Source organism: Triticum aestivum, chromosome 1A, assembly GCF_018294505.1.
Source record: "Triticum aestivum cultivar Chinese Spring chromosome 1A, IWGSC CS RefSeq v2.1, whole genome shotgun sequence".
NCBI lineage: Eukaryota > Viridiplantae > Streptophyta > Magnoliopsida > Poales > Poaceae > Triticum > Triticum aestivum.
Window position 1 is genome coordinate 26,357,788 of NC_057794.1, and position 71,498 is coordinate 26,429,285.

Here is a 71,498-nt window from a genome sequence, read left to right on the forward strand (position 1 = left end):
AGTAACTTCGGCGTCCGTCCTGCATACCCTCCGGTCACGATACTTCTTTGCGATAATTTCTTTGTGTAGTGCCACGAAAAGATCTACCTCGTCTAGGTGTTGTAGCACTACCAAGTTTGCTCTGTCAAAGTCGTTGCGTCGATCTGAGTATGCCACGTGCAGTTACTGTTGGAGTGAGCTTCTCCTTCGAGCCTCCCATCATACTTGTTAACGGGCAAACCAACACCAACACCAGGCGGCTGATCTGCGCCGTATAGATAATTATCGCAGAAAGAGATGCACTCTTGTGTCAGATAGCCCTGGACGATGCTTCCATCCGGACGGGACATGTTACGGAATCCTTTGATGATCCCATTTATCCTCTCAAACAACATCATGTTGTGCAGGAATGACAGTCCCAGATCTATTATGTCGCTCACAATATGGACACACAGATGCACCATGACGTCAAAGAATGCGGGCGGGAAGTACATCTCAAGCTCATTCAGTATCACAACGATCTCTTCCTGTAGCCTTCGGAGCTGCTTCACACTCATCGACTTTGCAAAAAATGTATGCAAATTTACGCAATTTCAATGTTCATGAAATTCGGGAAAAATGTTCATGATTCAAAAAAAAGCTCACAAATTTGTAAAAAATGTTCGTGAATTTTAAAAACATTCATGATTTCAATATAATGTTCATAAATTTTAAATGTTCATGAATTCAAAAACTATTCACGGTTTCAAAAAGTGTTCAAGAATTTTTTAAAAGTTTGTGACTTTATAAAATGTTCGTGAATTCAAAAAAGTTAATGAGTTAGAGAAATGTTCAGGAATTAGTAAAAAAAATGTTCGAAATTTGAAAAAATATGAACATTTTTTGAATTCAAAAAACTATTCACCCTGATTTGAATAATGTTCAAATTTTAAAAAAATGTTCACCGATTTGAATATTTTTTCCTATATTACAGAAAATATTCGTTTAATTTGGAAAAAAGGTCCGAAAACCGGACATAAGCTAGTTGGATTGGCCCCCATGTATGCAACAGAGGGGGTACACGCTGAGTCACTCGCGTGCGACCTACTTGCCGAATAGGAATACCACAATGAGGACCCCTTGATTAGGGGTGCCCCTATGTCTCACTTGTAGCGAGACCTAGGGAACCATCACGTGAAGGGAGCCCAAGATGGGCCCACGGGTGGCCACAACCTCATTTTTTTATGTTTTCTTTTTTTATTTTATTTTTTACTTGTGTTTATATTTTTATAAAATATAAATATTACACAAAAGTGCTCCACATAAAACATTTGAAAATTGTTAAATGTCTATAAAGAATTTTTTTTATCACATATATGAAAAATGTATAAAAAAATACAATGTGTATGAAATTTTATGATCATGTATTACAAAATGTTTAATCAAGCATTTAAGAAAAAATATTAGAAAACATTGTGAATCAAACATTTGGAAAATGTTAAATGTATATATAAAAAATGTTGACCATGTATTTAAAAAATGATGGAATAATTTGATCATGTATTCAAAAAATGTTAATCAAACATTTGAAAAATTGTTTAACATGTATTAGAAAAAGTGTTTAACAAGTATTTAGAAAAATGTTAATCAAACATTTCAAAAATGTTAAATGTCTATAGAAAAATGTTGACCCTGTATTAGAAAAATGATGAAAATATCTGAAGATTGTCATCTGCTGATGGAGAAAAGAGCCCACATATGTTTTTGTGTGATAAAGGATGAAGTAAATGCATAATACTTCAATAAAGAAAACGAGAAAAAGATGAAGACCAAACAAAGAGACTGAAAAACAAACCCAGGACTGAAGGGAAAAAAGAATGCGAAAATGCACCGGTGACCTGATGACTGGTAACATAAGTAAACTGTCTAGGCTGATAGGCTGCATCCTACCATAACTACAGCTGAATAATGCACATCCAACCCTATTAACCTGTAACTTCTTTCAATTCAATAGACAACATACTATAAGGATAGTGATAAAAAGGAGAGCAAGTTGGGTTAAAAAATAGAGCCATGGGCATAGAAAAACATGATAGATAGATACTGGAAGCAGTATGAATAATGAAACTGCAGAATAAGAGTACTATAGGTTGAATATTGACACAGTGTAATGTAACTTGTAATAAAGCAGTATGAATAATAACACGAAGAATAATTAGGACTGAAGAAGACGGAGGGTTAACCAACAGCATATACTAAAAAAATCGAGATTACTTCATCTGCTCATGTCATTTATGATATGAGTGATGGGCTGAACAATGACTAAAGTAACCAACTGATGGACAGAACAAAATATTTGAGCATTGACGAGAGCATAACATATCCTGTAAATCAGAAGTTCAAAAAGATTATGTGAAAAACATCTGTTGTTTTTGGAATGTAAAGGATCTGATGAAGTTCCTCAGATTCGCAGCAGCTATGCTATGTTCAGGTATAACTACTGATGAAAGGACACCAGCATTTTGGCAACTGAGTTGAAAGGTCAGAGAGGAAAAGGATCAGATGAAACATATATCATATAATCATTTTGTTCTTGAGTCTACCTACAAGAGTTTATATATAAAAAAGGATGCATTATTTTGGTCAGATAAGTAGCCAAACAAGCATTAGCTGAGAAAAATGTATTGATGCTACCACACATAATCATACAACATGAACAAAAATGGCCCTCAGGAAAGGGACTAGTGCCGCAAAGGAGAACATGCCGGTGAGCAAACTAGGCAAAATCAGAAACCCCAATCCACATGCCGGTGTTATTATTCATTTTTAGGTTGAGGGGTAGGAGCACCGGGGTGAGATTCCGCTCCCCTCCCCCCCCCCCCCCCCCCCCCGCGTCGCTCTCCTGAGGGCGACTCGGGGGCGACCTAGGGTTCCCTCGCGCCGCCACCTCCCCTTTCCCCTCCTCCTCGCCGTTGCCGGAGGCGGTCGCCGGGGCCCCGCGCGGCTGCCTGTGGGGGCGGCGGCGAGGCCTCTGGCCACTCCCTTTCGATGGTGAGGGCCCGGATCTGAGGCGGCGGCCTCACTGGTGCGGACGGCGCTCCTCCGGCGGCGGGGAGTGCTCGTCGGTGAGGTTGGCCGGGTCCCTTCGGCTGCGCAGGCAGCGAGGTCCCGGTGGGCGCTGGTCGTGGCGCGGAGAGGCCCCGGGCTCCCCTCGTCAGATCTGAGGCGTTCTGGGCCGCTCGTGACGTATGACCTCCGGCCGGCCTGGATCTCCGGCGTGTTCGCGCCTGCTGATGCTGTGGCTGGTTCAGAGGTGGCGGCAGGTGCTTGGCCGGGGGAAACCCTTGACCGCCGGTGGCGGTCACGGCGTCGATGGCGTCCCGGACGCCATTCCCTCCTTGGTGGCGGCGCCGAGGCTCAACTTCCCCTGCCTCCCCCCTTCCCCTGCGCCCGGGTGAAAACCCCAGCCCCGGTGGCTAAGCGGCAGCGGCGCCACAGCGTCGTCACCTTCTTGAAGACGCCAACTTGGGCATGGGGATGCTGGGCGTGCATGGCGAGCTTGTCTGGTTCCTGGTGGCGGCCCGTCTGATCTACTGCGTCGCAGCTCCGGGCAGGTGTTTCTGTTTCGTGGCTGCGATGCTCCTCTTCCGGTCGTGTCTCCGATGGGGACCTCACCCTTCCTTACCTTGTACCTGCCGTGGTGGGGCGGTACTTCATCTCACATTGATGGCGGTGGAGATCGGCGGCATGGCGCTGTGGAGGCTCGGCGTCCGATGCACGGAGATGGACTCGCGCAGGAGGAGGTAGCTGTCTGGCGTCATGGTGACGTCGATGACAGAGTGGCCAGACAAGGTAGAAGCCTCAATATAATCTGAAGACGGACCTGTGGAAGATGGCTGCGACGACACACGAGTGCGTCTGACCGGATTGTGCCCCAGACCCGGTATGTGGCTCGGCTGGGGCTTCCGGCTTTTGATGTTAGGTTTAGGTGAGTGGTTTGGGTAGTGGCTCAGCTAGCATCCCTTCATCATATGGATAGGAGTAGGGGCATATGTTGGCAAGATGATGGATTCAGATTTATTATTTGTAATATTTTGTAACGTCCTCGAGAATAATCAATAAAGTGGTCGTATGCATATCCCAGATGCAAAGGCCGGGGTCATCCTCCATTTTTTTTTAAAATTGAACAGACAAACTGAGAAAACAGGGAAACATCGACATCGCCCACACAGAACGAAAACATCAGCAAGCATCCTTACTGACATGAGCCTAGAGCGGCGCCGGCAGCTCCCGGCCGTCTCGCCCGGCTCCCTTTCCCCGTGCCGCACCCTTCTCTCCGCCGCGCTCAGAATACAAAGGGAGGCGGCCGTTGAGACCGGAGACAAACCTCCAGGAACGGGAAGAAGTACCTCCGGTGAGGCCCGACTTGACGGTGCCCGGCCTGTAGGCCGGCGCTCACTCCAGGGACGGGAAGAAGTAGCGGAGCACCGCCCGGCACCTCGCTCCCGCACCACCAAACACGCTCTATCCCTTCGTCAGATGTGTCATCAGTGATCAGTGCAGGTTTACGGGCCCTTTAAATGGCGTACACATCAAAATCAGACACAAATCCATTGTCGTCCAGCCCGGTTAGGATACCTGGCTTTCACCCAGGCGACCCGGGTTCAAATCCCGGCAATGGAACTTTTTTTATTTCTTTTTCGTTTCAATTTTTTTTTACTACGCCCAAATTGCTGCCCTTGTAGTACTAAATATTGATGCTAAGTTTAAACTTGACCTTCTTCCCTGCTTTTTATTTTGGCTATACACAAACTGCAGCAACTGTGCCGTAGGATGGCAATCCAACGACAGATCCTAGAAAACAACTTAATTCTCAGCTGGATCTCACCTTCCCTCAATTCATAATTACCGATGATACTATCTTCATAATTGAGGGAAGGTGAGATAAGCCACCTCACAAAGATTCTCTTGACCGTCTGATCTTTTCTTTGATGGCTGATAGTCCTTTGATGCTCAAGTCGTAGGTAGATATAAAAGGGGAGGGGGAGTGAGAAACCCTAGTCCTTGCCTCCCTCCATTTCACCCCCTGCCGCCGCCACATACGCTCCTCCTCTCCTCTCTCATCACTCTTACGCCCCTCCTCGCCGGGATATCTTGATGCATGCGCCCGTGTCCCCGCCTCTTTCCATCCTTGGCTCATTGCCTCGTAAGAGCGCTCACATGTGTGGCGACACGCAGATGTTTCGTGACGCTAACAAGCGAGAAGGCGGAGGACTCCTGGGTTCAACCTCGGGGAAATTTGCGGTGACCTCATGTGAGGCCCAGACCTCCTCCTAAAAAAAGGTAGTGGCACTGACAATCTCTGTTGGGTGTAGTACAGATGCACGGTAAGGAGGACCGGAGAACCTCCCCTACAAATAAGAAACGATAGCAAGGATCCAGGGCCCCTCCGCGGGCATTACTGCGACGATAATGGATGGCCTCGGGGGAGCGGACATGTGGCAACCAGGTTGCTCTTTGCTCATTCCTGGGAAAGTGAGCGTGGTGGCACGAGTAGACTTATTGGCTAAGGCGGCGTGGGGGAACAATGGAAGAAGGAATACAAGCCCGGCAATGGAACTTTTTTTATTTCTTTTTCGTTTCAATTTTTTTTTACTACGCCCAAATTGCTACCCTTGTAGTACTAAATATTGATGCTAAGTTTAAACTTGACCTTCTTCCCTGCTTTTTATTTTGGCTATACACAAACTGCAGCAACTGTGCCGTAGGATGGCAATCCAACGACAGATCCTAGAAAACAACTTAATTCTCAGCTGGATCTCACCTTCCCTCAATTCATAATTACCGACGATACTATCTTCATAATTGAGGGAAGGTGAGATAAGCCACCTCACAAAGATTCTCTTGACCGTCTGATCTTTTCTTTGATGGCTGATAGTCCTTTGATGCTCAAGTCGTAGGTAGATATAAAAGGGGAGGGGGAGTGAGAAACCCTAGTCCTTGCCTCCCTCCATTTCACCCCCTGCCGCCGCCACATACGCTCCTCCTCTCCTCTCTCATCACTCTTACGCCCCTCCTCGCCGGGATATCTTGATGCATGCGCCCGTGTCCCCGCCTCTTTCCATCCTTGGCTCATTGCCTCGTAAGAGCGCTCACATGTGTGGCGACACGCAGATGTTTCGTGACGCTAACAAGCGAGAAGGCGGAGGACTCCTGGGTTCAACCTCGGGGAAATTTGCGGTGACCTCATGTGAGGCCCAGACCTCCTCCTAAAAAAAGGTAGTGGCACTGACAATCTCTGTTGGGTGTAGTACAGATGCACGGTAAGGAGGACCGGAGAACCTCCCCTACAAATAAGAAACGATAGCAAGGATCCAGGGCCCCTCCGCGGGCATTACTGCGACGATAATGGATGGCCTCGGGGGAGCGGACATGTGGCAACCAGGTTGCTCTTTGCTCATTCCTGGGAAAGTGAGCGTGGTGGCACGAGTAGACTTATTGGCTAAGGCGGCGTGGGGGAACAATGGAAGAAGGAATACAAGCCCAAGATTGTCAAGGTATACAAGTGAGGCATACTAGATCCTTGCCATCGGTTCGTCTTTGCAGGGGAGGTGCTCTAGTTCTCCTTACTTTGATCTGTACTACAAACCCAAGATTCTTATATCTATGCATTCACGGCGTTCCTCCCTTTTTGTAATATTTTTTTAAATCAGGATTTTGTCAAATTCTCTCGTGAGCAATAGTCGCACAATGGGTGTCATTACATGCCTATTAGCAACAAGTGTCAAGAAAACATTAGTCTTAGTCATGCTTATGTCGTAGGATTGCAATCCAACGGCAGATCCTAGAAAACAACTTAACCCCAAGCTTGAGATTTTTCATAATATGGAATTACCGATAGTAATAGCTTCCAAATTGATGGAAGGTGAGGTAAGCCACCTCACATAGATTCTCTTGACCAGTCGATCATTTCATTGGTGGTCGACAGCCGTTTGATGCTCAAGTAGTAGGTAGATATAAAGGAGGACGTTAGAGACCCTACTACTTATCTTTCTCCATTTCACCCCATACGCCGCTGCCAATTGAGCTACTCCTCTCTCATCACTCTCATGCCCCCCTCCCCGTCGGGATCTCTTGATGCCTCCGCCCATGTCCGTGCCTCTTTCCATCCTTGGGTCCTTGCCTTGTTAGAGTGCTCACATGTATGACGCTACGCTGATGCGGTTCGCGGCGCTGGCAAGCAAGGAGGCGGAGGACTCGTGGGTTCAACCCCGGGGAAATTTGTAGTGGCCTCATGTGAGGCCCAGGCCTCCTCCCAGGAAAGGTAGTGGCACTGCGATCTCTACTAGTTGTAGTACAGATCAAAGTAAGGAGAACTAGAGCACCTCCCCTACAAAGACGAACCGATGGCAAGGATCTAGTGCCCATCACCGGGCATTACTGCGACAACAGTGGATGCCCCCGTGCGAGCGGAGATGCGGCAACTAGGTTTCTCTTTGCCCATCGCTAGGCAAAGCGAGCGCGGTGGCATGAGTACCTGACATATTGGCTAAGGTGCCATGGGGAACGAGGGAAGAAGGATTCCCTCTAAAGTAGGTTGACTAAATGGGCGCTTTGGGCGGTCGTTTGTCCCTTCCGAGGCACTACCAACAGCATGGCCTTGCATCCTCATTAGTTTAATTTGCCCCTTACCTTGCCCCTCTGGATCATAGAAGCAAGACACTTATAAGGTGGTGGCCAAGCTTAGTTGATTCATGCCATGGTGGCAACCAATGGGGGTTTAGAGATTTTCTTGCTCTCCTCTCACGCAATTCATGCGTCGGCAGGGAAGCAATGTCGGAGGTGGCTTGTAGCAATGGAGCGACCTCAGAGTAGAGGCAAGAAGGTCTTGCATGGCAGTCGATGCCCCGTCTGCTTTCAACATCTCCAGGTAACATTGAAAGCCCGAGGCAAACTTATCCTATATTATTTCATAATTCATAGGTCAAGAATCAACTACCCTTTTTCCGCAAAAAAGATTCAACTAGTCTTCATTGATTCAATTTGTATGCATATATTTTGTCCACCGGACCTTGGTGAGATCGCATCAACCATTCTCCTCGTCTCCAATACCATGGTAGTTAACTAATTATGTTCCCTTACCTTTCTCCTTCCTATTTTATGGAATGTCTTCTAGATTCATCATAGGTTGTATCTTTTTCATAATTGGCATGCATAAAAAATCCCCATTCAAGAAAATATCCAACAAATTAGTAATGGGGCCCATGGAATTTGACCACATGTTATGTAGGGGGGTATCTAATAATAGAACAATTCTTAATCTGGTTCTAGCACTAATTCACTTTCAATTTTTCACCGCTCTAAGTGTACAATGAATATAATTAATACTTCATATAATAACATTGGTACCTTATGACTTAACATCCTGACGCTTAGAGTTGTAGGGTTTTGTATAACTATGTGTGGCCTCTGTTGTCTTTATTAATTTAAAGTTGGGTTCTCCTTGCGCCTTTCATCTAAAAAAAGTTGTAGGGTTTCCTTTAGAGTCCGTGTCTGGCAATACATAATTGTGTAAATGAGAACATTTAATAATTTCACATATCATCCTTGTCCTTAGATGTACTTGTGTTATTCAAAAGGAGCACATTCATCGGCAACAAACACTAGTGATATTTCATCTTCCGTGTATGATGTGACATACTAGATTGAATGCAAGTGACTTATGAACACTAAGATATTTTTATTGTGTAAATCATGTCAAATTTTGTGTGAGCTTTAGTACCTGTTTCCAAAAAATAAATGAAGGTAGTGGAAATTGTGTTAATTCAAACCCATGACATTCTTGTAGTGGGTCGTAAACAAAAATATATGCACTTGCACATCATGAAATGATACTAGTTTCTTGAAATATAATTAAGTCAAACATGATAGAAATGATGAACATAACATATGATACAAAAAAGCATTAAAAATTTAAATGCATACTAGATTTAAGTGAAATTACAAACACTCTCTAATACCTCTAGTGATAGAGTAGATCTTCCAAACACTCCCTAATATCACTAATTCTTGACTATATTTTCTATTAAGGATGTCATACTCTTGGCTTCCCATCAACTTACAATTCTCATTGGAGAGGTCATAAATTTAAGGCATGCACAGGTGAGATTCTTACACTAATGGTCGATGACCAGTTAATGCATATATAGTTGCCACTATCTCTACATCAAGCCATTTGGAAAGAATAGACTCACATTGAGCTTAAACCTTTATATTATGTAACAATTAACAACCTTGAGTAAGTACCTATCAATCTCTTTTTTGTCATCGCCGTCAAAATCATTGAAGGAAAGTAACAAGCAATTTGTGTGGACAAAATGTAAGAGAGACATAAGAGCATTAGGTAGCATACAACAGTTATGCATGGTCCATCTTTCACCATTCTTGGCCCATAGAGTTGAGCCCTAAATCCAAGGGATCATGCTATGAGCATTACCTTATGTGCAAGAAATTCTCCTTGGATGTACAAGGTGACGTTTTCCCCTCCATCTGATGTTAGTAGGCTTGTAAAACCATTTAACTACTCTGGCAGCGGTTGCTTCACTTCAGGTGAAAGTAACCCAATATGCAAAATCATGGATCTTTCACAATAGTAATGAAACATTTGATTGTGATGGGATCAAACTTCACATATTCTACTTCAAGTGAACTTTTTCCATAAATTTGTAGTAGCCTGCCATCTTAAAATTTCTTCTATACTAGATAATTACACTCCGGTTCCCTTATATTCAAAGTGTTATCCAAAGGAAATCTGTCTATAATAAAATATTGCCCTCACTTCTGCATTTTTGCTCATAAGATCGGGAAAAATGCAGGTGTTATTTTATCTCTTGCGATTGATTCCATTAGTGTGTTGCCTAATTAAAAAATCATACCCACTAACCTGGAAGCAGTGTGACCTAGTGAAGTTGCCAGCACCAATTTGCTTGTTAGCACTATAGCAAGGAGTGTTGGCAACTTTTTTAGGTCACAGACCTTCCATGTTGGTGGGTATAATTGGTCAATTAAGTACTACCCTAAAGGAACCAAACGTAAGCGCCAAAAGCACATCTCCATTCTTGCCGACCTTATGTGCCAAAATGCAAAAGTGAGGACAATGTTTTACTATAGTTTGATTTTCTTAGGATAATACTTAGAATGCAAGGGGAACGGAGTGTTAAAGCTACCTAGTATGTAGGGAGAATGTAGGATGACAACCTACTCTAAGTTCATGGAAAAAGGTTTACTTAAAGTACACTATGTTAAGTTCGACCACATCACAGCCGAATGTTTTATCACTACTTTGAAATATCCGTTGGTATTTCACACTAAGTTACTTCCACTGGAAGTCAAGCTACCACTGCCATGGCAGAAAGGTTGAATTTCAACATCCGCATCCAAGGTGAAGCGTTTATTTTGGATAGTGGAGTGCTCACGCCAAGAGAAAGAGTGCCAGTCTAGCACTACATTTTTTAGATCTCTCTTCTTCGAGTTTGAGTATTCCTTCATAGTCTACCTCATTTTCCTTCCAAACTTCCACATCATCATGGCCAGGTGCCATCTTCCTAATTCATAGCCATTAATTTATATTGTTTCTGTGACTTCTATCTTTTCCTCATAGATTTATCCTCTTCTCTCTTGTTCCCTTTTATTTTGATTCATCAAGTAACACTACACTAGATGATATGACTTCAACTCTGGGTACCAACATATAGCTAACTCTAGTTCCATCAGGGTATTTAATATAGCAGTGTCACACTAAAAAAACTTAAAGCAAGGTCTATCCTCATAATTGCAGACTTAACAAAGATGACAAGCCATATGTATTAACTTGTGCACATGCCTCCTTATGTGTAAGCTAATCATATCCTCCGTGATGCTATGCACCTGTATTGTAAATCTCTAATTCTAAATAAAGTCAGTAGAGTATTAATAATTGGAGAGTAATAAAAGGAACCCTGATCACCCTTCCCCCTAAAATTTCACTCATAAACCATTTTGAGGAGGGGGCGTCCCTACTTTGGGGACCTCTTCTTTTATGGACACTACAACCATCCCCCGCCCCCTTAACTCATACTATTTTTTCTCCTTTTCACATTAAAAGGGGTAAAAATAACGGACGGCGACCGACTAGCTCCAGCGGCAGTCTCTGATGAGCTCTGATGAAGTCCAAGGGTAGTGGCAGGAGGAAAATTTTCATGGTGGTTAGTGGCGTTTGGGGTTAGGGGAGTGATGAGGCGCCTTGTTCCTAGATGAAAGAAGGGAGGAGATGGAATCCTGGATGGGGGGGGGGGGGTGGTTCTCTGCTTTGGGGGGTCAATAGGGACATAGCTCAAGTGTGTTTTTATCCAAAATCCTTAAATGCCAGATAGAGTACGAGTGCAAGGGGATGTTAGAGTTATTTTATTTTATTTTTGCCTCAAGGAGATGTTTAGAGTTCTATAAGGCACAATCTAAGAAATTGTTTATGACATGTGTTACAATGACTTTCTACAGTGGCATAATCAAGAATAACCACAAGAAGGTCATAATCACATTCGGTATGAATCTAACATAAGCGTGAAGGATTTACGAATAGCCCCAAGTCCTTGACAATAAAAACAAATAAATGAAAATGAAAACATTGTGAATGAATGGCAATCTCGCAACTGTACGCCCATTTGTGCAGATGCATTTGCGTGTCTATGTTTGAAATATTTGGAATTTAACCTTAGCTATGGCATGTGAAATCGGAAAGCTCTCACAAATCGGCCTCAATCTTCAAGTTATGACAGAGAATACACATGATAATTAAAATGAAAGCATTGGAACTTGGAAGCAACCCGGGACACGACTCTTCAACATCAGGAGAACCACCTTTTGGTGGTGGTCGTATTGTGGGGGTTAAATCATGGTGCTGACATTTATACTGTGCGAGCCTCACATAGTCTTTTAAGAAAGTCTCCCTGTTGAATGAAGATGTATTACCCCTTGTTAACAGATCGGACGGTCGTGATCCCTGCCACGCGTCAGCTGATTAACAGTTTCGGATTCGTCCCCCGACCGCACAACGATGACACATTCTTCTCGCTTTTTGTTCTCCCCACGCTGGATCCAAATTATTCTTTCCCCTGTTGCCTCGATCGAAGCCAAGATGATCAGGAGTCAGCCGTGCCGGAACTGGGGCGACGACACCCCAATCGCCGCCGTCCGGAGCCCTTCTCTCCCTGGTGACCCCTTGTACTTCCAACAACATGGGGGTGGTCGCCCCTTCATTTGGCGAATTTCTGTTTAGACATCCTCCTTCGGCATCGGAACAAGATTCATTTTTCTTTCTTCCTTCCTTTCTTCCAGTTGTAGGCGGAATCTTGCCACAGAAATAGCCCCCTTTGCTCTAGCAATTATATAGTTTAATTAACAGAGTGATCAGGATGAACCTGGCGAGTTTTCCTCGAAAGGTCGTATCAGGCACGGCTCAGAGCGATAATTTGTTTTTTTTGTCGAAATTGGATTTTGATGTGCAGCCTTTAGTGTCGGCATATGGGGTGTAGAAGCGGCCGTGTGTTGTTAGTGCAGTATTTTTGTTTTGCAGAAGGTGATAATGTACATGTGGTTTCGGTGATATAAGCAGTTATTTATTTTATTTCTCTTATTAGGAAAAGATGAGTGTGGAAGGAAACGGCGATAGAACTAGTATATCACATCTCACGTACTGTACGTCGCTGGTATAGAGCTCAGAATCCATAATTAGTCACCAATCCATTGTCGTCCAGCCCGGTTAGGATACCTGGCTTTCACCCAGGCGACCCGGGTTCAAATCCCGGCAATGGAGCTTTTATTTATTTATTCTAATTTCTGTGATGTGCTGCCTTTTATTTTGACTATATCCAAATTGCAGCACTTGCTGACTATATAAAAACCATCATATATCACTAAAATATGGCTCTTTTGTGTTGCTGCCTTTTTTATTTTACTATACCCAAATTGCAGCTCTGGCCTCTTGTCAGTTATACAAAAAACACATGTAGCGCTAAATGTTTCTGCTAGTTTAAACTTGTTCTGTTTATGACAAAAAAGCAACTTGGCTGATTTCCATGGATTGTAGAATGAAAGTGAGTGTACGAAATGTTTTATCTCATTTTATGGAAGAGAGAATGAAACATAGGAGTTGTTTCTGGTATTTCCTCCCAACACTTGGCCGTTTGGGAGGCAAACAATTTTTATTTTTTGCATTTTTGAGCGTGGCGTGGCTTTGTACCTTTTTATTTTTATTTTTCTTTCATAATTTACAATAAAACTAATGTAGATTAATTAGATCAATACAAAGTACATAAATCAATCAATCTACGGTGTGGTTATAAGTGCGGTCGATACAAATCCTAATTAAAGGGATACATAAGTCAATAGGACAACGTCGTTTCACAATCTTCTCAACGGAAGGTTAGGCCCCAGGCAACGTAGTTTTGCTCCTTCCGGTCGTGTACCCTTCTTCGTTGTAGATGTCATCTTCTTCCATAGGGTCGACGCCAGATTGGTCAAAGAATTCGGATGGATCAACGATGACATGACTCGACTTTGTCGGGTCAGTTGTGTACAAGCGTTGGGCCAACTATCCTTCTTGTCCGTCCTAATGATATTCTTCATGTTCGGCTGCCTCTTGGTCCTTCCCTTCTTTCGGCTCTTTGTCGAAATGGTTTCTCGCTTCCTCATCCGCCGTCCCTTTGATGTCGGAAACAACATCCTCCTCGTCCTCACCATGCCTTGTCAACCCTATATAACCAGGCATGAAATCATGTTCATGCAAGTGCATCCTCACCTGACAAGTAAAACGGTTGATCAAAACTTCATTCTTGCACTTCTTACAAGTACATAACATCTCTGTTTTATCCATTCAATTCATATCTTCCACCGCCACCTTGAAGAACCCGTTTATAATTCGATTTGTAAGGATCGAGAGTATATCGCCCAGAGGGGGGGATCGGAGATTAAAAAATTCTTGCGAAAGTTTGAACCGAACACAATCACAGCAGCGGAAATATTTCAGTAGATCAAGTACAGACTAATAGATCAGAGCTGAGAAATTTTTTTGAGGAAAGATGCTATAATCATTCGTGCATAATAGCTCACTGTATGGTAATGTAGCATGCTACCAGATAAAACAACATGAGAAATCAAACAGGGATGAATTAGAATGCATGGGAGTAAACGAGATACGAAAGACTACTGAAGAACAAATAGAGACGCGAGCAAGAAGAGTTAAAGCATAGTACCCGATGAGAGCAAACTAGTGTGAGATGTTACTAAGAACATAACTCAGTTAAATGACAAAGTAACACCACGGAACAAGGAGACGTGCATACAAACAAACAACCTTAATTAAGAACAACCAACTGAAAGATACTAAACAACATGGATGATACGGAAGAGTAATAGATGATAGATATAGTAGATCATAGATATCTATCTATACGAAGCGCTGAAAATAAACTGCTAAAGGAAATGCAGTAGAGTAGAATGAACCGGTGGTGCTCGATGGCGACAGATGAATTTGGTAGACCAGTTCGCCCTTCTGCCAAAGGACTACTTCTAGTTGGAGGGACTTGTAATCGAACACAGGAGCAAACCTCTCTTCATTGTATTCTCCTTCAACTCGAAGCTGATCAGACTCCGGTTGATTTCACTCGTGGTAGATACTTGTCGGCGATCTCAAAACCTTCGACAGACTTCTTCGCAAACCATAATTACTCTTGGCTGCCTAAGACTTTGCTTGGTGAAAGACAATTACTCTTCATCACTCAAGCCGACACCTATCCGCCTAGAGAGTGTGCAGCTCTCAAGAGTAATAGGTACAAGAACTCTAACTCAGATCTACTGTGATGCGCAACCACCGTCTAAGTTTGGGCTCTTGGTTTTTTCTCGGTGTTTTTTAAACTCAAATCTCTCAAGAGGGGAAGCTCAATCAATCTTCTCAAAAATATCAAGCGGAGCAGCCAATGGACAACGTTGGAGCAGGGCGGCTATTTATAGCCGCATCCTTCCCTGATGGGAAATGACCAAATTGGGCACGCGGATCAGCGAATGACCGAATGACACATTTCCAACGGTTGAATTTTGAGCACAACGGTAACATTCCTTACAGAGCAAGAAATGCTAACTCCTCGGTCCGAAAGATATCTCATGTAGCACCGAAGAACAACAGCTTCTGCTGACAGGTAATCATCCGTAATCGAAGAGATTTCTCTCAGTCTTTCATAGGTTTGGGCTAATCATCACAACAGACCTAAGCATCGAGAACATATACCCCTCTTAATAGTACAGATGTCCTGTGACTCAAATAAGAGAAAGAAGAACAATGAAAGGAATGCTACGTCTTCATTTCACCTTCAATCTTCTAGACTGAAGTCATTTTTCCTTAGATGAACCTAAAAAATATTGCTTCATGTCAACAATAATTTTAAGGGGTCAATTCTTTGATACACTCTTCTCGCTTTCATGTCTTCTCAAAATGTAGCTCATCCTTCTCTGCAATGCAGATAATCTTTAGTGAAGTTCTTCGAACTTTACACTGAATGCATCATTCTCCTCGGGCTTGCTTGGACTATTTATCTCTGTGTGCACTAGCAAACAAATCATTCCATGCCTGTTTTGACAACAATCTCCAAAACACAGGGGGAAAACCTTTACACCAACACGATCCATATTGTTCAATCGATCAAGCTACCTCCAAGGATATAAGGAAAATATATAATCAGTGAGGTCATAGAAAATCTCAGCATTACCTTTGCTAAAAATTGGACAAATTGGGTGCTAGAAATTTGATGAAACGGAAATTTCAGCATGACCTAGAGATATGAAGATGACTGAGCTAGTCCTCGACAAATCGAGGCGGAGAAGTCAATCGTATGTATATAGGTTGTGGGTGCGTGGGGATCGAAGGAGAGTTATCTAGATAGAGGATTTAGATGGAGGAGTGGTAGCTATATAGTATCTCGAAAAAATACATGTGGTGTGGATTAAAAGTGGAGTGCCACTAACTAAGATTGCTTGTAAGCATTTCCACACTAGTGCGAGCTGGAGCCCAACCACAAAGCCGTCACACATAGTGACGAGCTGGGTTCCACCATCATGTGCTCGGCCTTAATCATCATAATGTGATCTAACCATACTGAGTAGCTCCCTTTGTCTCTTATCTTATCTATGTCTCATGTCCATGATGAGGTGATTGTAGTGCTAACATGCATAGGAGGCCTCCAGAGCATGACCATCGCTGGCAAGTCACACATGCCCATGGTTATGTAGATTGATGCATTCATGGGGTTCCTCCTTTTGTTTGCGATTTTTGGTCTCCGAATTTAATCAAGATACATTTGCTTTTTTTTCCTAACCAGCAAACATGTGTGTGCAATGTGTGTCTCGACCAATATAGACATTAAAACACATTACATGCCCATTAGCAAAAGACGTTAAGAAGCACCAATATCTTAGTCATGCTCATCTTGTAGAATGGCAATTCAGTGAGCATGCATAGACAACAATTAGTCATTAGCTTGAGATTTCCATAATTACCCACCGGTAATAACTAGGGGAATGGGAGGAAAGCGAGGCATGCTAATTCACCTAAATTATCTTGATCGTTCGATCTTTCTTTGACAGTCAATAGCCGTTCGATTCTCAAACAAGGGGTAAATAAAAGGAAGCACGGTAGAAACCCTAGCCCTCGTATCTCTCCATTCCACCTCCTGCCGCCGCCACACGTTTCTTCTCTTGCATCTCTCGCGTCGTCGCTCCCATGCCCCTCCCCGCCGATGTCTCTTGCTGCTGCCATTCCCATCCCCACCCCTTTCCATCCTGGGCTCCTTGTCTCTTTAGAGCGCACACGGGTGTGGCCAGATGGTGGTGCAACCGTCGCATCACTGTAAAGCGAGCGGAGGACCCCCGGGTTCAACCCTGGGAAATTGGTGAAGGGCATGTGACGCCTGGGCCTCCTTCCCAGGGAAGGCAGTGCCGTCGACGCTGGCTTCTGGTCAGGGTCATCCTTAAGGGTGTGTGGGTTATGTGGCCGCACAACCCCCTCCCCACATCTTACCCTCGAAGTGGGGGAGAACTCGGTAAGGAGTCCCTTATGCCTTGATTTTTATTTCTTTTTTTACCCAAGATATATTGTGCATTCGTGAAAAAAGTTCAGGTTTACAACGCCGCCATGGAAACCTTACTCTAAAGTCTAAACTGTCGGTCATGGTGGAAGAAAGAAACTAGGAATAAGGTAGAGCCATGAAGCTTTATTGGGCTTGTGGGAGTGTGGGCTGCAAAACATTTCCTGAAGGCTATGGACTTATTGGGTTAGGCTGAACAGGTAGTACCGACTGAGTCAACAATCATCATCCAAACATGACCCAATTGATTCAATTCAATCGCTTGGGAAATCACGAGTCAAGAGGAAGAATACTCGACGCTGGCATGGTAGGCTCTCGATTGTAGGGGGCATATGGATGGGGGCGACAAGACTACAAGCTGTTGGCTTCTTCCTTGTCTCCCCTCCCTCATTCCCTGAAGGAGCGGTGAGACCACAAGCAAGGCAGTGGGATGAGGCTAGTGGTAAGTAGTCAAATAGACATAACCAAAGGTATTGCAATTTTTCGCCTTCATACAATTGAGCATTTGTGTGCTTGAATTAAATGAAAGTGAAGTGCGCTTATTTTCTATACAGGTTACCGAACAAATTACAATAAGTGAAAGGGCGGTTTCTTATTTCCTCAATTTTGAACCAAAGATTAGATCTTCCATCTTGTAGAAGATTAACTATGAACACGTACATGTTGCTTCATTTCAATGGGTTTGATTATCATGGTAGAAAACATATTGTTAGCCACTTACTCAGATGTTGTTGATCGCTACACAACAGAAATGTTGAAGCTCATATGTGAGACTAGTTATTGCGGGGTGTCTTGATGTAGATGTAGTGAAAGTACATAGACCATAACTGATCAACATTAAGTGTAATAATCTCAAAGTACCATGCCTCAAATTTATGACATCTCCAATCATGAATTAGTAAGGTGATGGGAAGCCATTATTATGATAGCTTCAAGAGAAAGAGTGCAAATCTAGCACTAAATTTTGAGAGTTTTCATAAGTTCAAATGACCGATACACCACACATTTTGATTATATAGTATGCTAGATCATCGTAGTCCTATGATTGATACAATATGGCCTTCAGTTATCTTATAGAATGTTTTTATGTAGCCATATATGTCTTTTTTTGTCATGTTTGAATTGCTATATTTCAAGAACTAAAGAACAATCAATGTTGTGCAAGTCTGTATGCTTTGTTTATATTACAACACTAGAATTCCATGTGGTAAAACTAACATTCTCAAATATCTTCATGTTTTTTAAATATAGAGTAAAACGTAGAATGTGACATGATTTACTAATATCTTAATGTTCATGTCATTCAGTCTAGTCTGTCATGCCTTAACTCTAAGATATCACCAATGTACATTGTTGATGAATGTGTTGCACATTTCAAATAAGACAACATACCATCTGATAACAAGGATTACAATACCAATTTCTTATTATGTAGTTACACATGTATATGAGTCTTTGTTTTTCCATAGAATAAATACTTTTGTATGGTTGTTGTAGCGTGTAGGGTATGCATGACAACCCATTATTAAATAAGAATGTACCTAGTTAAAATAGCCACCATGGACTTTTAATACAACAATGTATGTATGCGAAAACAACTTAAATTGTGGGCATGTTTCATATATCCTCCTGATTTCACGTTAAACAAAAAAAGATAAACCATATCTATTAACTTTCTTGCATATCTCCTTATGTGTAAGCCTGATCCTATGCTCCATGATGTTATACTCTGCATTATAAAGCACAAAACCTAACTAAAAACTATTGAAGAATTAATAATTGGAGCAATTAATAAGACCAGCTCCAATCACCCTCCCCCCCCAAATTCCCTTCAAAACACCTTTTTTTGGGGGGGGGGCTCCCTACTTCGGGGACCCATTTTTATGGGCTCACCCACCCCTTTTCCCCAAAACCTCACTTGTACTCTTTTCTTCTTATTTTTCACATTAAAAGGGATGAAAAAATAGCATACATTAGTTGGCAAGCTCTAACAAACTTTGAGGCGATGGCGGGAGGAAAGTTTCATTATGGTTGGTGGCTATTAGGTTGGGCGGGAGGGAGGAGACCCTATTCTCTCCCTAGATGTAGGGTGAAAAATGAGATACATAGTCTCTAATTTTGGGAGAGTGTTGAACTGAAATCATTTGTCTGAAACCTTGGAGTAGGAGATAACATAGGAGTTCATCGGAAGGTACACGAGTTATCTTAGCTATAAACTGATAAATTATTTACTACTTGTGCTACTGTGATTTATAATAATTAATAATAACCATCTCAATCTTTTTGTAAGGGAAATAACCACCACAATCTTACAATAGCATTTAGTAAGGAGTTAAAATGACCCTGAAGCTAGGCCCTCCGATGGCCCCACGGGCCATGGAGACGCGATGGCCCCGACCCTTGCCAGTGGGAGAGATCTTGCTCCTTTTTAGGTGTTTTTGTGAGTTCGTTTAGGGCCTATGTCTTGCTCAGGAAGACGAGGCGGTGGTGTCCCCTTGAAGATGGAATAAGGTTCTTCCCGCCTAGCCCTCGTTTTGATGATGTGTCATCGTCGGAGGGTGTGTGGAGGTGTGCCTTCTGCAGATCTTGCGGGATTCGGTCGGTGCTAGTCTTCGGTGGATCTGCTTTGATCCATGCTTCGTTATTGTGTCTACAGGTTGGATTCTTCCGATCTGTACTTCTCTTCATTGGCAATTGTTGTTGTTGTTCTGACGCGCTGGGCCATAGTACGACGACTTTCCGACCGTTTACTACAACAGGCCCGACTCTGACGAGGGAGGGATGGTGACGAAATCACGCTTGTAGTCGTCGCTAAATGGTCTATGATCATGAATGCAATTATTATTATTATCGTGTTTCTCATACTGCCATACCATGATAAGTAGTAGACCGAAATTTCCCTCAAAGAAAAAACATGACGGTGAAGGTCTCACGGATCACCTCTAGTCCCCGAGCTATGAAAAAGGAGGAAAACATGCAAATGATAACGGAAATGGAAAGCATTGGAAGCCGTCTCCAACATTAATGACGTTAACAGATCGGACGGCCGCGACCCCGGACACGTGGCAGCCGATTAACGGCTCCTGATCCGACCCGGCCGCGGTCCCCTTTCCCCGACTGCAGAACGGTGACGCGTTCTTCTCTCTTTTTATTGCTCCCCGATATAGCCTGGATCCGAGATTATTCCTTCCCCTGTCGCCTCGATCGAAGCCGACGAGCTCAGCCGGCGCCGGAGCAGGGACGGGGACGCCCGTCGCAGGCCGCCTCGCCGCCCGAGTCGCCGCCGTCCGGGGCCCTTCTCGCCTGGTGAGCCCCCGTACACAGATAGGTAGTTTTCCGAGGAAAGTAGTTCTTGTCGCCCCTCGATTTGGCGAGTTTCTGTTCAGATAACCTCCTTGATTCTTCCAAGGAAGGTAGCTCCTTGATTTGGCCAATTTTCTGTTTAGATTTCTTTTCTACTCCTTCCTTTCCAGTTGCAGGCTGAATCTTAGATGTAAAGATTGCCCCTTCGCTTGAGCAATTATAGTTTAACGGACGTTTCCGAAAAAAGTATGTAGTTCAACGGAGCGATTAGGGTGTCTGTTCATCGAAGATTCAGGATTGGGCTGACGGGTTTCTCTGGAGAGATGATTTGTTGTTCTGTCAAACGAGAGAGGAATTTTGATTTGCAACCTATCATGTCGGCCTATTTGTCAGGAAAAATAGCAGCGTTGTTAGTGGAATGCTCTGTTTAGTTTTTATTACAACAGGATTCTGTACACGTGATTTCTGTGATAAGCAGCGAGTTGTTCTCTCTGGTAGGAGGCAAAGATGGAGCCTGGAAGGAAACCTCTGAGTCTGCTGGACCTATGCATCCGGAGCGCCGTCGACAACCTCAGGACCCTCAACAGCGTCGACATCGTGCCTGACGAGCTGCTCAAGAGAATCCTGCCCCACTGCACCTTGGAGCAGCTGAGGCACATCGAGAGTTGCACACATGTATGCTTCTCGCGGAGCAACTCATCTTCTTTGCACATCTATCAGGACGTGTTTGTGATTTTTACTCTTCTGCTCCGACAGGCGGACCTTACCGACGTTACAGATGTGCTGTGGAAGAGATTCTTCCAGCGCGAGTTCGGTGAGGAAAATATGAACCTTGCCATCAAGAGAATGAAGGAGAACAGGGTGCGTTACAAATGGAAGAAACTCTTTGAGGTACAATGATTCTCTAGTTGTTTTCTCTTCTTGCTATCTGTTTCGGTAAAATTTATGTTGCCTTCATTCTTGAAATAATTTGACCCTATACGTTTTCAGGCAAGAACAGAAAAGCAAAAGCAAGTTGAAGCAAGAATGTCGGCTGGGCTGAAAAACAAATATCAAGCAGCAAACGCTGGTAAGTAGATCGGTTGGGTACGGCATGACACCTATAACGTACCAACATTTATATTCTATAAACAGCATATAGCAACTAAAAAACAATGGTTTAGAAAGAAATGTAACATCTAATCATTTTTCTGACAGCCTGGTTTATGATTCACGATCAGTATGACTCATGTGCGATATTACTTTCTGTCTCTTTTTTATCCAGCGAAACAGAGCAAACAAATTAAAGTTTGTACGAAGATCCCACCGAACAGCAAAAGAAGTTTTTGGGGAGGTGATTTCCTGACCCTTTTTCTGCTCTATTCTCGCCAGCAGTATGCTACACTTTCCACTTTTCCAGTTTCTGATAATATGCAAATCTTGACAGGAAGTGGATCCAGCAGCCTAGCCAACTCCAGCTACAAGAGCCCTATATTGAAAAAGGCAAGGATGGAGGTTGACAGGTGACTATCACTCTCGGAATGATGCCCATAAATGCTCAAAGTATCGTTTAATTTAACACACTATTTCTGTTACAGTCGGGCGAAAATGCAAGCTGCTATCCAAAGGAACACTGTTGCAAGGTTTGTCACACAGCAATGCGCTCTCATGTTGCACAATTTTGTCACAAATATCACCTATATTTTGTTCCTTCAATCCCTTGCAGTTTCTACCTTTCACACTGTATCAGTAAACTTTGGCTCTGAATTTACAGGTCATCACAGCCAGCAAGGCTGACCTTTCCTAGCGAACAGACATCGAGGACGACGACAATTCATCGACCTAATTCAACGATAACCATCACCAAACCAGTTGGTCCGAACAGGCCCATTCAAAAGCAGAACACCAGACCCAAATTTTAGAGGCCACTGCCATGACATCATGCTTGTGACCGTGGAGTTCGCCATGATTGCGCGGAAATCGTAGTTCCTGTGGACATTCAACAAGTCTTTGTGAGACAGGGAAGAGTCTTGTTTGTAGTTGCCCCAGCTGAGCACTTGTATCTTTAGGGGAGCAAACAATATCTGCACCAAACATTTTTTCAAAATTAGATTCAATCAAATCATTGAAATGCATGAGCTTCGAAGAATTGTGATTCTGATGAGAAATCCAGTAATAATGGCACATGACGAGTTAACTACTAACAATTGCCATCTCGAGCTCTCCTGCCAATTAATTCTGCAAGAACAATTCAGTTCCCCCTTCGTGTTGCCAGCTGATACTCTGACCTCAGAAGCTTCTGAATATTTGATTTGATATATCAGCAGCTAGCTTATCGATTTGTTCGTGAAACAGTATCTGACGAACTAAGTCTCCATCTGAGTTCAGAGTGTTGGCAGTGTCTAAAACAATACCAACCTTAATAAGTAGTAGTACTTGCTGCATGTATTTCAGAGTAGAAAATGGTGAAAAGCTTGTTCAAATAAAAATGTGGTGATGCATACTGATCAAGATATCTGCAGCCATTTGCCCAGCTACAGCTAGCTAGTCCACCAAGCTCTGTCAGTGGTACTGAAGATTGAGAAGATGCATATTAGAGTAGAGGGTGGTCAATGCTCTTTTCTGAATTCTGATGGAACAGAGCCCAGGTCTGGAGGATGGTTTTGCTTCTGCAACTTCTGGCACAGCCTTCGCAAGCAGAAACAATAAACATGACATTGAGTTTCAGACAAGCTTCAAAATATCGGATATCGGGTTCGTATCGGTTTGGCTTCGACATATCGGATATCGGATATCGAGTGATATATCGGAGAAACCAAGTCTAGTTTTTTTTCATTATTCTTGTTCAAAACATTCACTTTTAGTAAAAGAAAATGTATGATCTCAATGCTTTAACATAACACTTTTAGATTCCTAGTTTAGTAACTTGTTGATATAGAAACTAATAAGGAAGGACTCACAAAATCCTTACTCCATGATTAAAAACAATACGATATATATGCATTTGTACAAAACATTCTGCATGACTTTGATAATATATAATGAAGTTGTGAACGCATAATGCTATTTCACTGCTTTCTAATAAAAAAAATTGTTGTCATCTACGTATCGTTCTATACCGGTGGACATATCGGACATATCAGTCGACATTTTGGTCCTTACCGGACGATATGTTTGGGAAATGATATTTACCAAATGATATGTTATGTTTATACCGGTAGAGCCCCAAAAGTGATATATCGGCCTATATATCGGTCGTATCGGCCTAGATTTAAAAGCCTGGTTTCAGAGTAGTACAATCAGCTAACAAACTTTTCTTCTCCCTAAAAGATGACGAAATTAGCTAACTGAAACTTCTAGATTAGTCATATGCAATTCCATAACAGGGTTTTGTAGAAAATATTTAGTCATCTGGATTCGAAAAATGTGCACGAATTCAAAAATGTTAACAAAATTAAAAGAATGTTCGTGAGTTTAGAAAAAGTTCCCGACGTCAAGTAACCATCCCGGTTTAAAAAAATGTTCACGGATACAAGAAAAAATACCATGAAATTCTAATATGTTCCTGAATAAAAAAACATGTTTAAAATTGAGAATAACTTTTTTGTTAATAATATCCGTGAATAAAAAAATGATCGTGAATAAAAATTTCAAATAATGTTTGTGAATCTAAGACAATTTTCCAAATTAAAAATATGTTCATGAATAAAACAATGTTTAAAGTTTTGACAAAATGTCATGATTCCAATTTTTTACTAAACATTTAAAAATGTCCAAATATTCGAAAACAAGTTCGTAGTTCTAAAATGTTCTGTGAACACAGAAGTTTGCGATTTCACATATTGTTCGCAAACTTGGAAAACAATGTTCATGAAATTGAAAAAATATCCACCATTATAATAATGTTCAAAAAAGTTAAAAATATTAGCAAAAAAATGTTTATGAATTAAATATTTCTCTCATGAAATTGGAAAAACCCTTTATGATTTAGAAAATATTTGTGGACGCGATTTTTTCCCCATAAATTCAAAAAATGTGTCGCAAATTTGAGAAAATGTTCACGAATTTGAAAATATAGTATTCAGGAAATTCAAAAAAAAATCCACGAATATAATGAATCTTAATCAAATAAAAAATATATGCAAATTATAGAAAATGCTAGAGAATCTGAATTTTTTTTCTAGGAATAAAAATGTTCTCGAATTTTAGATTTGTTCACACTTTCTTGAAAAAATCTTGAAATGTTGTAAAAAGTCGTCAATTAGTAAAAAATAAAAATGGAATAAGGAAAGATGGTAATGAAAAACAGTTGAAACCCTGAAAAAGAATATTAAAGAACCTGGGCGAAGCCAGAAGAGTGTTTTATTAGTTCAGTCGGTAGTAACAAGGGTACAAAAGATACCTTCCTATCCATCCACCTATGTGGGAAATAGCCCACCCCCCTATGTCTCGCTTAACGCGAGAAAGAGGGAAACCTCACCTGAAGGGAGGTGCAAGGTGGGCCAGCCCAGGCATGCAGGAGCCACCGTCTTTTTTCTAAGTTTTTTCTTTTATATTCTAATTTGATTTACACTTCCAAATATTCTTATTAAATGCATTTTTTTCATAAAATAGTTTAAATAAAATGTTAATCAAGCATTTGAAAATTGTTAAATATGTATAGAGAAAATGTTTCTCACATATACTGGAAATTATTACACAAAATATGCAATGTGTGTGAAAAAATTGATCCTGTATTTAATGTTAATCAAGCAGTTAAAAATGTTAAACAAGTATTTGAAAAGTGTTAGTCAAGCATTTTAAAAATGTTTAATGTGTATATAAAGAATGTTGACTATGTATTCAAAAGTGCTAATCTGGTATCGGAAGAATGGTAATCAAGCATTTAAAAAATGTATATAGAAAAATGTCAACCGTATATCCAAAAAATATTAATCTTGTATTTCGAAATTATTAAATAAATATTTGAAAAATGTTGAATCTGTAAACAAAAAATGTTGACCATGTATTACATAAAAATCTTAATGTTCTACTTTATAAAAATGTGTATCAGGCATTTGAAAAAAAAATAAATATCCATAGAAATATTTTGACATGTATTAAAAAGTGTTAGAATTTTACTTGAAAGATGTTAAACATGTATACATGTATCAGATCTATACCAAAAGTACAATTTGGATGGACAAAATATAGACATCCAAAAATAAATAAAATTTCATAAAATCATAATCATGTATTTAATAATGTAAACATGTATATAAGGAAGGTCTCAAATATATAAGAAAAATGTAGAATCTGTTGTGAAAAAATGTTAACTCGTGTTGAAAAAAAAAGAAACCGATGAAAACCAATAAAAAAATGTAAAACAAAGAAAACCAATGGAAACGAAAATGAAAAACAAAGAAAACAAAAAAATAATGAAAAACGCAAAAAAAACATTACAAAATAACGAAACCGAGATAGAAGCCACGAAAACTGATGAAAAACAAAAGCAAAGAAAGAAAAGCAAAAAAACAACGAAAACAAAGAAATAATCGAATAAAAACAAAATTCGATGAAAACCGAGAAAGAAACAAAGAAAACCAATGGAAAAGCAAAGAATACAATAAAAACCCAAGAAAACCTTCAATAAAAAGAAGAAAGACGATGAAAACCAAAGGAAAAACAAAATGATTTGGAGAAAATCGGAGAAAAAACCAAAAGATAAAAAACCTAAGGGAAACCATTGCAGCGAACAAACAGAGCGAACAGAATTGCAATGTAGCGAACGACAAAAGAAAGGGCAAATATGGGCCGACCCAGTAGCTACAGGTGGGAGGGATCCCTTCAGTTATGCTGAAGGACGGACTCACGCTAAGCTAGAATTGTCCCCGCGCCTAATAAGGTAATGCATGGGAGCTTCCATTAGATGCTCATTGCGTAAGGGAGGCTAGCCCATTGCAAATAAGGCCCTGTTCGAAATCCCTCCAGCCCGCTCCAATATTGCTGACTTCACGGAGCTGTGGAGCTCGATTTTAGCCGCTCCCTGAAAATGAGCTACAGACTGGTCCGCTCGGGGAGCACAGCCGAGGGAGCGGAGAGGAGCCGAACGCGGCCTAAGACTCTCGCTCTATCGGCTCTTGGTAGTATTTTCTAAATAAATGATTTTTAAAATTTGAGTAATTGTTTGAAAAACATAAGAATTTTTTAAAGATTTTTGTAAAATAATACAAAAAATGCTAATTATTTTTTAAATTTCTGGAACGTTTAACCATGAATTGTTTTATACTTTTTGAACTCTTTTTTAAAATGTGAACAATTTTCAAACATGAACATTTTTAAAAATTTGTAAACATTATAAAAAAGATAGCTAAAAAGGAAAAAACCAACAAAGAAAAATAATAGGAAAAAACCCGAGCCGAAATGTTCTAGAAGGTTCCTAAAACCAGAAAACCCGAAATGTAATTCGCCGGCGCTAAGCCCCCACACCTCTACTTCCTGAAAATTTAAAACGTTCTAAAAGGCCCAAGACGTATCTCCTTGAAGATAAAAAACCTAAGCCCTCCCATGTCGCGCCCGCGCGGTGATGGAGAGGGTACCCTAGTTCGCCGCCAACAAGCCCCACTCCTCCCCCTCTACCTCCCTCGCCGTCGTCACAAGGATATGTAAGGCAAAGCTCGACCAGAGCCAACGGCGGTAGGGCATCCTTGTTCCTTTGCACGCATGGTCCGGCACGGGGCGACTCTTTCCGTTTGGGCACAACGGGCAATGGTCGGGGCTTGACCAGTGGCGACCATCGACATTCGCGGGGTTGTGCCCCCCACCCCCTGGTCAAACGTGACTAGCTGGGAACGACTTAGGCATGACCGCCTCCGACCGTAGAGGTGTCGACCCAAACTCAACAGCTGATGTCGAGCTTGGAGTGTAAGGAGGCATTCTCCGTTCTTCCTACCATGGTTGGTGCACCATGATTTGGACGGTTGATGGCAGTCTACATGGTTGGCTCTTCGGTGGGCAACATGCCCGTGGTGGCGGGTATGCCTCTTGGCAGTGGCGGAGCTTCAAGCCCATTGGTGGACGGGCTGGGCCGGCCAAACATAGGGAAACATTTTGTGGGCTGATGTTCCAAGGTCTAGAAGTAGAAAATTAGTGTATAAACTACAGAAAGTTGGGCGGGGCACGACCCATTCGGCCTTGACGTGGCTCCGCTAGTGCCTCTTGGCCGTGTGGGCGGTGAAGGGCGTAGCGACGAAGAAGGTTGTCAGAATCGTGATTCTGAATCGGATCGGAGACCCAATGATAGGATCGCAATAGTAGAATATTAACTATCAGAATCGTAAAACTGTAGATTGTACTGACCAAAATCATAGAATTAGAGTGGTTAGTTTGAATCGTAAAGTCATAGAATCGTTCAATAGAATCATGATTATGACAACCTTGCCAGTGCGTGCCTCTCGGGCTCGCTCCCCGTCGATGGGAGTGGCAATGCCCGGATCTGGATCCGGAGGCCAGTGCTCGGCGCGATTGTCCTGGGAAACCTTGTGGTGGCTTAGATGAGTTGAGGGGAAAAGCTCTGCGCTTTGGTGCTGACGATGGCGATGCTTTGCACCGTATCTCTCCCTTGAGAGCGTTGTCATGAAGTTTTGGTGTCCTATGGCGTTGTTGTATTTAGGCCTTTCTCTGTTTTTTTTAGGCAACATGGTCGTATGTGTTTATTACTCCGGAGTGTGTGTTGTAAAAAGTCTTTTTCATGTAATTCAACCGTTTACTTTGGTTTATGCTTTATTTATAAAGCGGTGCTTAAGCCTAGTTTGAAAAAGACATTATCATTGTGCATTTTTTCCAACAATCTGCCGGACAGAGGCGAATAGGATTTTCCGTGATGCATGGCCAACCATGTGGAAGAAATCGACACCGTGCGCATCGGGACGTCAGCACACTGCTGCAATTCTGTGTCTCGATCATGCGCCCCCGCAACCCGCGGCTACCACCCTTGACCTGTCTATCTTAGCCATTGTGGACTGGCCTGATGTGGATGCTGTCATGCGGTTGAGGACGAGACAACGAGTAGTATTCTTTGCACAGACCCGGCAGAAATTCGGCTCCTATAAATGCTACTCCCTCCGTTTCAAAATATAATGCCTTTTCTATTTCTGTATTTTAATTTTGATCATAAATTTAACCAACGAGACCAACTACAACAGAAGCAAAAGTTATACCAGTGAATTCGTGTTCAAAAGAAGTTTTCAATTATATAATTTTTTTCTCGCACCGCAGTAGGTCTCGTTGATTAAATTTATGATCAAAGTTAGACCTCGGAAAACGCGGACACACTATATTTTAAAATAGAGGGAGTACCGGTAGCAAGGGTGTAGCATTTATTCCCTAGCCGCCGCCCCTTGCACATTAAGTCAAGGATATGAGCAGAGGTGACTGTTTTGTTGGTTTTTGCTGAAACAGATCAGTGTATGGGGTCACGTGTATTTTTGAACTGAAAATAATAATAATAAAATAGCATCAAGTCGAGCGGACCAGCTCCATTAACCATTTGTATGTCTATATAAACAGCAGAGCAACACGCAGATAGGCAAAGCAGAAGGTACACGCAGCACGCAGACAATGGCGTCTCACACGACATTTTCTTGGATCACTTTGTATCTGCTGGCTGTCCTCCTAGCGCCGGCGAGCGCTCAAGACCCGACGGCCGGGTTCACGGCCGTGAGCCTCAGCGAGAGCAACTTCCAGCTTCAGAAGCCGTACAACATGCCGAGCAGCGCACGGTATAGCTTCGACGGCATGGTGCGGCGGATGTGGGTGCTCTCCTCCGACGAGCCCTTTTCGCCGCAGAGCGACACCAAGCCAAGGACGGAGATGAGGATGACTGTGAGTAATATATAACATGATCAATAATCACTCATCACATAGCTATATATGTAGATTGCTAGTATATTCTTACTAATTTCAGAAGAGTTTTGCCGACAGAAAAAACTGATTTCAAATATTTCAGAAGGTACGTCATTAATTCTTTTTAATTTTTAGAATGCATGCAACCCATTTATGTCAATTAGAGTATTTATTTATTTCTTGCGAGGAGAGGGAGGGAAGAAAAGAGAGATTGGCCCAGTAGAATTTTTTTTATAGAAAAGAGGGAGACAAAATGTTTGAGTGAACAACACAAACCAATAAAAAGGGCAAAAAACGAGGAATAGAAGAGAAAATGACAAACAAAATTATAATGTCACACTTAGATGTGCTCTACATCTATATGCGCCTAGACGTTCTCTTTCTTCAAGCGACTGACTCATGTATCTTGGCATTCCGTGTGATTTAGGGACACGACTACTCTTCGGGCGTGTGGCAATTCGAGGGCTCCGTGTACGTGCCATCGGGCACGTCGGGAGTGTCCATCATGCAGGTGTTTGGCGGCGGCGAGACGGCCACCACGTTGATGCTGCACGTCTACGATGGCGCGCTGAGGTACTACAACCAGAAGCCCGTCGAGGACAACGTCTACGACCGGTGGCTCCGGGTGAACGTGATCCACGACGTCGGGGCGTCGAGACTCACCGTGTTCGTCGATGGCGAAAATAAACTGAGCGTCGCCGGCCGTGGCGGCAGCTCGCACTACTTCAAGTTCGGCGTCTACACGCAGAGGGACGCGTCCAGCCGCATGGAGTCGCGCTGGAAGAGCGTCAGGATCCTCAAGAAAAACTGATATGTCCGATCGCCCTCACAGCAGCTTCGTCCTTGAAAGTTTGTATTGTAAGCAGCTCAGCGCGTATTTTGGTAAGAGAATCATGCTAAAATTTGCCATACAGTTAACTAATTATACTGTTATAAGTCCCACACTCATCTATTTGTTGTGCTTTTGTACGTGCTGAAGCCCGAAAAGTGCCCATGCACCAAGTTGCTTAGCCAATTAGCGGTCAACTGCAACTTTGCTCCATTTGTTTGACGGAACCAAGCATGCGTGCAGGCGCGGAGCCATGCCTTGTACCGACGACAGACCCTGACTTATACTACCATTAAAGTATACTCCCTCCTTCCATCTATATAGGGCATAATACATTTTTCAAGGCTAACTTTTTTTTTGCGGGAAAGGAACTTTTCATTAATCAACTATGATGGTTACATTCAGATTCGACAATGCTAGCTATCTCCCTAGGGAAATTCCGGAGCCAGCATGTCGTGCGCTGTTGCGAGTGGCCCATACAAGCTAGGGTGTGGCTCGCCAAATTTGCGTGCCTGCTGAACTTAGCTAGACTAATGTTCCTTTCTTGAGCTAGAACTCTTCTGATCTCATTAACCCTGTACGCATACCTCGACTGGTCTTTATCTTTCGACTGCACCATCTTTAACAGCTTGCCACAATCCGTTTCAACAAGCAGCGGCAGGTTAGTCCAATGGAGAGCAAGTTGTAGTCCTTCATCCAGCGCCGCCATCTCGGCTTCCAAGGGATCACCACAGTTAAAAAAGACCCGTGTCGCGGCAAAGATGACATCACCTTCATGATCATGTAAAATCATGCCAGCCCCAGCCGTGCCACTTTCCTTAACAAAAGCACCATCAATATTAAGTTTTGCATGGTTTGCATCGGGAACCCCCTAGCGCGGCGCTACTGTTATTGCATGTGTGCTCTTCGGCATGCTTCCTGAGAGGTCAATCACCTGCTTTCCTTTTGTCAAATCCACCTCCGGGTGCTGCTGTATCGCAAGCAAAGACATGATATAGCTCGTGAGAAATCTGCGCGAAGCCTCAATCTGAACCGGTGGTTTATTATGAGTGATCTCATTCCTCGCATATCAAATCCTCCACATGATCATCAGGGAAGCCAACCTCTGTACATTAGACAGGTTGTCAAGCAGACGAAACAGCCATTCGGGCTCGGCATCACGCAGTCTTCTATGGTTGGAAGGTCCCAGTAGTCTCTCATGGCTGCCCAGAGTGCCGCTGCATGGGGGCATTGTACCAGGGCATGATGTACATCCTCCACCACATGGCCGCATAGTACACATGTAGGATCTTGCTCCATATGCATGCGGTTCTTGGTAGTTTGAGTAGCTAGGGACTCACGAGCAGCACTCCATGCAAATACATGTACTTTAGCTGGTGTCCCGTTCTTCCAGATTAGGTCCCAGACTGGCCGCCGGCCGAATACTCGACGCACCATAGCCCTGCGCCCGGACTTGGAAGCCGTTACCGATACGTCAGATAATCCCTTTCTTAAGGAGCTCCAACCCATATTCAATGGCTTGCCAGGTTGAGGACGCATTGCCGGTGGAAGACCGTATCCACCAAAAACTATAATATATGACATGCAACTTACACAAAGCATATGATCAAATTCGTATGTGAAAGATCTAATGATATAATTTTCACATTATACATCTTATATATTATTAATCTTGTCAATAGTTAAAGGCGGTCTTAAAACACGCATTAGGCCTATATAGATGGAATATTTGATGGCTGCTGATCAGGGCGCCTGCGCCCTGCCTCAATGGTGTCGCCGGGTTGAAAGGAAGAAAGGGTAATTACCTGCAAGTTCAGGCGGCGTCAACGAGGCCGGGATGGCGATGGCGCGCGGGTTGAGTGAACGCTCGCATAAATAGTTTAATACCCGCCCCTCGCCGATGGCACCGCTAATGCGAGATGGAAATTTAGCCACACGGCGCACACGAGCTGGATAGCTAGCTAGACCCTACATCCTAGTTCCTAGAAGCCATGGGCAAGCGGAAGTCGGCGAGGTCCAAGGCGCCACCGCGGAAGAAGGTGGAGAAGCTGGAGACGGCCTTCTGCTGCCCCTTCTGCAGCCACGCCGCCGCCGTCGAGTGCACCATCGAGGTCCCGAACAAGATCGCCACGGCGTCGTGCTACGTCTGCCTGGAGAGCTACTCCACCGTGCCGGACGCCCTCACCGAGCCCATCGACGTCTACAGCGAGTGGATCGACGAGTGTGAGCGCGTCAACGACGACGCACGCCGTCGCGCCAGGATGATGCGTGGTGACCACCGTCCTGCGGTTTGTAAGCTTTTCCGCTGTACTTGCGCGGCCAATGTGCGGCGGCGGTTCAGATAGCTACGTACAAAAATCCATGGGTTCAACAATTAACTAATGGTGATTGATCCATTTGCCTTGGTTGCACAGCTGAAATTTCGTGGCAAATGTATGGTTTGTAGTTTGTACGTACAGTAGGCAGCGCCCACCGCCCAGTAATAAGAAAGGTCCCTGCAAACCTCGCAAGCTCCGCGGGCAACAAGGGACTGTACAGTTGTCCGTTAACCTGAAGAGAGATGCTACACCTACGTAATGTTTCTCACGTAGTACCTTCGTATGGTCTGATTTGACAGTTTTTTATTGGGCTTTAGTTGAGCACACGGGCCCAGCCTTGAAATCGGGGGTTAATTAGTGGAGAAGGGAACTACGTAGGTTACGTAGAAGCAGTACGTAGGTGTAGCATTATTGTAACCTCAATATGTAATTGAGAGTTATGTCTGTCGAACTAACCTTATTACTTTGGTTACCAATTTTCCAACTTCTACAGAAGATATTTGGAGGGCATTTAGAAATTAATATTGATTTGAGGGCATTCAGTCGATGTACAATAGCGTTGTTCGCGGGTCATTTGGATTAGGAGGCCATGGACACGCTCATCTTAAGACTGCGCTAAACCAAATAGAATAGTTAATCAGCGTCATGCATATGATAACATAGGGCAAATCAGGATAGTCAAAATTGACTTATTAATTAGTAGCAGTGTCAGGGTGTATCATGGGTCAATTTAGAAATATATTGAGTAGTTTTGCCCATATCCAAGCCCCACGCTACGTAGCAAGAAGTCAATTTCAGATATTCTGACTAGCCTTGTGTTGGTAGGTGCACGATACCGATCAACTATTCGGTTAGATTATTCTCAGCCTCCCTAGCTAGAAAGTCAAAATTGGCCAAACATGCTGATGTACATCAACCTCAAGTGATGTGCACCCTCCAGATTAACATTGATTTCTGAGGCCCTCCAAATATCTACCATAAATATTTTAGAAAATTGGCAACGGAATTATAAGAGGCCAATTCAACTGCCATTGCTCTCCAGTAGCACGCAAACCATCCCATAATGAATGAATGGGTAGAGATATCAAACATTTGCTAACTGTTTTGGCACTCCTGCGCCCCTTGAATAGCATCCAAACTCTCATATATGTATGCCATACTGGCCACACCATTTGCTCTTTGCTTTATTTTAGAAATGGTTGCTGCCACCATAAAGTTTGTTAGCATATTAGGGTGCCCATACCATCAGGAACACAATAGGAACATAACCATATGACACGAAGGTTTAAAAAGTACACATCATATGAGGCCTTGCATTGCCCCTAACACCACTCATTTTGAAACGTAATCTTTCAAAAAGTGGTTTGATCAACATTTCCATAGAAATTTAGAGGCAGAGGAATCTAGGGGTTGTTCTCTGTTGCTGCTGCCTTATATAGTACAAAATGATTAGCCCATTGCAAGGCCATCTTCCCCACCATCACTATCAATCTTCCTCCAGAGGATAGAGGAATACGCAAAAAAGAGTGCAGCTGCCACTTGATCTTGTAAGAAAAAATCGAGGACATGTTCATCATAAACACGCCGTGAACTCGTGACATTGGGATACCCATAGAATCCTGTAGTGCTAAAGGTGTAAAACCATCTCTCTCTGGCTTGTCACCAAGATGTGACCTTCTGAATTCTGGAAGGAGTCACCAAGGTATGATCTTCTGAATTTCAGAATGATAAAAATGCCTGGATTAATGTACATTTTGGTGGGACCTCATATAGTCCCAGGATGTTGTGTGTACTCCTAGCACATCCCAAAATGCTTTTGTCACCCTTGCAGAACAAATGAGCGTGCAGACATTAGTAGTTTATCACAATGAGATATCTCGGCTTTAAGCGGGGCTACACTGTTGTGTAACCATGCATTTAGGATATTTTACTCATGTTCAATATAGCAGTTGGTCAAATAAATGGATGAATGCTATGCGGATTGTATTGAGTACTAACTTCTTTCCAACTTGCTTTTAAAAAACACAACTTAGACGAGTTGCTCATGAAAGAAAATAACATAAAACCAAAAAAAAGTTTAAAAGGAAATACTAGCTCAAAATTAGTTCTCTCCATCAGTAGTTCAGGTGACACAAAGCTCGTCAAGAAAGAAAATAACAAAATAGCTCAAAACTTGTTGTCTTCATCTTCTGTTCAGATGTCGGTGGCGACCCAAGTTGCCACATGAGCATTTTATCATCGTTAGATTCAATGTGTTAGATGGCTCGAACTCTTGAACTCGTAATAATTAGAGAGTAGTGGTGCTAGACTATCTTAGATGGGCTCGAACTCTTGAACCCATAATAATTAAAGAGCCGGAGGGGCGCTAGCCAACTGCTACAACATCTCTTTGTGTTGACTTCACTTGCCTTTCTTAATTAATTATTAACTTTTAATGTTTCAAAGTTGTCTCAAGCATGATATCCTTAATCAATTGCAATTGCATTGTGGTCCAGGCGGTTATGCATCAGAATCCCAGTGCAAATCTAAATTATCACAATCAGTACCATACCGAGAACTGATTGACGTGGGTGTCTTTTGAGGAAACCGCCTCTAATAATATAAGTATTAGCTCGGCATCCGTTGTGTTGGAAGTCAAAACTTTCCAAGGGTTGTGTCTAGAAAAAACCTCAAAATCATTTTCCCGTACTAGTAGTTTATTTTGGCAAAGACTACTTTTTGTGAACTATCATAACTAGGCCGGCAAGCATTGGCCTTCTTTTTTACCAGTGGCTAGTTTAGGTTAGTCAGATGGATAAACATAATATATTGGGATGTAATAACATGATACTTGAAAAAGGGAGGATATTTTTGGAACATGATAAGATGAAGTCATCATAGGTGTTGATGAAAAGCAAGCTCTTGCTCGCAACAGTCTGAAGTGAAAAGTAAAGGCGCATGTCCTCCTGCACGATGGTGGTTGGAGTCCAAGGTGGGACAACGAGCTTTTTGTGGGTGGTGGCGACAAGATGCGGGCAATAGCGATGAAATATAGAGAAGAGACGAGGGAGAAGACGACATAGTTCGGGAAGTCAGACAGATAAGGGCCATCGTAAGATGCAAATCAGATGAGAAACCAAGTGTTATGTCCGAATACTAAAATTAGTCCGTTCACAAAACTGGTTTCTCCATAACAACATAGGTGATTCCAACTCATCTACTTTTCTCAATAGGCAAATATACCACCTCAACATACAACTATGCATGGGAAAAGGCCTTCAGCCGAAAGTCCCCTCCTACTTTTGAATAGTAAATTCAAAACAAAATGAAAATAAACTTCAAAAAATTCTGAAATATTTTTGGTGCAAACTTTGATTAATGTTCTCGGTGCTTGCAAATTTTCATTCCGAAATAACATTTGTGGAAGTCATGGCAAAAAAAAATAGAACTCCAAAATGCTTTCGAATATAGCATTTTTGGAGTGTCAATTTTTTACCATGACTTCCAAGAATGTTATTTCAGGATGAGAATTTGCAAGCACTGAGAACATTTGTCAAGTTTGCACTTTGATTTTTTACTATGGTTTTGCTTTTACTATTCATCAAGGAGCATATGAGCTCGGAAGAATACATCAGCATGCAATAGTGCGAGCAAAACTATTATGCTACTTGTATTCAATGAGTGTAGTTTTTGTGCACCCACGAACATTGCACCACCGGTGCACCCACGATAAAAAACTTAGCAAAATATTTCGATTTTTTTTTAAATTTTGTGGATGTGATTATGACCAAATGTTTTAGGTGCTTGCAAAATTTGGTGGAGAAGTAACATCCGAGGAGCCTTGTACAAAAAAAAACAAAATTTGTGCTTAAAACATGTGAACAGTAACTGGGTGCAGGGCATCATCTGTATTTCGTTTTGTATGGAGATCATTTGATGTTTTCTGGTGACCAAACTTTGCAAGCTCCTAAACCATTTGCTCATAATCACCTCCACGAAGTTTTTGATCTTTTTGAATTTACTGTTCACTCCATGGGTGCACCGAAGTTGGGTGCAACCACTACTACAATCCTATAATGATAAAATACAATAAATCATAACTATTTACATTTTAGTTCTTATATTATTAATTCAAAAATTCATACTCAAATCACATTTTTTTGTAATAGCATTGAAATAGACTTACCTCCAGTTGCATTGAGTTGGAAAACGAAACCGTCACGGTGGTGAATATCCTCTAGATCCTTTTTTGTACTAGTGAGTTTTGGTGAACTGTGGTAGCTAGGCCGTCAGGCATTAGCCTCTTTTTTGGCGGTGCCTGGATCATATATGAAGAAACATACTCCCTCCGTATCAAAATACTTATCATCAAAATAGATAAAAAGGGATGTATTTAGAATTAATATACATCTAGATACATCCATTTTTATTCATTTTGATGACAAGTATTTCCGAATGGAGGGAGTAGTATATTAGGATGGAATGAAGACAATATACTTTTCTCTAAAATAACACAATATAGTTGAAAGGAAGGATCTTTCTGGATCATGATAAGACGAAGTCATCGTCGAAGATGTCGATGACAAGCAAGCTCTACCTTGCACAGCAGTCCTAGTAGAAAAGTAAAGGCGCATTGCCTTGTTATTTCTCCTAGTCAATCCCTCCAAAAGTTCAACAACTTCTTCAAAAAGAAAGTAAGTTTAATCTCATCAGTAACCCAAGACTGATCGCTGTCAGGAAAGATGACACACTGTACGGTACCGTTGACATATAAATGCAAACGTGTGTGTTTAAGAGGAGCCGAGTGGCCTTCCATTTCGAAGAAAAAAGAGGAGCCGAGTGGCCTCGAATAACTACTCTCCGTAACACTTCCTAAACAAGCACACGATATTAGCCTTTTACTAACACACGGGTATTGATTCTTCAACTTGCACTGGAATAAAATTAGCCTGCATATGCAGTAATAATAACTTAACGAACTTGGGCACTTGTGGTCCGGTCGTACTCAACAGTAGTACTCTGACGCGCAAGTAAGACTTTCTGAAGGTTTTACTCGAAAAAAATGGACTTTTGAAGCTAATCAAAACGTCCCTCTTTCTTTCTCTTTCAGCACCCAAATGCCGTTTGTGTTTGAAAATGCAAATTGGTCAGCTGAACGTCTCTCACCTCTATATATACCGACATACTAACTGCACGAATCAATCAATCAAATCTTCTGTTCGGCCCTTCCTTGCTGCATGCATTCAAGTACGGAGATGGCGAGGTCCTGGTCGCTCCTTCTGCCGCTTGCTCTAGCATTGGTTGCTTCGGCTGCCCACGCTGCCATTGTGGAGCACACCTTCAATGTAATTGAGCACTGCTTTTCCTATGTGCATACAATTGTGTTCTTCACTTCTCATGCATACTTTCCATGCACATAGTTTTATCTCATCGAGTTTAGTTACCTGCCGGTTTATACCTTTCTTAATCGATAGTATCCTAGGTGCATGCATTTTTGTTTATTAGGGGTATGTATGCCATCTTTTCTTCTGTTCTTGACACTGGGTATCCATGTATGTCATCGTTAATATGCTTACACTTAGCTTTTGTTTAGTCTTGCACCTAGCCACCATGCAACAACGCATTATTTTGGTTGGATCGACAGTTGTATCGTCATGAGACACATGCTAGAATATATGGGCTTGGCCAATGAAGAATTTCTGTAATTCCTTCTCAAAGGTCCATGTGTAAATAACAAGTGGAGGTGCAATATGTAGTTGCCTAATTCTCCAACAACACTTGCCAATTATTATTTCTGGAAAAGAAAGCAATCGGTTTTTACCTTGTAGTCATGACTCCGATTTTAAGCCCTTAAAAATTACTGTCAAATTGTCTCATACTTCATCGATTTCAACCGAGTTCTATGAATTTCTTGTCGAATTACGCCAAACTGCTCAGGCGCCACATTGAATACGTCTATAACAAAAAACGGGTTCAAGTTGTCCATCTAGTCAGCTGTCACATCATCCTAACATGTGGTACATGATTGTCGGTTTTAGAGAATATAATAAAATATGGAAATGCAAAAAGTCATGGCAAATTGTACGTTTTTTATGGCAATTTATGTTGACGTGAGGGTGATAAATTTAGTTTACAAGCACGGCAATTTCCTAGCAAAAAATAAACTTAGACGGGTTTCTCATGCTCGTCAACTAAATTTGTGATCCTTGGCAAACATATTTTCCGGTGAAAAATGTTTGATTTGCCATGTCTAAAAATCCGACGTTCGCTAGATATTCCTGTCCTAAAATATAGGGTAAAATTGTTTTGCAGGTAAAATATAGGGTAAATTGACGTGAGACTATCTCATATTTCAACACAATCAATCGAAATCTATGAAATTTGTGTCAAATTATACCAAACACTGCTCCTGCGCCACGTTGAACACGTCCATAACAAACACGGGATCAAGCTGTCCATCTAGTCAGCTGTCACATCATCTTGACATCTGGTTCAAGATTGTTAGCTTTAGAGAAAAACAATAAAATGGAAGAATAACTATTTGTCGTATTGGCACAATAATGCAATTAATATCTCCTAAACAGGACAAAAAATTGTCAGAAGTCAACTAAGGAGTAATAAACAATGAAATATATACTTCAAAACATGTTGAGTGTCTTTTACCCCTCGTGTACTTCACAGTTTCTATCTATTTGGTGGTAACCTTCCATATAATAAATATTTGATCTCACTCACCAGGTCGGGAACCTCTCCATTAGCCAGCTCTGCCAGCCGGACAGGATCATCACGGCGGTGAATGGCCAGCTACCGGGCCCGACGATTCGGGCCAGCGAGGGTGACACGGTGGTTGTACACCTCGTCAATGAATCGCCATACGGCATGACCATCCACTGGTAATAATCATATTACTTAGTATATATATGTCCTAAAAATACTTAGTATATTGGTTTTGTCTTTGGTCATACTTTGTGAAGTTTAACCACGTTTATAGAAGAGATAACAACACACATTCGTCGTGGAAATATATTTTCATATTTTATTTTGGTATTATATGAAAACATATTTTTATATTTCATTTATTTGCTATTGTAAATGTTAGTATTTTTCTGCAATCTACGAATTATACTTAAAATAAAACAAATGTTGCTAAGTAATACGGAATGAAGGGGTACAATTTAATTTTCGGGTACCAAAATGTCGACCCATGCAGGCATGGCATATTCCAGCGTGGCAGTCAGTGGGCAGACGGGCCGGCGATGGTCACGCAGTGCCCCGTCCAGCCAGGCAGCAACTACACCTACCGCTTCAACGTCACCGGGCAGGAGGGCACGCTCTGGTGGCATGCCCACTTCTCCTTCCTCCGCGCCACCGTCTATGGTGCCCTCATCATCCTGCCCCGCGGCGGCGCCGAGGCCTACCCCTTCACCAAGCCCGACAAGGAGGAGATCATCATGTTCGGGGAGTGGTGGAACGCCAATGTATTCGACTTGCAGCAGATGGCGCTACTCACCGGAATTCCTGCCGGGCCAGCCGACGCCTACACCATCAACGGCAAGCCGGGAGACTTCTACAACTGCTCCGCCCCAAATCGTATGTGCCAGTTAACCTTCATCGGCGTAAGATTGTTCTTAATTTGTGGTTGATGTAGTAAATGAAAGTTCTACCTTTGTCCCGAGTCAGATTTTTATTTGACCATATTTATATAATACATTTTCATACAATACAGATATACGTATATTTAATGTTGTAAATTTCAGTATATTTTATGTCAAACTTATATAAGTTTGACTTAGAACAAGCCTAGAGTTACATCAATTTAGAACGGAAGGGGTGCAACTTTTGATGAATTTTGGGTTTGCGTGCAGAGACGCACATGTTCGAGGTGAAGAAGAACGAGACGTACCTGCTCCGGATCATCAACGCTGCGCTCAACACGCCTCTGTTCTTCAAGGTGGCGAACCACACCTTCACCGTGGTGGCGGCGGACGCGTGCTACACCACACCGTACAAGACGAACGTGGTGGTGGTTGGGCCCGGGCAGACCGTGGACGCGCTCATGGTCGCGGACGCCGTGGTCGGGCGATACTACATGGCGGCGTCTCCCTATGATAGTGGGATACCGTCGGGGCCGCCGTTCAGCAGGACCAACGCGACGGCGGTGCTAGAGTACGCCGGCGGACCGAACACGACCTCGCCGCCTGCGCTTCCACAGTTGCCGGAGTTCAACGACACGAACACCGCCCACAGGTTCCTCTCCAACCTCACCGCGTTGGTGCTCCCCGGCAAGCCGACCGTGCCGCTCGCGGTGGACACCCGCATGTTTGTCACCGTCGGGATGGGCGTCGCCGACTGCCAGCCGGAGCAGACGTTGTGCAACCGGAGCCGCACCATGTTCGCGTCGAGCATGAACAACGCGTCCTTCGTGCCGCCGAGGAGCACCTCCATGCTCGAGGCCCACTACAGCAACTTGACGGCGGGCGTCTACACCCGCGACTTCCCCGACCAGCCGCCGGTCCTCTTCGACTACACCGCCGACGCGAGCAACAACGCCACGATGCAGTACACAACCAAGTCGACCAAGGTGCGGACGCTCCGGTACAACGAGACGGTGGAGATGGTGCTCCAGAACACGCGGCTCATCGCCAAGGAGAGCCACCCCATGCACCTCCACGGCTTCAACTTCTTCGTCCTAGCACAGGGCTTTGGGAACTACAACCAGACAACCGCGGCGCGGCAATTCAACCTCGTCAACCCCCAAGAGCGCAACACCGTCCTCGTCCCCACCGGTGGCTGGGCTGTCATCCGCTTCATCGCCGACAATCCAGGTACACATCATGCACTAAATATATATTCCTACTACTCCCTCCGTTCACTTTTATAAGGCCTTAAAGACATTTCAGACAATGTGCAAAACAGCCCATTTTCAGCTGTCTGAAATGACTTATAAAAGTGAACGGAGGGAGTAGTATATATCATTTCCTTAAAAAGTTAGAATCATGATGTGATGTTGTTAGCTTGCTATGATGGTTTGAGCTTGACAAAGCTAACTAAAATTGCTTGTATGTTAATTGCAGGGATGTGGTACATGCACTGTCACTTCGAGGCTCATCTTGATCTCGGGTTGGGAATGGTGTTTGAGGTTCAGGACGGGCCCACACCGGATACTTCTCTGCCGCCGCCACCTAAAGACCTGCCGCAATGTTGATGGATAACCTAACTAGGGTCAATTATTTTAATCTGTACATGAATAAAGAGGAGCTAAAGAGGCTACCATATATATAATTGGTTGGTATTTTAATAGCTCTGCATTACTTGTTAGTTTTTGTAAGTTTGGTTGTAATATGATTGTGATGGGTGTTTGTCTGTCATCTTACGTGAATTTGTTTAAAATGGCACTTCACTGAAGCATCAATTGAAAGAAATATTCTCCTCAAAAAGAAATTGAAAGAAATAAAAGAGCTACTCTCTAAAACAATGCAATGCGTGCATGCGTGCACACATACACACGAGCTAAGACAACATAGAACCGAGAAGAGCAGCACCAACAGTCATGGTCTTAAGATGAAGCACCACCTAGGGCTTGGCTCTATCGTGAAATTGCACAATCCAGAACCGAAGGATGATGGAATGTCGGTCAGCAACATCTTGAGAATTGAGCCATTTATCAAACTGTTTGGGAGGATGGGAGAACAAGAATGCATGTAAAATAGTACTACCTCACTGTACATCTATACAAGGCCACTTGGTTTCGTCTTAAGTCAAACAGTTAAGGTTCGGTCAAGTTTGCAGAAATGGTAGTGACATTGTATACTACCAAATCAATATCACTAGATCGATTCAGAAATATATTTTCAGAATGCATTTATTAGGTATCGTATTAGTATGTTTTGGGGGGGAAAGTGTATTTTTCGTCTCTCAACTATTTCAAAGAGAAATGGTCCTTCAACATTAAAACCCAGAAATTTTGGTCTTTCAACTTTTAAAATCGGATAAGTCTACTCCCCCGGTTTTGACTAAAACCAGATCACATATGTTTGACCGCCCACCACACAGGTTTGACTGCCACGCGGAAGACAAACACACGCGCATGCAGGTAGAGCAGCTGGATCGATTCACAGGGAGGTTAGCTAAGCTATAGTGCGTACTAAATGGATTCGATGTCCTTGAGCACCTCGACGATGGGGAGGACGGAGACAGAGTGCCGGAGTCGAGCCCAGACGTGGATTCGTCCAGCAGCATCAGGTAGGGTCGTGCATGAGGTCGCCGATGGACATCCTCCACTCGCCCCGGGCACATCGGTGATCCTCGAGTTTGCGACAGGCCGCAACCAAGTCGTCAAGTGTAGACGGGAAGAGCTCGACCGGTCATGCAAAGCATTACCCACATACATTATGTGTGTGTTTAAACTACCCTTCTCTGATTGCGATGATCTCACTAAGATGGTGCAGAGTTTCTATTGTGGGTCATCAAAAGGTGCATGGGATGATGATAAAGGCAGTGCTGGATTCCGTGACTTCCGTATGTTTAACCAAGCACTACTAGCACGACAAGCTTGGCGTTTGATCACTAGGCCGAAAAGTCTATGCGCACAAGTACTCAAAGCCCGGTACTACGCCGAGCGAAAGCTCGAAGATAAAGTGTTTACCGAACAAAAAGGATCTCTCTCTGGCTTAGCAGAGAATGTACATCATGCCACATAATAAACTCCGAAAACCTGGAGATGCCTGACAATAATAACTCTTGACTTATTAAAAGGGGTGCAGGACATCAAATTAGATAGTGACACGACCTCCATCCTTGTTGAAAAGAACGAGGATGTTGTGCCCTATCCAAAGTTCATTTGCAAGTGCAAACTCTTCCCATCCGTAGTTCCGGACCTGAACCCAATCCTGCCATCAGCGCATATGAAGTATTTTGCTTCTCTGTTCTTGTCCTGTTTTGTCCATCACAAAGTAGCGCCTCTCCAGTAGCGGTGATGTCTAGCGCGCCTTTGGAATGCACTGGAGTTTGAAAGAAAACCAAACATGATAAAATGAATAAATAAGAGAAACAAATAAAACTGAGGTACTGAGAAACTCAGAAAATATGGATAAAACTGGAAAACTAAAGAAGAATGGATGCACAAAAATGAGGAATAACACTTAGAAACCCAAAAGAATCTGATAAAACTGAAGAACTAAGGAAGACTGAATAAATAAGATCAACAGATTTAACTGTGGGACACTGAATAACTAAGAAGAAACTAAGGAACTAAGGAAGACTGAATAAATAAGATTAACATATTTAACTGAGGGACATTGAATAACTAAGAAGAAACCAAGGAACAAAACTGAATAATGAAGAAACTAAAATAGAGGGAATAGAAATGTTTAAACTCGGGAACAGAGAAGACTGATAAGAGAGAACAAGAACTAAGAGAGAGGACTGTTAGAAAATCCTTGCTACTCCATCACTTGACGTGCTGCTTTGTTCCCTGTACTCAACGTTGGATGAGCCGCAATCAGACTCATATACTCCTCCTGCTGATACGAGCTCTGTGAACATGAAATTAAAGGCTGTGAAAAAGGATGTATGAAAGGATTACATAGATGGAGGTGTAGCCAGAGGCGCTGTTGCAAGCTGATGACATACATGACAACACCACGGCATTTTATGTGGACTCTACTGGCCACACGAATGATTAAGAACATGGCCTATTACAAAATGTATATGGAATAACCTGCATGGAAATATGGGCATGTACAAAACAAAAATGATGTTTTGGTTCTGCGTCGGCTATTAGCAGACTATTGATACTGTAATAGTAGCAGAGGAAGGATTCGTCCAGTGGCTCTGGTGGCTGTACAGAAACCTCCATAATAATCAGTGGATCCTCAAAACTGTAAACAAACACAAGGGCTGTCTCTTCATTTGATCAAAGAGGAAACAAGGCAAATATTGCAGTTCGAATTAGCAGGAACAAACACATGCAGTTAACATATGAAAATATGGTTTCCTTTGCAAGCAGACAATTATCACATCAGCATACAGTTTAGATGCCTGGACATATCCAGGATCCAATTGAACAGAGCCATCTATCATCCTAGACAGTAGCATTTGGTGGCTTTTACATGTTTCTGCTTGACGGTACATCACACAGAAAATAATGCTCATTGAATCAACAAAAATCACAAGTAATCAGAAGGATTGTCCGCCTCATAGAAGGGAAAACAACTGTTGTCTGAAGCAGAACATATCAGGAAAAGTACTCTCTCCGTCCCATAATATAAGACCTTTTTTGACACTATCATGATATCAAAAAGGGTCTTATATTATGGGACGGAGGAGTAGCATATATGTAGTTCTGTTATTCTCTAGAAATAGGCATTTTTTTCCAACTGGGGTAACCCCTTTCCCATTAATTTCTCAACGGAAATAACATTGTTGATTACACCAACTAGATCAGGTAAAGGAAGCGGGAAGAAGGGAAGAGCGAGTTCGGGCATATAGAGGGAAACTTGCCGCGGATGCTTGGCCTCAAAGCATCTGCTAGGGGGGAAAAAACCTTCAACACCATAAAAGTCATGGAAATAGACATATATACATCTTCTGACTTATATTCAGTGGGTTTTCCTAGCCCATAAGGATTGTTCCCGTTTGGAGTGTGGGTGGATCACATAAAAAAGCAAGATGTCATAAAGATTTTTTTATGAGCAGTAGACCCCACATGTCATAGACATAAAAACTGTGGCAAGATTCCCTAAGGCAAGCCAAAGTTTGGCTAAGAATTTGAACAACTCAAGTAAGGCAAGTGTGGCAAAAATAATATGGCAATGCATGGCAAAGATAGTCACGAGGGCACTGGAGCAGCTCATGGAAGGGAAGAAGAGCGCGACAGAGCTGCGAGCTCGAGCAGTTCGGCTGGTGACCATGGCAAGCCTGGAAAGGACCGTGGCAAGCATAAGAAAAAGGGCAAGTTTGACATCACCAAGGTGAGATGTTACAACTGCAATGAGAAGGGTCATTTTCAGTCAGATTGTCCTGAGCCGAAGCATGAGAAGGCAAATCTCGCCGAGAAAGAAGATGATGACCCAACACTCCTCATGACGGAGAGGTGCGAACTGGTGTTGTCTGATTCAGTTGCAGAGGAACAGGGTATTCCTCAATGAAGAGAAGGTGGTACCGAAGCTCACAGGCAAGCAGGAGATGTCCTGGTACCTTGACACCGGGGCAAGTAATCACATGACCAGCAGAGCTGAGAAATTTGCTGAACTTGATCGGTCTGTGACAGGAAGGACCCCATTCAGAGATGGTTCTGCAGTTGAGATTTGTGGATGTGGATCAGTACTGTTGCAGTGTCACACTGGAGAACATCGAGTACTGTCAAATGTGTATTTCATACCTCGGCTTAAAAATAACATAATAAGCCTAGGTCAGCTTGATGAGAATGGATGCAAATACTCAGCTGAAGATGGTGTGATGACAGTGTTAGATCGTCAGAGAAATGTCTTGGCAAGAGTGTGGAGGACCAAGAACAAAATGTACATTCTGAATATTCAGCAGACTGAACCCATTTGCTTGATGGTGCATGCAAAGGAATCATCGTGGCTGTGGCACATGAGGTATGTTGTAGAATCAGGGGAGAGAGGGGTGGCGGCTGGGATAGAAAGATGGCCTGGTATTGTATTCTATTGGAGTTAGGGTTTCCTGTACAAGGGGGCAGCACATATATAGGCTGCAGGGTTACATGGGCCACATGGGCCACATGGGCCACATGGGCCATAAGCGCGCGCGCACACACACACACACTGAAATACAGATAAGACACAGCCCAACACTCCCCCTCAAGAGGGATGATAGATATCTATCATGCCCATCTTGTCACAAGCAAGATTGTTCTCCCTGGTTCCCAAACCTTTTGTCAAACAATCGGCGACTTGTTGTCCAGAGCTCACATGAGTTATCTTGATGATTCCTGCATCCAGTTTCTCTTTGATAAAGAATCTGTCTATCTCCACATGTTTTGTTCTGTCATGTTGCACTGGATTTTTAGCAATGCTGATTGCAGATTTGTTGTCACACCACACATTCAGAGGATCTTGTCTGAGCACTTTCAGCTCAAGCAGAAGGCCTCTTACCCATAACATCTCACTCAGCCCTTGAGACATTGCCCTATACTCAGCTTCTGCAGTTGATTTTGACACCACCGGTTGTTTTTTGCTTCTCCATGATACCAAATTTCCACCAACAAACACACAATAGCCAGAGGTTGATCGTCTATCATCAAGACAGCTAGCCCAATCAGCATCGCTATAACCGTCAACATTCAAATGGCCATTACTCTTGAACCAGAGTCCCATACCAGGGCTGCCCTTTAGATACCTCATGATTCTATAGACTGCATCAAGGTGTCCACTTCTGGGGTCATGCATATATCTACTTACTACACTTACTGCATATGTAATATCTGGTCTAGTGTGACACAAGTACAGAAGTTTGCCAACCAATTGTTGATATTTTGCTTTGTTAACTTGTTCACCCATCTGTGCTGTCAATTTGTGATTTTGTTCAATGGGAGTTGGGGCTGCTCTACATCCAAGCATTCCCATATCACTTAGGAGCTCTAAGGTATACTTCCGCTGAGACAGGGCTATTCCCCTCTTTGATCTTGCAACTTCGATACCCAGGAAATATTTTAGCTGACCAAGATCCTTAACTTCAAATGCTTTGCCTAGGCATTTCTTTAGTCTTCCAATCTCCTCTTCATTGTCTCCCGTTATTATGATGTCATCCACATATACTGCAAGAATAGTAATCTGTTGCTTGGAATGTTTATAGAAAACAGTTTGATCTCCATTGCATTGTTTATACTCCATACTGCAAACTGCTTGCCTGAACCGGTCAAACCAAGCCCTTGGCGATTACTTCAAACCATAGAGAGATTTTCTGAATCTACAAACCTTCCCAACAGTCCCAGGTGTAGAAAGTCCAGGAGGAATTTCCATGTAGACTTCCTCTTGTAGATCTCCATGTAAAAAGGCATTTTTTACATCAAGTTGGTGTAGTGGCCATCCAAAGTTAGCTGCACATGAGATTAGAATCCTCACTGTATTCATCTTTGCAACTGGGGCGAATGTTTCGTCATAATCAATACCATACGTTTGGCTGTACCCTCTGGCTACCAGTCTTGCCTTGTAACGCTCAACCTTACCCTCAGGATTCTGCTTCACTGTGAAGATCCACTTACAACTGACTGCCTTCTTCCCATATGGAAGATTTGCTAGCTCCCATGTTTTGTTCTTTCTCAGGGCCTCCAACTCTTCCCTCATGGCGTCACACCACTTTGGATCTTGTCTTGCTTCTTTCCAGTCTTTAGGAACAATCACGGCTTGAAGTGATGCGACAAATGCTCTAAATGAAGGTGATAGGGCTTCATAGGTGACATAATTACTGATGTCATGCTCAAGATTGCCCTTGCTCAAAGTTTTCCTTGCTACTTCCTTCTTGAGAGCAATTGGCAGGTTAGGTGATGCTTCTTCAGTACTTGAATTTTCATATGACTCCACTTCAGATGAGCTTCCTGTCGCTTGAGTTTCTTCTGACTGCTCCCCCTGTTCCATAGTTTCTTTTGACTGCTCCTCATGCACTTGTTCCTCCACACCTCTCTTCCTTCTTGTATACACATGAGGATTCCTTTCCTCATTTGGTCTCTGCCACCTCTGCTGTTCAGCCCCATCAACTACAACTGGAATGAAGGATCCCACTATTTTCGGGGTTGGTATTGGCTGCTCCTTGTCGCCATTGGTGCTGCACTCACCACTCAAGTTGCACTCCCCCTCTTGACCACCCTGCATAGATTGTGAGTGGTCAAGTTCTTCGAATAAAGTGCTGAGATCTGTCTTCTCACCATAGAAAGGCTCAGATTCTCGAAAGGTGACATCCATACTTACAAATGTGCGCCTTTCAGCAGGACTCCAACACTTATAGCCTCGCTGCCCTGCAGGATATCCAACAAATATGCATTTTACAGCTCGTGGATCCAGCTTTCCCACTGCTGGTCTGTGATCTCTAACGAAGCAGGTGCACCCAAATAACTTCGGAAGAACTGAGAATTTGTTCTCCCCAAATAGCATCTCACATGGGGACTTCATACCAAGCATTTTTGAAGGCATCCGGTTGATCAGGAACGTTGCAGTCATGACAGCTTCACTCCACAAGAATTTTGGCACATTCATGGTGAACATAAGTGATCGAGCCACTTCTAAAATGTGTCGGTTTTTCCTTTCTGCAACACCATTCTGAGCAGGGGTATCTGGACATGATGTTTGGTGCATTATGCCTTGTGCTGACAGGAAACCTCCAAATTGCTTGTTTACATATTCAGTTCCATTGTCAGATCTGATCACCTGCACCTGCACATTGAATTGGTTTCGCACATAGGCATAAAACTCCTGAAAACATTGGAATACCTCATCTTTATGTCGCATGAGGTACACCCAAGTCATGCGAGTGTGGCAGTCTATAAATGTCACAAAATATTTCATTCCACTAACAGAAACAACAGGGCATGTCCACACATCAGAGTGAATCAGCATAAACGGGGATATACTCCTTAGCCCCTTACTCAAATATGAGATTCTTGTGTGCTTTGCATATTCACATGCATCACACACAAGCTTACTCTTGTCTACTCCACGCATTACATCAGGAAACATCTTACTCATCTTATCAAAAGCCATATGCCCCATGCGACAGTGATGGATCATCGCCATTGTCTCACTTACTCCAACTAGTACAGCCAAAATAGGACTAGCACCAGACCTAGACACATCACGATCCATATACCACAATCCACTACGCCTGGTTCCTTCCCAAGTTTCCTTCCAGTCATCCTCTCCTGAATTAAACATATTTTCTTATCAAGAGTTATTCGGCAATCTATCTGATCAATCAAAGCACTTAGAGAAAGCAAGTTCACAGGAAAAGCTGGAACATGTAATACATCAGATAATTTAATAGTGGGTGTACATTGAACTGATCCAACTCCTTTAATCGGTTGTGAGGTGCCATCAGCAGTTTGTATTGTTTCACAATGTGTAATTGGGTACTGAGTATATGATTCAAACTCAGTTGAGGTACCTGCAACATGCTTGGATGCTCCAGAATCTAATATCCAATCTGGAAGGAAATCATGTGTGGATATAGATGCATTTGCAAAGTTACCTTCCCCTGTGTAGACAAAGTGGGCAAAGTTCCCAAAGGTGTTGTCCTCCTGGCTTCTACTCTTCGACTCCCCTTGAGAGGTTGTTGACGTCCCTTCTTCTTGCGTTGCCAAGTTAGCCAAGTTTGCTTTGAAGCCACTGGAATAATTCGAACCCCTCGAGTTACCTCTGCCTCTAACTCCCCGGTATCCACCTCGGCTGTAACCTCTTCCCCTACCACGTATTTCTCTGCGTTGTGCTGTGCAATTGATGCTTATGTGACCTTTCTCTCCACAGTTGAAGCACTCTCTTGTCTCCTTCCATTCAGACACAGTAAATGCTGAGCGAGATGCATTCGCTTCTCCAGTCCTGGTCAACTTCAACCTGACCTCCTCCTGTGCCATTGCTGCAACTGCCTCCTCAAGCGAGGGGAGCTTTGGCTGATGAAACAACCCAGCACGCCTTCCTTCAAATTCTGAGCTAAGTCCCTTCAAGAATTTCATCACTCTCCTACGCTCTACCCACTTCTTAGTAGCAACTATACATTCTGAATGTGGTAACTCCAGTGGATCATAGTGGTCTAAGTCAGCCCACAAATGCTGCAATTCTGCTACATACTCCATCACCGACTTATCCCCTTGTTTTAGCTCATTTACTCTATCCTCAATCTGCGCCATAAGCATTATGTTCCCTTTCCCGGAGTACAATGTTTCCAGGGTTTTCCATACCTCTGCTGCATGGGGAAGAGTCTCCACAGGTGCTGCAATGGATGGGGTCAAGGAGTTCAGCAGCCATGCCACCACCAGAGAGTCAATGACACTCCACTTCTTCCACTCTTCACTTGCCCTGTTCGCCGGTTCATCTACTTCCCCTCTGACATAGCCTTCTAGCCCCTTTGTCCTCAATATTAGCAATGCCCTTCTGGACCAGCTTAGGTAGTTTGTGACCAGCTTAGGTAGTTTGTGACCCCTTCCATCTTGATTTCATTTGGCATCAGTTCTATTTTCTGTATCACCTCAGGCTGAGGAACAAGCGCACCTGGGGAAGCCACACCCTCTGCCTTGACAGTGATGAGCTCAGCTAGCTTCTCCAACGCCTTTACCAACCCCTGGTTGTCCCCCATCTTTCCAATCTTGAATCACACCACTAGCAACCTCCAGCAACCACTGCTCCCCACTTTCACCTCTCTACTACCTCCTCCCCTCAGATCTGGGATTCCACCTCTCCTTCTTCCACACAAGCCTTCTCCTCTCAGACAATCGCCAGCAAGCACAACCAGCCAACCACCATCACCACTGCTGGGATTGGGAACCCAAGCTCTGACACCATGTAGAATCAGGGGAGAGGGGGGTGGCGGCTGGGATAGAAAGATGGCCTGGTATTGTATTCTATTGGAGTTAGGGTTTCCTGTACAAGGGGGCAGCACATATATAGGCTGCAGGGTTACATGGGCCACATGGGCCACATGGGCCATAAGCGCGCGCACACACACACACACACACACTGAAATACAGATAAGACACAGCCCAACATATGTTCACGTGAATTTCCGTTCACTTCGTTCTCTAGCAGTAGAAGGCATGGTCGAAGGAATGCCAATCCTGGAGCAAGTGGAGCAGGTGTGTGACGGCTGCATGATAGCAAAGCAGCACCGCCTCCCATTTCCCTCTCAGACAAGCTACCGTGCTTCACAGCAGCCGCAACTGATTTATGGTGACTTGTGTGGTCCCATCCACCTGAGACACCGGGAGGCAAGCACTACTTTCTCCTGGTTGTGACGATTACTCCCGGTACATGTGCCTGGCTCTCCTCATCACTAAGGATGAGGCACTTGAGGCATTCAGAAAAATTCAGAAACTTGCAGAAGCAGAGCGGGATCTAAAACTGAAAGCCATCAGAATGGATCGTGGAGGTGAATTCACCTCAAAGGGGTTCTTCACTTGCCCCCCCTCCCCCCTCGGGCTCTCGCGACCGCGTCGCCCCCGCGGGCAACCGGCCGCGCCCCGGCTCCTCCTCCGCCAGCTCCCCCTCTTTTCCCCCTCCCCGCCGCCGTCGCCGGCGTTTGCCGCCGAGCATGGCCCGGGCGACGCTGGTGGCGGCGCCCCCCGGCCATTCCCCTCTCGGTTGCTCTCCGACGCGGGGCGGAGGACGCCGGGGGGTGTTCCCTAGGCGGCGGCGGTCCGGCGTGGCGGCGGGGCTTCCTGGCGCGGCGCGGGAGATCGGCTGGACGGCGGCGTCGCCGTTGGCGGCGGGGTGGCGCGGCGGCGCCTGCTTGGCCCAGATATGGGCCCTTCGGGCCCCATCTGGGTCTGGGCGGGCCGACGGCGGGGCGGGTCGACGGCGTGGCTCCCAGGAGGCGGGGGAGCGGCGATGGGCGTTGGGGTGCTGGCGGTGCTGGCGCTGCCCTGCTGCAGCGTGGCCGGCGGGGCTTAGCGGGCCCGATTCGGGCCTGGCCGGGCCAGGGTGGCCTGACATGCCCTGCTGCTGCGTCCGGACGGCGACCGTGACGGTGCCGGAGGCTCAAGCCTCCTGCACAACGGCGGAGGAGGTGGTTCCCTCCCGCGCGGCTACGGCGCTGCTGCTCCCATCGTCCAACGCCGCCTCCTCGTTCTCTTGGCCTCGTGGTGGCGATCTCGGTGAGGCGGCGTGGGTGGCGTTGCAACCGCGGTGGCGCATGCTGGTGGGCGGTGGGCGGCGAGCTGGTTGGTTGGCTTCGATCCGGTTGGGCGGTGGGGTTTGGAGTTGGGAGAAATCCTTGCCGGATCTTCCGGCTCCGGTGCGGTGACGCCTGCGGGTGCCACCATTCCTCCCTGGAGGGTGTCGGTGGTCTTCATTCCCCTCTTCCCTCCGTGTGCCGGGGGAAACCCTAGGATACGTCTGGGCAGCAGCGTCGTCGGCGTCGTTTCCTTCCTGGAGGTGCTGCTTGGTACACGGAGGATCGGAGCCTAGGATCGTGGTGGGTAGATTTCCGGAGGGCGCAGCGGTTGTAGGTCATTCGCGTCTGTCGAGCTGCCGGTGCTGGCATTGTTTCTTTTTCTTTTTCTTTGGCTTATTGTGCTGCTCGCCCCAGCGTTTGCTCTGTAATCGGTGTTGGTGCTTTGGAATACAAAGCGGGGGGAAACCCTTTTTCGGTAATTCACCTCAAAGGCATTCACTAGTTACTATGAGGATCATGGAATTGAGCACTTTCTCACAGCTCCATACACGCCTCAACAGAATGGGGTAGTAGAGAGGAGAAATCAAACTGTCGTCGGCATGGCTAGGAGCTTGCTGAAGACAATGGGGATGCCAGCAAAATTCTGGGGTGAGGCGGTGACCACAGCTGTGTATCTTCTGAACCGGTCTCCAACAAAGAGTGTAAAAGGGAGAACGCCGTATGAAGCATGGCATGAGAGGAAGCCCTCTGTCTACCATCTGCGTATGTTTGGCTGTGTTGCACATGTGAAACGAGTTGGGCCTGTCAGACGAAACTTTCTGACAGGAGTACACAAATGGTGTTTATTGGGTATGAACAAGGCTCAAAGGCATATCGCTTCTATGATCAAGAGACAAAGAAGTTAGTGGTATCTCAGGATGCAGTGTTTGAGGAGGACCGATAATGGGATTGGCAGCCTACCCTCTGACAGAGAACAACCCAGTACACTCGCTCACTGTTCACTATCCAGTTTGTGTCTCGACAAAAGAAAGCGGCATAAACGCTGCAGCAGCAGAAAAACATAGGAAAGACCCTGCTGCAACGGCAGAGCCAGTGACCCCCGCCGCAACAGCAAAAGGGCAAGATTCTACTGCCACAGTAGCAGCACCTCTACCGGCAGGAAAGACACGCAATGCTGGCAATGGGGCTGCACTCCCACTAGATCTGTCTGCACCGTCACCTGTCTCTGCACTCCAAGCGACACCGTGCTCGTCGCGCTCGCAAGGGAGCCCATGGTCTGAGCCATCACAGGGGCCTCAAGGAAATCGTCCTCTTGGTGAAATTTATGAGGAAACAGCAGAGGTCGATGCAGCTTACTCTGGATTGTGTCTTTTTGGCATGGAAGAGCCAACAAATCATACTGAAGCTATGAAAGAAGAGTGTTGGCAAGGTGCTATGAGGGCAGAGTTGAGCTCTATTGAAGCTAATGGTACATGGAAGTTGTGTGATCTTCCGAAGGGTCACAAACCTATTGGTCTTAAATGGGTGTATAAACTGAAAAAAGACCCATCTGGTGTTGTGGTCAAGCACAAGGCCAGATTAGTTGAGAATGGATTTGTCCTGTTGCTAGACTTGAATCGGAAAGACTGCTTGTTGCTATTGCTGCACAAAGAGGATGGGAAATGCACCACATGGATGTTAAGTCTGCATTTTTGAATGGGAATTTAGCTGACGAGGTGTATGTGAGCCAACCTCCAGGGTATGAAATTCCAGGACAGGACAGCAAGGTGTACAAGCCTCTATGGACTCTGCAAGCTCCAAGAGCATGGAATTTCAAACTTGACACCACTCTTAGGCAGCTGGGTTTTGTGAAGTGTCCCTCTGAATCTGGAATGTACAGAAAGCAGCAAGGTGACAATGTTCTGATTGTTGGTATCCATGTACAGAATTCAGATATAGGTGATTTCAAAAGACAAATGAAGTCAATGTTCAGCATGAATGATCTTGGCTTGCTCAGTTACTACCTTGGCATAGAGGTAAAGCAAGATGACCAGGGCATCACTCTGCCAGTCTGGATATGCAGCTAGAATCCTGAACAAGATGGGTATGGAAACTGCAACCCCTCTCAGACCCCCATGGAGGCAAGACTGAAACTGAAAAAAGAGAGCTTGAGCCCACAAGTTGGCGCCACACTGTAGAGAAGTGTGGTTGGAAGTCTGAGGTACCTAACTCACACTCGACCAGACATTTGTTATTCTGTTGGATACGTGAGTAGGTTCATGGAGAAACCAACTTCAGAGCATCTGGCTGCATTAAACATATTCTAAGGTATGTGAAGGGAAAACTGAACCTTGGGTGTTTTTACAAGAAAGGAACAGAAGAGAGACTGCAGCTGGTTGGGTACAGTGACAGTGATTTTGCAGCGGATATTGATGACCGAAACTCCGAAAGAGCACTACAGGGGTGACCGTCTATCTTGGTAACAGTCCAGTTACCTGGGTGTCCCAGAAACAAAAGACTGTGGCTTTACCTTCATGTGAACCAGAGTTTATTGCTGCAAGTGCAGGTGTGTGCCAAAGCATTTGGCTTTGGAGGCTTCTAGCAGAATTGTTCGACAAGGAGCCAGACAAGGTAGTGCTCAAGATTGATAATCAATCTTCTATCTCCTTATGCAAAAATCCGGTGTTCCGCGAGAGAAGTAAACACATTGATGCACGCTATCGTTTTGTGAGAGAATGTGTTGATGAAGGGAAGGTTGCAGTGGAGCATGTTAGAACAGAGGATCAGCTTGCCGACATTTTAACCAAGCCATTGCCGAGGCTTAGGTTTCAGGAAATGAAGGAGAAGATTGGGTTACAAAGTGTCAAGCTGGTGCAACAAGCTTAAGGAGGTGAAATGTTAAGTTAATCCGGTTGCCCCTGTTCTATTTTTTCAGTTAGTTTTCTGAATAATTCTGAAACATGCTGTGTACACGCTCAGGTTCAGTTTAGACAGATTAGTGTCAGGCTAGTTCTTTCTTCAGACTTAGTCATAGTTTCCTTTGTTTGTTGTAATCGTGGGTGTACTTAGGGGTGTACTGGCCACGACTCTGTCTGTGGGATGGTGCGGGTCAAACGGATCGTGAGCAGTGCCTGCTGCGAGTTTGTTACACAGAATAAAAGGAAGAAACGAAAAGACGCAAAGATTACACGTCGCAAAACTCTGTCTCCTCTCTGTTTTTCCTGTTCGTCGGTGTTCTTCAGAGTTGAGACTGGATCCACTCTCCCGTGTGTGTGTGTGTGTGTGTGTGTTGATCTGGGGCTGATCTAACAGTTCCAATGGGCCAGAATGAATCGTCAGGTGGAAGATTGGGTCAGACTGTGCGGTCTGCCAACAAGCTAAGCATGACAATATTGTCCCCGCTGGTCTTTTGCAGCCACTGCCCGTGCCAACGAGACTATGGAAGGACATTACTATGGACTTTATTGATGGACTACCAAAATCTGAGGGATATGATGTGATTTTGGTTGTGGTGGATTGCTTGACAAAATATGCCCATTTCTTGCCATTGAAACATCCATTTTCTCGGAAAGGGGAGTACCCCGGCCTCTTCATCACAAGATGCACACAACCGAACCATTGAAACATCCATACACCGCTCAATCGGTAGCCTCTGCTTTTGTAGATAATGTGGTGTGTTTACATGGAGTTCAGCGTCCATTGTCTCGGATCGAGATTGAGTTTTCACAAGTCATTTTTGGAGGAAGTTGTTTAAGGAAGTGGGCACCAAATTATGCTACTCGACAGCGTATCACCCGCAGACGGACGGACAATCTGGACGTGTGAACCAGTGCTTAGAGCAATATTTGCGATGTTCAGTACGCGACAGTCCAGCAAAATGGAAGAAATGGTTGCCGATGGCAGAATTTTGGTATAACTCTTCCTACCATACATCCCTGGGCTGCACCCCATTTAAAGCTCTATATGGAATTGATCCTAATTTTGGCACAATGCTACCTTGGAGGATGAATTGGACTCTTCATTAGCAGAGCTATCAGCTGATCGTGCTGACTTCCTGGCTTTGCTCCGGGAGCATCTTTGCCGGGCACAGGAGCGCATCAAGGCTCAAGCTGACAAGCATCACCAAGACTGTGCTTTCGCGGTAGATGAAGATGTGCTCCTCAAGCTCGAGCCATATGCTCAATCGTCACTTGTCAATTGACCATGCACCAAACTGGCTCTCAAATTCTATGAGCCCATTATAAAGTTCTGGAACGAATTGGAGCTGCAGCTTATCGGTTGGATCTTCCCCCCTCAAGCCTCATACACTCCATGTTTCATGTGTCACAGCTGAAGCCATTCACCGCTAACTACTCTCCAGTCTTATCCGAGTTGCCGGAGCCGCCAGATCTCTGCGCCGTGCCACTGCAACCGTTGGCTATTCTAGAATGCCGATCAAGAAGGGGAACACGGCGAAACAGCAGGTCAAGGTACGCCGGAGCGGCATCCCGGATGAACACACGATGTGGGAAGATTACTATGTCCTGCACTCGCGTTTTCCGGCGGCCGCTCTCTGGGAAGAAGCTCAATCTCAACGCGGGGGGAGTGTCACGTCCCCACCTCTGAGTGGGTCGCAGGTGGCGACGGACTACCAGGTAGCAGGACCCGACCCCACTTGTCAGGGACCTCAAGTGGCTGGTTGACCCAGCAAGGAAGGCATGTGTGCTGTAGCTGTGGTGGGCGTGTACTTAAACTTCAGACTGTACTGTGTAGTTGTTATTGTTGGTGTGAGTTGAGATTTATGTATCTGCTAGAGGGCTCAAGTGTAAAATGTACATATAATATAGATACAGAATAGAGAGATGGATCGGATGAGATCCAGAAAATTCCCCATTCATCGCCTCTGCCCTCTCTCTCTCTGTTCTTCAACCCAGATCACTCAAATCTTCCTAATTTTCGTATGGAAATCAATATGGCATCGGAGCAGGTTCGTTCCTTTGCGCTCTCCCTGCAATTTTGAGCGCAGATTGGCCGCCGACGAGGTGCTGTGTCGCCATAGTCTGGAGCTTGCGGTCGTTGCTGTCGTGTGTGGTGCTGTGGTCTGTCCGCGTCCCTGTCTTCATCCCCTCTGCAGTCCGCCGGAGTGAGGTGCTGCACCACCGCCGCTGGACCCGGACATAGGTCTGCAGCGCTGTTCTGGGTTGGTGTCAAGTGGTTTGCGACGTGGTCAACTTCACACCAACACTCCCCCTCTGCAGTGAAAAACCATTTGAAAGAATTCACTCTGATGTGTGGGGACCCTGTGAGGTTCACTCAGTTTCTGGGCACCGGTGGTTTGTGACCTTTATTGATTGCTTTAGTCGCTACACTTGGCTTTATCTTCTGAAGCATAAGAGTGATGTATTATCTGTTTTCAAAGACTTGTGTGCCCTTATTAAAAATCAGCATGCAACTACTGTTAAAATTCTACGTACAGACAATGGTACTGAATATGTTAATCATGAGTTTGAATTGTTTCTTGCTTTGAATGGTATTGAACATCAGACATCATGTGTCAATACACCAGAGCAAAATGGTGTTGCTGAACGTAAAAATAGACATTTGCTCGAAGTTGCACGTTCATTGATGTTTACAATGAATGTGCCCAAATTCCTTTGGGGTGAGGCAATTAAAACTGCAACTTACTTGATAAATCGCATGCCTCTTCGTGTTTTAGGTTACAAAACTCCTGCTGAATGTCTTTTAAATTCTAATGAATTTATGGTTCCTCCAAAGGTCTTTGGGAGTGTTTGTTTTGTGCATGACTATAGAAATTCGGTTGGGAAATTAGATCCCCGTGCTCTAAAATGTGTGTTTATGGGTTATTCCCCCTCAAAAAAGGGCTATAGATGCTGGTGTCCTTCAGAGCATCGTTTTTTTGTGAGCATGGATGTAACTTTCCGTGAAAATGAACCGTATTATGGGTCAAATGTTGGGTCTGGTTTTTCCTTGTCACCTCCTGATGAGGAGCAAGAAAGGGGAAGTGAAGGGCCTGTCCTTGTTCTTGCTCCCACTTTAGGTGATTCCCCGTCTACTGATAACACTCAAAATCAGGGGGAGGAGAATCATGGTGTTAGCGATGATAACTCTTGTCATGGAGACGAGGGCGATGTCACTGGACACTTATCACTTCCATCTCAAGGTGAGGAGTCTCAAATGCGTGAGGGCCCAGGTACCAATACTATGCCTTCTAATTCTGTAGCTCCTACTAGCACATCAGGGCAGAGTGATAATCAACTTTCTACTCCTGTAGACAATTTACCTATTGCCTTACGAAGACCAACTAGAACTCGAAACACACCAGGATATTTTAAAGACTACAAACATGATATAGCCAATTACATCTCCTACAAATATTGTAGTCCATCCCTCCAAGGTTTTATTGCTTCTCTAGATCTTGTTTCTATACCAAATAACTGGAAAGTAGCCTTGGAAGACCCAAAATGGAAGGAAGCAATGCTGGATGAGATGAGAGCATTGGAGAAAAACAAAACTTGGGAGCTCGTGAATCTACCTCCAGGTAAGCGACCGGTGGGATGCAAATGGGTGTTTACTATTAAGCACACCCCGGAGGGTAAGATAGATAGATACAAAGCACGCCTTGTAGCCAAGGGGTACACTCAGACTTATGGTATAGACTATGATGAAACCTTTGCACCTGTGGCAAAGATGAGCTCTGTGAGGACTCTCATATCTTGTGCAGTTAATTTTGATTGGAGCATCTACCAGATGGATGTAAAAAATGCATTTCTTCATGGCGATCTTCATGAAGAGGTGTATATGCAAATTCCACCAGGTTTTGAGTCCAGTCGTAATATAGGAAAAGTACTACGCCTACATCGTTCCTTGTATGGGCTGAAACAATCACCAAGGGCATGGTTTGATCGTTTTAGACAAGCTATGTTGAAAAGAGGCTATCGACAGAGCAATGCTGACCACACATTGTTCTATAAACATTCCAATAACAAGGTAGCAATCTTGATAGTTTACGTCGATGATATTGTGATGACAGGCAATGATACCGAGGAAATTGCTGGCCTGAAGCATCATCTTGCACAAGAGTTTGAAGTGAAGGATCTAGGACACTTGAGGTACTTCCTTGGCATAGAAGTCTTGCGTAGCAAAAAAGGTATATTTCTAACACAAAGGAAGTACATCTTAGACCTGTTCAAAGAAACTGGCATGTACGGTTCAAAACCGGCTGCTACTCCCATTGAACAGAATCACAGATTAAGTAGTGATGTAGGGAATCCGGTTGATAGAGAGCGCTACCAGAGACTTGTGGGTAAATTAATTTATCTCTCCCACACTTGTCCTGATATTGCATTTGCCGTAAGCGTTGTGAGTCAATTCATGCATAACCCAAGAACGGCTCACCTGGATGCTGTTAATAGAATCCTACGGTACCTTAAAGGGTGTCCAGGGAAAGGTCTTCTCTATACAAAGCAAGGGAATTTACAAGTTGAGTGTTATACAGATGCGGACTGGGCTGGTTCCCTAGATGATCGGCGATCCACTTCTGGCTATTGTGTATTTGTTGGCGGAAATTTAGTCTCTTGGCGAAGTAAAAAACAAAATGTTGTAGCTAGGTCAACTGCCGAGGCTGAGTCTAGATCCATGGCACATGGCCTATGTGAGCTATTATGGCTACAGATTCTTCTAACAGAGCTGAGGTTATGTCATAGTAAGCCTTTGATGCTTTACTGTGATAACAAAGCAGCAATTGATATTGCAAATAATCCGGTGCAACACGATCGTACTAAACATGTTGAAGTTGATCGTCATTTCATCAAAGAGAAGCTGGATCGAGGAGTGGTTTGTGTACCATATGTGACCTCAGCAAGTCAGATAGCAGATGTTCTAACAAAAGGCCTACCAGAAAAGTTGTTCTCTATCTTTTGTAGCAAGATGGGTTTATCTGATGTGTTTGCCCCATCTTGAGGGGGAGTGTTGGTGTGAGTTGAGATTTATGTATCTGCTAGAGGGCTCAAGTGTAAAATGTACATATAATATAGATACAGAATAGAGAGATGGATCGGATGAGATCCAGAAAATTCCCCATTCATCGCCTCTGCCCTCTCTCTCTCTGTTCTTCAACCCAGATCACTCAAATCTTCCTAATTTTCGTATGGAAATCAATAGTTATCTCTGAAGAAAAGGAAACTCTGAATCTCTCTCTGTGTTCTCTGTGTCGCTCATCCCCTTTCGCTACCAACTCCCCCAGTTCATCCCCTTCTTCTCAACTTCCTGTGAGATCCTTCCTTGGGTCCTCACAAAGACCCATGCACGACCCTCATTGAGGATAGTTTTGAGGAGGGCATGAGAGTTCAGGTGCGTGCTATCAAACGTGCAGGCGCTCCTGTGCTTCCAAATCATCCAGAACGTGAGGAGCACAGGAACACTTGCACATGCCGGCCGCAACCAGTAGTTGAGCTTCCAAGCGCGGCAACAATTGGAGCCCATGGAAGGTCTTCCTGTAACATGATTGGGCAGAGTAGATTCCCGACTCCGTCCATCTCCAAACAAGGCAGTATGGCTCATCCGAAAGGTTGTATGTGTCCACTGCCCGCCAGAGCAGCACGAACTTTTTTTTTGAACCGGGTTAATCCCCTTTCCATTAACTGAATAACGGAAATGATCAGCACAAACTGATGGAGGTCTGGCAGCGAAAGGCCACCAAGGATGTCGTCAATCCAAGCCCTGTTCTGGAGCCCCATGGTCACAGTTTATACTTTGCGTCGACGCTTAGGAACCTTGGCGAGGATGCCAGGAACGATCTCCGCCACCGCACTGCCGCCAAGTCAACGGTCAGACCAAAATCAGCATGACTAGCCACTGCAAAGCTTGGTGCGAATGCAGGCATGGCACAGGGCATGCTCTGAGGGAGAAGCTTGGATGTCGAGGCAACTCCAAGACTTGGATGGATCGGTTTTGCTGAACCAAAGTCATCGCCCATACGGTCGGGGTCCAGGCAGCCAAGCCCAATAGGGTGACGCGGCTCCAATAGACCAGGCAATGGCCACCCTTGGTTTTCTTCTGCCCAGCCCAGATAAAGCCGCTGGGAATTTTGCCGCATTGCTTAATGACCTTCTTTTGCGGGGTGAGAGCGAGCAGCTGGTGAATAGGAATGGAGGTGAGCACAGATTGGACAAGAGTGGTAAGACCAGCCATGGCAAGGATGTGTGCCTTCCAAGTCGGGAGCCTGTTGGTGACACACTCGACAAGGGGTTGCAGCTGCACACAGGTGGCCGCCTGACCGAGTGACTGTCAGAGGGATGCGGAGACACTTGAATGGGAATTCAGTAATCAGGCAACCGAACTGGGAGATTTGCTCGATATCCTTGGCCGAGTAGTTCAGGGTCATGGCGGAGCTCTTCAGAAGATTGGTGACAAGCCCAGGCTACACCAAACACAGACAGCAAGCCCTTGATGGTGTCGAGGTCCTGCCTGGAGGGATGGCAGAGGACAACGACAACGTCAGTGTACAGAAAGGGGAGGGGGGGGGGGTGCGCCAGGATTTGCCTACAGTGGCTGAAGGAAACTGAAGTGCAGGGGGCGGAGAACTAAGCGGCAGAGGGCATCCACGGCAACAATGAAAATTTGCGGTGAAAGCGGGCCCCTTGCTGTAGGCCTTTTCAGTGCCATATCGGTGCGCCTGGCGTGCCATTGATCATGATCCTAGTGCTGGCAGAAGCAGAAGACCACACGATACACAGCCAGCCACAGAACCTCTCACTGAAGCCAATGCGTCAAAGAACCTGGAGAACAAATGCCCAGGAGAAAGCTTTGGTGTGGTCGAGCTTTAACAGCGCGCGGCAGCTGGTGGAGGAGCCGCGCTGATTGCCAGACCAACAAAAAGTTGTCGTGCAGGCAGCAGCCACCGATGGACGTGCTCTAATTGTGCGACTAGAGAACTCAGCCTAGGCGCCAAATGGAGGGAGAGCAGCTTGGCAAATAATTAGCCGGTGATGCGGATGAGGCTTATGGGCCTGAAATCGCTCAGGCAATCCACGTCAGGTATCTTCGGCAAGAGGGTCAGCAGAGCCTGGTTAAGGACGTGGAAACCACTGCCTCTCAGCTCAAAGAGCTGCTCAAACACAGCCACAATCAGGCGGAGAAAGCGTGCAGGAAATCGGTGGTGAGGGCCCAGAGCCTTGTGCTCCGACATCCTTTTAAAAGCCTGCCAAATTTTGGTCTCGCTGAATGGGGCATCAAGCTCGGACAGATCAGAAGGCTCGAAGAGAGATGCAAGGTTCACGGAGAAGTTGCGCACAACCTCAGTACCGAGCAGCCACTCAAAGTGGGCGAAAGCCTCAGGAGCCATGCCATCCATGTCCGTGATCAGGGTGTCACGACGCTTCAGACTGAAGATCCTATCTTTCTGGCGATGGAAGGAGGTATGCAATATGGAAGAAAGATGTGTTGTTGTCGCCGTCTTTAAGCCAGTTCACTCGAGAGCTTTGGCAAGCGATCGGTCGTCAAGCGATGCAAGCCTGAGGTAGAATTGCTTGAGGGATTTGTGGAAATCAGATTGGTCGGGGGAGAGCGGCCTGAAATCAGTTAGCACAAAAGTTTACGCAATTTCTCAATCTATGTAGCCATTTCTTATGAGCGACTAACCTAAAAGGTTAATCTTACAAGATTAACAGGAGAGAAGTTATAGGTTCTCTTGCTCCTAGAAAAGATGCTCAAAGAGGGAAGCTGTATTTCAAAGCAATGCTGAGATATGCAATGCATTTAACCACCCATATTCGCCGTCAATTCATCACCCATGTTCTGTTTAATGTAAAGATGAAGGGGGACAGTTTCTCGAGTTTCATACAAGAATAGTCAAGAATCAAGATTTGTGTTCTCCCTAGAATACTTATGGTTTGCCTTTCCTCTATAGAAGACTTAATATTTACTAACCAAATACTGCAACCAAACTGCAGCATCTACTATTATGTTATGATAATGTCCTTTGCTAATGGACAAGGGTTTAAGGGTTTAAGCTTCAGTAACATCCTTATTTTTCTTTGAGATCTTAAGTAGCTATGACGTTATTTTACCCCATACTCAGCCCCATTTACGTTGGAGTAAAAGTTAATATAGAAATTGACTTGGTTGTTCAAGTTCTTCTGATCTTTTTTGCTTAGTGCACACGGCTTGTCTAGATTTATATGTAGATTGTTCAGATTACCAGATGCTTGCTGCGTAGTTTCCAGTGTGACAAGATAGCATCTTCTCTTGATGCAATAGAAGATCCTCCTACAGAACTTGACACCTGAAAGAGAAGAGCATAAGAGCTGGACTAGTTAAAAGAAAGCACAAACCTGCTTGCAGTCTTGACAAATTTAGGACTGTAAATGGATGCGCAAAAATATCAGAAGACATTGAAGCAGTTTCTTCTATGTATAGTTTTGTTAATTTTAGCACCAGGATCATAGTAACAGATTCACATTCACAAGAGGATGATGCTACCAGTAGATCATTTCTTATCACAGAGCTAGGTACCATATGTTATTGTAGATATGTAAGTGTCATAAGGTATATTCACACAATATCTTGAGGGACGTTACTTGACGTATTATGCTTGAACGTCTTAAGCTCGTACTCCCTCCGTTCGGAATTACTTGTCACAGAAATGGATGTATCTAGACGTATTTTAGTTCTAGATACATTCATTTCCGAGACAAGTAATTCCGAACGGAGGGAGTAGTTCATAAAGAAGAATATCTACAGCTAGGTAAATAGTACTGCACCAAGAAGTGGTGGTATCTAGAAAATCAAACGTCTTACCTCAGATGTGATGGTACCAGCCAGAATCAATCTTCTCCCCCTAGACTTGGGCAAGAATAATGATTGATACCGTCCAATTCCTATCTCGAGACATCTAGCTGATTTTAAACTAGAAAATTAGATAAAGGGATTTCACACATGACAAGAAAGTGAATTTGAAATATGGAAATAGTATGTGTAATAGGATAAATGTAGTCTATTCAGGACGGCTGGTGATACACATACACTTACGACAAGAAGTTATGACAAGGTAGTTATATTTGTTCATACAATAGGACAAAAACAGATTACTACCAGCAAAACAATTGCAATTGGATAATAATCCGCAATCCATGCACAAAACATTGATAATAGTAAAATAAATAAGCACGACAGAACATCCCTTGCTCCTCTGGTGATCGTTTTAGCAAACTCAGTCGAACGCTGTCAACCCAAGCTCTATAAAAAAGATACTCCCAAACTACTAGCTTATGCAAGTAATAAATGTAATCTGAGACAAACCTTTTTGTTGGCTGTACTGGACTGGGCAACAAAAGAAAACCTTCTCCTTCCTGACCTCGCCCCCAAATTTCCCTTTGTGATATACGTATCTGATTAATGAAGACGGAACCAGCTCTTAGTCGAATTCTAACTGTAATAAGTAATAGGAGAAGAAGATGGACGGCGGAGTAAGTAACGCTAGCTGAGATATGGGAGCATAGGGTGAAGATCCCAGTCTGGAATTACGTCAAACACCTCCAGTGCAACTCGCAGGTTGCTGCTCTTGCGTGCTAGTAGGTTGAGCGCGTGACCGTGGAGACTGGGTGCGGTACACTTGGGGACAGTGGAGGGGGCGAAGGGCGCTGACTGACCTGCTCGCGGGCGCAGCGCTTGCCGAGCTCCTCGAAGAAGCGGAGGAGGCCGCGGGCAACCACCTACGGGGACGGCTGAGGTCACGTGGTCGTGGACCAGGCCGCCGCCCACCGGCGAGACCACCGCGGCCGTCGCCATTGGCCTCGGGCTCGGACCGGTGGCGCTGGCAGGCGAGCAGAGGGGCTCGGCCGGAGGCTACGCAGTGGTACTTGAGGAGGGAGTTGATGAGGACGAGGAAGGTATCCAGAGGGCGCCGTGGCGCGCCAAGTCCGAAGCAGCCAAATTATTTGGTAGGAAACGGAATCCCTTTTAGGCGCCAAGGAAATTTGTGAGGAGTCAGATGCAAGAGAAATACAGTACTAGAAATAACGCGACTACAAGAATCTGTGGCAAAGTTAAATGTTTTTTTACCATATTGTCCATATTGTTTAGATGTTTGACGCAACACGTTCTAATTACGCTGTGATAAAATCAGCCAACATTGAAAAAACTATTTTGCATTATGATATGCCAATCGCCGCGAGAATAAACTTTGTGGTGATAAGATGAATTCTTGCAACAAAATGTGCCGTGGATCCTCAAAAAATAAAAAGGTGCCGTGTTTAGAAACGGATGATCTTCTTGCCTGAGCCCCTGAAATAGAAAAAATATTTTTGTAATTTTTTTAAACTTTATATGTGACCATCTTATTAAAAAAGAGTTTGAAAATATCATAGGGGGCCTTCTTGAGTTTCTTAAAGGAAAAGGTGAAGGCGCCACTAACCATCAAGAGTGGATAAGCTGAGACAAGCTGCAAATTGCAAGCACGGACTCAGAGCCGGGCTCCCCCGCCTCCACTCCAAACAAGCTTTGCTCTGAGCACCGGAATATCTAGCCCTGCATCAGTGCTTCAGCTGACGTGGTCTCCACAACTAGCCGCAGCCCCTTCTTTGAAGGCCAGGAGGCCTCTCAGCATCTCCGATCTGCTCTCCACCTGATGTGGAATCCCCCCCCCCCCCCCATGACTTAAGCTGTAATGTTACGAGTAATACTTTGTCTCCTGTTCAGTTCGTAGCCTGGTTTATTGAAACGCTTATTCATAGTGTCTCTCTAGCAACTCTTCGTGCCATGAAAGGGTTACCCTTTCTAGGGGTACTTTTTTTCTTGCTTTTATGCACCTCTTACTACTATGTGAACATGTGGTTCTTGTTATATTCGATATAATGGAGCCGGGGACTTTGTCTCTTTTCCTCGAAAAAAAATTACAAAAAATATCTCTAAGCCCCTGAAATCTCTAAATATCACTATGTTATTGTTTTTGTAATATCTTCAAACTGTATTTTTGACTAACCTATTTTAGTAGTGCCTAGTGTTTGTTCATGTTTTATGATGTTTTTGTATTTTTGGAAAACAAAATGTCTCCACCGCCTTTTTTAACACATACGTTCTTGAAATGTCCGAGGGTCAAACATGCCAGAAGGAGGTCATTAGAGGAGGCTCAGGGAGCCGGGCCGCCCACTATATAGGCATCCAAATTAATAGGGCACCCACTTGGTCCGGTTGTAGATGCTCTAATGCCCTGAGTTTTTTGACAAGAAAAGTAAGGATCTAGTTTGCGTTACTAGAATTTATTTAGTTTTTTTTTAAAATAGAATTTATTTAGTCTGTTATGCAACTCTGAAATTTCATTTTTTGGCCAATACACTACTATATTTGGCTCGCTAAGAGCATATCTAGCAGACCCCGCATCCCGTCGACCTGCAAAACACGTTTGTAGTTAACGGAAAACGCGTTTTAAGGGTCGGTTTTTGCTGCGGCAGAACAGACCCCTCAAACTTAAACTGTAAAACGGAATATTCACTTATATTCTTTCCTCACGTCTTCTTCTTTCTCTCGTATGTGTCCATAGTCAGCTAGCTTGCTCCCGCAAAACCGACGAATAACACACGAAGCGGTCAAAATAGAGCCACATGATCTATCCATTAGCTAACTAGTTCTGCTCGATGATACGTCTCCAATGTATCTATAATTTTTTATTGTTCCATACTATTATATTATCAACCTTGGATGTTTTATATGCATTTATATGCTATTTTATATGATTTTTAGGACTAACCTATTAACCTAGAGCCCAGTGCCAGTTTCTGTTTTTTCCTTGTTTTAGAGTATCGCAGAAAAGGAAAATCAAACGGAGTCCAATTGACCTGAAACTTCACGAAACTTATTTTTGGAAGGAAGGCAACCCGGGAGACTTGGAGTCCACGTAAGGGAAGCAACAAGGATGCCACGAGGCAGGGGGGGCGCGCCCACCCCCCTGGGCGCGCCCTCCACCCTCGTGGGCCCCTCTCGGCTCCCTTGATGTATTTCTTCCACCTATATATCTCCATATACCCTAAAACGATCGAGGAGCACAATAGATCGGGAGTTCCGCCACCAGAAGTCTCTGTAGCCACCGAAAGCCAATCTAGACCCGTTCTGGCACCCTACCGGAGGGGGGAATCCCTCTCCGGTGGCTATCTTCATCATCCCAGTGCTCTCCATGACGAGGAGGGAGTAGTTCTCCCTCGGGACTGAGGGTATGTACCAGTAGCTATGTGTTTGATCTCTCTCTCTCTCTCTCTCTCATGTTCTTGAGATGATACGATCTTGATGTATCGCGAGCTTTGCTATTATATTTGGATCCTATGATGTTTCTTCCCCCCTCTACTCTCTTGTAATGGATTGAGTTTCCCCTTTGAAGTTAGCTTATCGGATTGAGTCTTTAAAGATTTGAGAACACTTGATGTATGTCTTGCCGTGCGTATCTGTGGTGACAATGGGATACCACGTGATTCACTTGATGTATGTTTTGGTGATCAACTTGCGGGTTCCGCCCATGAACCTATGCATAGGGGTTGGCACACGTTTTCGTCGTGATTCTCTGATAGAAACTATGGGGCACTCTTTGAGGTTATATGTGTTGGTTGAATAGATGAATCTGAGATTGTGTGATGCATATCGTATAATCATACCCACGGATACTTGAGGTGACATTGGAGTATCTAGGTGACATTAGGGTGTTATTCTAGTACGAACTCTAGGGCTGTTTGTGACACTTATAGGAATAGCCCAACGGATTGATTGGAAAGAATAACTTTGAGGTGGTTTCGTACCCTGCCATAATCTCTTTGTTCGTTCTCCGCTATTAGTGACTTTGGAGTGACTCTTTGTTGCATGTTGAGGGGTAGTTAAATGATCCAATTATGTTATTATTGTTGAGGGGACTTGCACTAGTGAAAGTATGAACCCTAGGCCTTGTTTCAACGCATTGCAATACCGTTTGTGCTCACTTTTATCATTAGTTACCTTGTTGTTTTTATAATTTCATATTACAAAAACCTTTATCTACCATCCATATACCACTTGTATCACCATCTCTTCGCCGAACTAGTGCACCTATACAATTTACCATTGTATTGGGTGTGTTGGGGACACAAGAGACTCTTTGTTATTTGGTTGCAGGGTTGCTTGAGAGAGACCATCTTCATCCTACGCCTACTACGGATTGATAAACCTTAGGTCATCCACTTGAGGGAATTTGCTACTGTCCTACAAACCTTTGCACTTGGAGGCCCAACAACGTCTACAAGAAGAAGGTTGTGTAGTAGACATCAAGCTCTTTTCTGGCGCCGTTGCCAGGGAGGTTAGCGCTTGAAGGTATATCTTTAGATCTTGCAATCGAATCTTTTTGTTTCTTGTTTTAGCACTAGTTTAGTTTATAAAAGAAAACTACAAAAAAATGGAATTGAGTTTACCTCACACGCTTCATCTTTTTAATATCTTCCGTGAGTATGATGGAAAGGAAAATTGTGCTCAAGTGCTAGAAGAAGAAGTCTATAAAATGTTTGGCACTAAATCTTTGAATGATGAGCATGATTGCAATGTTGTTAGTATGAATTCTTTGAATATCCATGATGCTAATGATATGCAAAGCCACAAGCTTGGGGAAGCTATGTTTGATGAAGATGATATTTTTTGTCCCCCAAGCTTTGATGAGCAAATTTATTATGATGAAAGCATGCCTCCTATTTATGATGATTATATTGATGAAAGTGGATTTGGAGAGTTCATGACTTTATTTAGTGATGAATCCACTATTTCGGAAGAGGTTCCAATTGATTATGAGAACCAAGTTGCTATCTATGATGATTATTGGGATGACTTGTATGCTATAAAGAATAATGATATCCATGAAAATTGTCATCATTATTTTGGTTTTCAATTGGATTATGCCTCACATGATAATTATTTTGTTGAGTTTGCTCCCACTATTGTTCATGAGAAGAATTTTGCTTATGTGGAGAGTAATAAAATTTATATGCTTGTAGATCATGAAAAGAATGCTTTATGTGATAGTTATATTGTTGAATTCATTCATGATGCTACTGAAAATTATTATGAGGGAGAAACATATGCTTGTAGGAATTGCAATAATATCAAGTTTCCTTTCTATGCGCTTAAAATCTTGAAGTTATGCTTGTTTTGCTTTCCTATGCTAGTTGATTATTGTTCCCATAAGTTGTTGCTCACAAAATCCCTATGCATAGGAAGTGGGTTAGACTTAAATGTGCTAGTAATATTCTTCATGATGCTTTCTTTATGTTACAATTCTTATCTTTTATGTGAGCATCATTGAAATCATCATGCCTAGCTAGGGGCGTTAAACGATAGCGCTTGTTGGGAGGCAACCCAACTTCATTTTTGTTCCTTGCTTTTTTCTCCTGTTTAGTAATAAATAATTCATCTAGCCTCTGTTTAGATGTGGTTTTATTCTCTTAATTAATGTTTGTGCCAAGTAGAACCTTTGGGAAGACTTGGAGAAAGTCTTTGCGATTATGCTGTAAAAAACAGAAACTTTAGCGCTCACGAGAATTGCTGCCATTTTTTATTGGAGAGTGCTATTTAGTTAATTCTTTTTGCAGATGATTAATAGATAAATTCCTCACATCCAGCAATTTATTTTAGAATTTTTTAGGGTTCCAGAAGTTTGCATTAATAACAGATTACTACAGAATGTTCTGTTTTTGACAGATTCTGTTTTCATTGTGTTGTTTGCTTATTTTGATGAATCTATGAGTAGTATCGGAGGGTATGAACCATAGAGAAGTTGGAATACAGTAGATATTACACTAATATGAATTTAGAATGAGTTCATTACAGTAACTTATGATGGTGATTTTCTTTCTTATACTAAAGGAGCTTACGAGTTTTCTATTAAGTTTTGTGTTGTGAAGTTTTCAAGTTTTGGGTAAAGATTCGATTGACTATGGAATAAGGAGTGGCAAGAGCCTAAGCTTGGGGATGTTCAAGGCACCCCAAGGTAATATTCAAGGACAACCAAGAGCCTAAGCTTGGGGATGCCCCGGAAGGCATCCCCTCTTTCGTCTTCGTTCATCGGTAACTTTACTTGGAGCTATATTTTTATTCGCCACATGATATGTGTTTTGCTTGGAGCGTCATTTTATTTTATTTTAGTTTTGCTTGCTGTTTGAATAAAATACCAAGATCTGAAATTATTAAATGTTAGAGAGTCTTCACATAGTTGCATAATTATTCGACTACTCATTGATCTTCACTTATATCTTTTGGAGTAGTTTGTCATTTGCTCTAGTGCTTCACTTATATCTTTTAGAGCATGGAGGTAGTTTTATTTTTATGAAATAATTGATCTCTCATGCTTCAATTATATTATTTTGAGAGTCTTTAGAACAGCATGGTAGTTTGCTTTGGTTATGAAACTGGTCCTAATATGATGGGCATCCAAGAGGGATATAATAAAAACTTTCATATAGAGTGCAGTGAATACTATGAGAAGTTTGATACTTGATGATTGTTTTGAGATATGGAGGTAATAATATCAAAGTCGTGCTAGTTGAGTATTTGTGAATTTGAGGAATACTTGTGTTGAAGTTTGCAAGTCCCGTAGCATGCACGTATGGTAAACATTGTGTAACAAATTTGAAACATGAGGTGTTATTTGATTTTCTTCCTTATGAGTGGCGGTCGAGGACGAGCGATGGTCTTTTCCTACCAATCTATCCCCTAGGAGCATGCGCGTAGTGCCGAGGTTTTTGATGACTTGTAGTTTTTTGCAATAAGTATGTGAGTTCTTTATGACTAATGTTGAGTCCATGGATTATACGCACTCTCACCCTTCCATCATTGCTAGCCTCTTCGGTACCGTGCATTGCCCTTTCTCACATTGAGAGTTGGTGCAAACTTCGCCGGTGCGTCCAAACCCCGTGATATGATACGCTCTATCACACATAAACCTCCTTATATCTTCCTCAAAACAGCCACCATACCTAACTATTATGGCATTTCCATAGCCATTCCGAGATATATTGCCATGCAACTTTCCACCATTCTGTTTATCATGACACATTCATCATTGTCATATTGCTTAGCATGATCATGTAGTTGACATAGTATTTGTGGCAAAGCCACCATTCATAATTCTTTCATACATGTCACTCTTGGTTCATTGCATATCCCGGTACACCGCCGGAGGCATTCATATAGAGTCATCTTTTGTTCTAGCATCGAGTTGTAATCATTGAGTTGTAAATAAATAGAAGTGTGATGATCATCATTTTC

At 43.8% G+C, this 71,498-nt stretch overlaps 5 protein-coding genes and 2 non-coding genes across 8 annotated transcripts; 6 read left to right on the plus strand and 1 right to left on the minus strand.

Moving 5' to 3' along the window:
• The first annotated feature begins 4,567 nt into the window (after positions 1-4,567).
• On the plus strand, positions 4,568-4,641 carry TRNAE-UUC (transfer RNA glutamic acid (anticodon UUC)). The gene has a single exon. It is a non-coding gene; the product is annotated as a tRNA-Glu (tRNA).
• An 8,093-nt stretch (positions 4,642-12,734) lies between these two features.
• TRNAE-UUC (transfer RNA glutamic acid (anticodon UUC)) lies at positions 12,735-12,808 on the plus strand. Its single transcript has one exon. It is a non-coding gene; the product is annotated as a tRNA-Glu (tRNA).
• Positions 12,809-20,217: 7,409 nt separating this feature from the next.
• On the plus strand, positions 20,218-22,560 carry LOC123187718 (transcription elongation factor B polypeptide 3). The gene is made up of 8 exons (XM_044599646.1): positions 20,218-20,435; positions 20,931-21,107; positions 21,189-21,323; positions 21,423-21,501; positions 21,697-21,765; positions 21,859-21,934; positions 22,010-22,054; positions 22,186-22,560. Exons 2-8 carry the CDS (start codon positions 20,940-20,942, stop codon positions 22,331-22,333), a joined length of 720 nt encoding a protein of 239 aa, XP_044455581.1. The 5' UTR covers positions 20,218-20,435; positions 20,931-20,939; the 3' UTR covers positions 22,334-22,560.
• Positions 22,561-28,995: 6,435 nt separating this feature from the next.
• Positions 28,996-30,375, plus strand: LOC123078774 (citrate-binding protein-like). The gene is made up of 2 exons (XM_044501411.1): positions 28,996-29,273; positions 29,722-30,375. Exons 1-2 carry the CDS (start codon positions 29,010-29,012, stop codon positions 30,103-30,105), a joined length of 648 nt encoding a protein of 215 aa, XP_044357346.1. The 5' UTR covers positions 28,996-29,009; the 3' UTR covers positions 30,106-30,375.
• A 1,739-nt stretch (positions 30,376-32,114) lies between these two features.
• LOC123077235 (transcription elongation factor 1 homolog) lies at positions 32,115-32,468 on the plus strand. Its single transcript, XM_044499777.1, has one exon. The coding sequence runs from the start codon at positions 32,115-32,117 to the stop codon at positions 32,466-32,468; it is 354 nt and encodes a 117-aa protein (XP_044355712.1).
• Positions 32,469-37,657: 5,189 nt separating this feature from the next.
• On the plus strand, positions 37,658-41,788 carry LOC123078841 (laccase-25). Of its 2 annotated transcripts, XM_044501507.1 has the most exons (5): positions 37,658-37,765; positions 39,159-39,313; positions 39,631-40,010; positions 40,286-41,245; positions 41,495-41,788. In XM_044501507.1, exons 1-5 carry the CDS (start codon positions 37,658-37,660, stop codon positions 41,623-41,625), a joined length of 1,734 nt encoding a protein of 577 aa, XP_044357442.1. In that variant the 3' UTR covers positions 41,626-41,788. The 2 variants fall into 2 exon arrangements, with proteins under 2 accessions (XP_044357442.1, XP_044357506.1); XM_044501571.1 differs by lacking the exon at positions 37,658-37,765 and having other exon boundaries at positions 39,155-39,313.
• Positions 41,789-46,243: 4,455 nt separating this feature from the next.
• LOC123187726 (uncharacterized mitochondrial protein AtMg00810-like) lies at positions 46,244-47,275 on the minus strand. The gene has a single exon (XM_044599652.1). The coding sequence runs from the start codon at positions 47,273-47,275 to the stop codon at positions 46,244-46,246; it is 1,032 nt and encodes a 343-aa protein (XP_044455587.1).
• Between the last annotated feature and the right edge of the window lie 24,223 nt (positions 47,276-71,498).

Coding starts and splice junctions, on each gene's coding strand:
- LOC123078774 (XM_044501411.1), top strand. CDS start 29,010: ATGGCGTCTCACACGACATTTTCTTGGATCACTTTGTATCTGCTGGCT. Junction 29,274..29,721: donor GGACGGAGATGAGGATGACT/GTGAGTAATATA, acceptor CGTGTGATTTAG/GGACACGACTACTCTTCGGG.
- LOC123187726 (XM_044599652.1), bottom strand. CDS start 47,275: ATGGAGTATAAACAATGCAATGGAGATCAAACTGTTTTCTATAAACAT.
- LOC123078841 (XM_044501507.1), top strand. CDS start 37,658: ATGCATTCAAGTACGGAGATGGCGAGGTCCTGGTCGCTCCTTCTGCCG. Junction 37,766..39,158: donor TTGTGGAGCACACCTTCAAT/GTAATTGAGCAC, acceptor CTCACTCACCAG/GTCGGGAACCTCTCCATTAG. Junction 40,011..40,285: donor CAACTGCTCCGCCCCAAATC/GTATGTGCCAGT, acceptor GTTTGCGTGCAG/AGACGCACATGTTCGAGGTG.
- LOC123077235 (XM_044499777.1), top strand. CDS start 32,115: ATGGGCAAGCGGAAGTCGGCGAGGTCCAAGGCGCCACCGCGGAAGAAG.
- LOC123187718 (XM_044599646.1), top strand. CDS start 20,940: ATGGAGCCTGGAAGGAAACCTCTGAGTCTGCTGGACCTATGCATCCGG. Junction 21,108..21,188: donor ACATCGAGAGTTGCACACAT/GTATGCTTCTCG, acceptor CTGCTCCGACAG/GCGGACCTTACCGACGTTAC. Junction 21,324..21,422: donor AATGGAAGAAACTCTTTGAG/GTACAATGATTC, acceptor ATACGTTTTCAG/GCAAGAACAGAAAAGCAAAA.